Raw genomic sequence first — 71,861 nt, 5'->3', positions numbered from 1 at the left:
AACATTTTTAAACCAACCCGACCTGACCCGAACTCGTTTCGACCCGAACCCATTTTGACTCATGACCCGACCCGACTGCCAGGTCTATCGATAACACATTTTAGTAGCCCCCGCCCCATCCTGTTAATTTAAAATTTAAACAAGGGACAGGACATTTGACTTTCAAGACCAACATAAAATAAAATAAAAATGAAAAAAACATACCACTAATGACAGTACGACACAAAATCTAAATACAAGAACCGGAATGAGATAAAACATTGTTTATTAATTTAAGAAAGTTGCAAATAGACGACTAAATAATTAAAAAGATGCATGTACCAGGTCATTGGTGCAAAGCCATCTAAGACCAACTTGGTTCAATCCACACGTGAGGATCGATATAATGTTTTGTTCCCATGAAGTCCCCAAAACTTTCTTCGATATCTTGTCCATTGAACGTGTGATACCGTCTTGTTGTGAGAGAATAGAACACTATCTTCCTGTTCTCCGAATGGATGCGCGGAAAGTAAATCTTGTTTGCCATTTCAGGCATTTTGGCTTCGACACAAAGGCATGCTTTACCACAAATATAAATCGCGTGCCGTCCTAGACTCTCTGTTTTCTCCCATTTTGTTGAATCATTCAGCTTGAATACCTCAACGCACTCTCCAAACTCGCCCACAATGACTAGTAAAAGTTGTTGATCACATTTCGTTAGGAAACTTTGTTTAGGAGATACACAACTACTTCTCGGGCCTTCCCGCCAGACGTAATCTAGGTTGCCAGCAATTGTGAGACCACGTACTCCAGTGTAAACTAGGTTGCCAGTATCTATGAAACCAACTCCTCCATTGTTATACAACGCATAAAGATTTTTACCATAGCGTGTTGCAAAATGCAAGGTGTGTGAGTCGCAACAATACTTTAGATGGAATCTACGCCAAGATAGTTCCCGAGCTACAAAGTGGACATAAACATGCCATTCGGTACGTGTTGTAAATCCAACAACCATGCAATCGGATGCAGTAGGAGGCGCCGAGAAACAATAGGTGTCGAAATAAGGCGCGAATGGAAGCTCACGGGTATCACTTGTGAAGGGGTTAAAGAACATAAGGGGTCCATCGTGTCTACGTATCAGCAGCCAACCACCCATGGAACAGTGTATTTGCACATTGCCAATTAATTCTTGAGGTGTCTTTATAAAGTACTTGTCACCAAACTTCGGATCGGTAAAAGAGATAACGCCTCGATCTTTGTCCAACATCATCAGCCATGGTGAAGCTAATGAATAGTTCTGCAATCTCCCTCCCTTACTCCATCGGATCATAGGTGCTGCTAAGTGACACAGCTTGCATGTAGCACGGAAGTTGAGATATTCGATGCCAACACAAAACCCCATAATCGTCTTCAAAACATCCAATGGAATGTTGAGAAGGCGTGACCCGATATTCTCTTCACGTGTTGCAAGGCTCATGTTATTACTGTCAACCTCATCATCCCTCACCACCACCTCATTTTCTTGTTGAGACTTGATTTCTCCAGGTTCACCTTGTTGCCTGCAGCCGAACAATTTTGTTGGCAGGACAAGAGAAGGCATAGAAGATAAGGCTATGGTTTTATTCTTGAAGTCGAATGAGTATGTTACTTTGGCGGATTTGTCAAGAAAGTGTACATAACCCCCCAACTCTGAGGCAATTGTAGGGCTGTAAAACGCGGAGCAATCATGAGCAAGATCCAAAAAGAATGTGGCGTCATTGAGATCTTCCACTTGTTCCCATCTTTTATTAGTCATGTCCAGTTTAAACACACACACGCCACCAAATGATTGCTTCTCCACATGTCCCCTCTTATTAAGACCTAATTTAATGCAGAACAATTCTGTACAGCATCCTTTCAGAAAAACAACGGAGTTCGGACAATCATACATGTAACGATACTCGTAAAAAGCCGGGAGTTTCAAGCACGGCAATAGGCTTATCACAATTCCTTTATCCTTGACCACAATATCAAGGTGTATCACAACACGATTACCAGGCACGTTATTCAAGGCATATACATTACCATTGCAACAAGTTAGGCAGTATAAGATACTATCACAACCTGCTATGCTCCTCATCTGTTGAGCGTATGACATTTCGACCCATTTTAACCTCTTTCTTTTACAGTCTAGCCGACAGAAAAAAAGGGTGTATTCTGCTGCGGTTACCATGAAAATTGAACCTGGATCATCGGGAGGGGAGGACAAACAACATTGTTGGATGGTACCTGAAGCAAAAACTCCATATGTATCTGAACATAAAACTGCATATTCCGTAATCAAGCGGGGAAGGCATATGATCTTAGAAGTCTCGGGGTTCCAAAGGGACCACATGTCATTGTGTGGATGGTTGGAGAGAATCACCCAACCATAGAAACACCCCCGGATACGTCTCCCGAGTGGCGAAGGAATTCGACACCTGCGTTGAGTGGGCGGGTCACGCATGGTGTAGACGATATGGTCTCTGTTGTCGTCTTCTTCAAGGTTATGATCAACCAACCAAGGATGGTTTGAAGATAGAGTGGGTAATTGATCACATATGGAAGCACAAGTATGCTTCTGCTCCATCTGAAAATGTCCATAACAGAATTAAAACCCTCAAACTTTAAATAAAAACATATAAGCTTTAGAATGCAATCAGTAAACCAATAACGAGGTTTGAGAAATTAAGCATCCAAAAAGAAAGCACACATATTTTACTTCGTTCTAATAAGTAACTCTTCAAGGCAAAAGCAACTGATTTTAAATTTGCAACTCAACTAATTAACTAGAAAGAATTAACAGTTTAATCAGACATCCAAAAATATGAACGTAAACACACATATTACACGAGTAAGCATATATCCATGAACAGATATAATTGATTTCCACAATAAACAAAACGGAGTAAACCTCCATATCTAGAATTAGTTGAAGCTTCAACCTATATACAAGAGTTGAAATCGATTAGATTACCAGAAATCAAATCAAAAGGAAATTAACATAATCGAATACTTATTCTCAAACAAAACCCCGTCATTCGCATACACAAGTTACAAAAGCATAACTTTTTCACAAATGTAATCGAAAATTCATAAATTATGTTTAAAATTGACATATAATTGAACAATGTATAAACAATTAAACTATGCAGTAAGAAGCCTAGGATTGACTGTTACAAATCATACTTATATCGTTGATCATTTAAAAGCGTATAACAACTGTTTGTTAAAATGTCACTTCCACCTAACAAACACTAAACACATGAATTTCAAAAACCTAGTTTACACCGTAAACACAAGGAGTGGAAATTTAGTATTTTCCGCCGTGTAAACAATTACTTAGAAACCATGTTCGTCTCACTCGACAATTTACTGTGTATGGTTCTTCTAGGGTTGACAGTTACAAATCATACATATATCTTTGATTACAAAACCTAAGTTAACTGATGAAACAACAATGCAAATTAAGTAAAGTATGGTAGTAGAAACTAACTAGAAATCGGTTGAAAACTACTAACCGATTACGAAAACTCGCAGAGATAGTGGAGTGATCGTCCGGTCCAGTCAGCGACAGAGATGAAGAGTCGTGTGGTGTGGTGTGGTGTGCAGAGTATGTATTGAGGATTGATGATTAAGGCGGCAGATGGGTTGGAGGATTGGCAAGGGGTTTAGTGGGAAATTTGTCCCCGAAAAGGACTCTTGGGTTTGGAGAAGTTGGAATTTCTTTCTTTTCAAAAACCCTTTTGTTTTTTAATTTATTAAGGGGCCGTTTGACAACATCTGAATGGTTAAGTGCTGAGGTCTGAACCATTAAGAGCCTATATAATGCTTAACCGTTTAGAGGCAAATGTCTGACCAATTCAGATTAGAGGTCTTAACCATTCAGGTGCTGTTTGTTTTTGCAGACATAAATTGTCTGCAAGCTGATTTCATCTGTTTTTATATCTGCAACTGAAGATGTGGTTTGAAGATCTGCAAGCTGAAAATATAAGACTGTTTGTTTTATAACCTGATAATGTCTACACATTCAACATCCAGCATATCCATGATCCAACTCACATCAACTCAACCCCTGCTTCTTCCTCTCGATGACTGATCGGAGCCGGTTAATCGGCCGGCCACACCCTCACAACTCTCCTTCTCACGAACACCCTCCCACACTCCGACACCCTGAAGAACAAGGAGAGAGAGAGACTGATGAGAGAGAAATCGGGAAAGGAGGAGAGAAATCGGCAGAGCCGGAGCCGTCTCCGGCGGCGGCGTAAGGACCAGAAAAAGAGAAAGAACCGGCAGAGCCGGAGCCGTCTCCGACGGCGGCGGTCTGTATTTCTTCCGACGAGGTTTCCGGAGCCGTCTCCGACGGCGGCGGTCTGATGATGATGATGATTTTCTGTGGTGGATGATGAGGACATTGGAGGTGGTCCGGGAATTGAGAAGAAGAAGAGGGGGGGTGGAAGGAGAGGGAGCTGGAGATGTGTTGAAGGAGTTGTGTGAAGACAATTGAAGAAAGGGTTCATAGCTTTTATTTTAAGATAAAATAAGCCATTTTCATATATTTTTTTTTTAAAACAAACAGTCTTCAAGCCCTTATATCTGCCCGCCTGCAGACATAGGCTCCTTGCAGATGTTTTAAGCAAAAACAAACACCCTCTCAGACTCTGTATAAATCTTAACCATTCAGAGGCAAATGTCTGAACCATTCAGACATCTGCTCGTGAAACAAACAGTATGAACCATTAAGTGCTGAACCAGTAAGAGGTCTGAACCATTAAGAGCCTCATTAAGAGGTAAACAAACAGCCCCTAACTTTTAAAAAGTAAATGAGTTAAAGAGTTTAATTAGTGTTTTTTTTTGTGATTTGTCAAAAATCACTATTTCAGTCCATTAGTTTAAAAATTGCGATTTCAATCCATGTAGTTTCACTTTCATAGTTATTTAAGTCCACCTCGTAACTATTTCAGTCCATGTACTTAACATATGTATGAAAGTAAAAAACAATGGTACCAGGTACCTAAAACAGTTCAGCTTTGAGAATGGGTGCCGTTACGCTGCTAGCCCTAGGTAACGGCGCGCCGGATGTGTTCGCGTCTGTCGCCGCTGTCGGTGTCGGCAACGCGCGGACTGGATTCAGCACGATTTTGTCGGCTGGAACATTTGTTTCGGCTCTGGTTGTCGGCTTTGTGGCGATCTGTCGCGCCGTTCGCGGTGGCACTGACGCCGTTTGTTAGAGATGTGATGTTTTATTTGACTGCTGCTTTGTTTTTGTTTTTATTTTATGTGTATTTGAGTGGTGAGATATTTGTGTGGCGGGCGGTTGGATTTGTGGTGTTTTATTTGTTTTTTGTTGTGGTTGTGTTTTGGATGGATTTAGGGTTTGGTGGTGGTGGTGGTGGGAGGGTGAAAAGTGGTGGTGGAGATCGGAATGTTTCGGTCGAAATTGAGTTTGGAAGTGGAGGTAATATGGGGGAGTTTGAGAAAGTTTGGGATTCGACACGCGTTTGACAAGGTATGTTTTGAGTATTGAACTTATTTCATTATTGATGAGTGAGTTGTAGAACTGAACATGAATGATTTCAATTTGTTGTTGTTATAAGTTTTGTGTGCAAACAAATACATGTTGTAATGCTTAAATGCGTCATTCCCATGATTAAGAACACGACAAAAATGTAAAATTGGTTGATGATATTATGATAGGAAGTTTTTTTTTTATGTCAAGGGAGTTGAGGCAACAAAGTTCATAATTTGTATTTTAGTAGGACGCTGTTAATTGTGTAGAATGATTACGACTTGATAATGTAAGCCCAAATTTGGGCTACCAGATTTGCAAATAAGTTGATAACTGTTGCAAGCCTTGAATAAGCTCTTGTCGTGCCTTTTAAGATGTGTTTCAGAAGTAGTTTGCCAGTAATAGCAAATTTTTTGACAAAATGATAATTAAAGGATATTTTGTACAACTTATGTACATACCACCGACCAATTTGCTTTTTACACAGCTAGCTAATTAAAGTATATGGATAAAGCCTCATCATCAAAGCTTTTCTGATATATTTGTACACATATATACTTAGATAGTCAGATATACACATGCATATACTTAGACGAAGACCAAACACCTTGACTTCATCAATAACACAAGCGTTAATCCCCTTCTTTTTATTGAAAAAATAATTAGTTTGATTTTAGTTTTAAACAATTCTAAAGTTACATTCCGCATTAATCACCAGTTAAATTGAGTAGATAATTAGTGTATTTTGTTAACTCACTTAGGAATAGTCTAGTGATATTGTTACATTAGTAAATTAACTTAAGCATTTTTTTTTTGGTTTACAAATGTTTTTGTCTTCTAATTTATGATTTATTATACATGTCTGAATTTAACTAGAAAATATTACCAAAGTATATATAATAACATTTAGGGTAGCTTCTTGGCTACAGCAGCCAAAGAAGCCCCTGTATTTAAAGTAATTGCATAATTACCATTCAACGATTTAATGTTGGTTCAGTTCTGTTTATACATGAAGGAAAACATGAAAACATACCTTTGATTGCATCAGTACAGGCCAGCAGAGAATCCAGATGTAGATGCAGCAATAGTGTTTGACATAGTTGTCAGTTTTGTCTGGTTCCTCCTTAGGGTGCAATCTAATGATGGTGACTAAGAAAACCGAAAAGGGTATCGGTTGTAGGAGAGGAGGTCGAGCATTATGATGTTATGGCTAATGGGATGTCTGATTGTGTAACTGAGTAACCCCTTAACCTCCATGTAATTCTCCTTATATATGCACCCAAGAGGAAACCCTAATTAGTTAATAAGGGTAATTGGGCCCATCAACAATTACCAACTAATTGTTTAATAGGATTGTTATATATTTTGATCCATATAATGTAAATGATTATAATGGCTACCAGATTAAATATAAAATAAATATATTTAATCTTACATTCTCCCACTTAGCCGAGTAATCATTTACTATGAGTGTTAGATAAGCCTGATCAGGAGTTAACACTCATTTTAGCCTTAAACAAGTACTATAGCAGAGAAATACAGCCGTTGAATCATTATGCGACTCAGGACCCCCATTAATCATACTATAGCCTTAATTTAAAACCTAATCGTTATAATCAAAATACGCGTAAGCCCTTTGTTTGATTTGTAACTATATTTGTCTATATGCCATTATGCTAGCTTGACATATTCTTAGAGACATACAAAATCAAACTGATGAGGAAAATTAACTAATACTTGGTCATTCATAGTACGATATGCAATTGCGCACGACTATTAATTAATACCCGTCTATGAGCTCTCTTAATAAGACTTATGGGTAATAGCCCTTCAGTTATAGGATCCTTAAGCATATCATGAATGTATTCGATACAAAACTTAGTTTCCTCAATTCGTTCATAAACGAATAATTAATTGCGTATCGAAACTTAATGCAGCACCTCTTGAACTGTTACTGTTCAAGGAGTTATGGTAGCTGACTTTATCACACTAATTCTTCAAAACATTAATTATATGGAGTTAATAAACTTATGAGTCCACTGATAAATTTCCAACAACATTTAGTGACTATATTATGTCGTTATAACTTAGGTTGTTAATATCAGTGTATTATGACTCCTCCATGAAACAGGTTTTGTCTGCTGACATAAAGATATACCCGAAATTACATTTTATCATCTTTGAATATCTCAAAGTTAGAGTAATAAACCGGTTTTAATTCTCACTTCTTCTTTAAATTGTAGTCTCTCAATTCTTTTAAAGATATTGTAATACTCCATTAGATGCTACACATTAATCTAGACATATCTAGTGTGTTGCAATGTGAGTAATATCTAAACGAGTATAGACTTGAACTTACATAAGGCTTCCAATTAATGAAGCGTAAAGAAAATAATCTCATTTAACCTATTATCCTCTTAAAGAAGAGCAGTATTTTGTTACATATCTAAGGACCCATTTAATGTTAAACTTATGGAACGAAACTAATGTCCCATTTGGTCTATCTCAGTACGTTATGATATCTATTACATAAGAGACATCTCTGAGATCTATTATATCAAAGTTTGTGTTAACAATGCTTTGACTTATGTAACATATACTTGTCAAAAGAATATCATCTATATAGACAAGTTTATCTTAGTTGCTCCCACTTATTTTGAGGTAGGTTCATTAATCCACTTGATTCTTGATGAAAATAATTACGTTAGCTTTTCATCACATTATGATGTTTGCATTAACCCATACATGGATATTATTGGCTTACAAATAAAGTGTTCTTTAACCTTCAGTTTGAAACTTTAGGTTGTTATCTAATGAACATGTAAATGTGTCAGCCATTGTTAGGGAAAATTCTTTTAATGTTCATCTAATGTAGCTTTAAACTATTATAAGCTACTAGAACAGTGATGATCCTCAAAGAAATCTTTTGTTAGATATGTAATAAAGATTCTTTAATAATTTATCTCTTCCTGAGTATAACCTTTGACAATCAATCATGCTTCTTAGTGTCTTAACGCTTATATTAGGATTTGATTTATTTATGAACACTCTTAGGTAATTCAATCAAATCCCAAATGTTACACGAACACATAAAATCAGTTTTACTAGAAAACTGTTTTATTCCATTCAGATGATTGATTTACGCTAATGGCTTGATTTTAAGAGATAGGATCATTAAACATTTCCAAAATCCATTTCAACTTCATTAGGGAGGTTATGTAATCATCAAAGTTAGTAGGCTTTTAAACCTAGATGACCTCCTGAGTTGATTATTGGGTTCATTAGAAGTTTCAGTTTTATGGATTAGCTCTTGGTTAGGTTGCTATCATTTTAAGGATTCTAAGTTTATAAGAGTTGGTGCAGTATGGTATACAAGAGGTGTAATCAGAGTTAAATTCGGAGTGAAATTTAATGACACTCTTCCCCCCGCCTCTTGTATTCCTTGCAAAACATGATAAGGACTTTGACTGCTCCTACTGAACTTAGAAATCTTTAGGAACTCAGCATGCGTAGGGTCAATGTGTAACGACCAACAAATTCTAATAGAGAAACAAGTTAATGACGTTAGTCGTTGTAGTTTCTCTTGTTGAGGATTATGTTAGTTTAGGTAAGAAATCTAAGTGTGCCCACAATTAAGCAACAATGAAACTTTTATAAGAGTAGCATTAGATTTTAAGGAGACATGTGATGATAGAACAGTGTCATGATGGAGCGGTGTCTTGTACAAGAGGTGCAAACTTATAAGGTAATGTAAAATTTTCACTCCCCCACCTCTTGCAACTATTGCAAGTTATTATTAAGACACTTAATGCTCCCACTGATCTTTAATATCTCTAAAATGCTACAAGAAAAGTTTCAATGAGCTACGTGATGTGGGAACCTATCACATATATGTTAGACTTTATTTGATTTCTTTAACGTCCAGATGTCATAAGAAACTCAGGGACATATTTAATAGAAATCTTATAAAGTATATGTCTGAATAAATTTCTTCTAAGACAGTGGGTCATATGTGACAAAATTTAGATACAAGTTGATAGTCTGTTAAACGATAAATGAATTATGTCTGAATATTCCATTTGGAATAAGTTCCACGAATGTCAATGAATGACTTATGATGGACCCATACTTATTCCTTAAGCCAAGTAATATTTAGGGCTTTAACGTCATGATTTAAAATCACTTAAAATGAGATTAGATGAAAAAAAATCATCCTCATTAACCATGTCATGATTTCTCATGAATTTTGGTTCTAATGGATGAAATTTATAAGTCTCATTTTCCTTTTGTCAAATTCTCATTAGCATGATAACAAAAGTTGTGGAAAAAGTAAGGTATCATCTAGTTTCATCTTAGTAATGTTTCAATCCAGATATTTAGAACAAATAAGATGAGAGTTTAAGGTAAGTGTGACTTTATGTTGACTGTGCAAACCTCACAATCTTCATAACATTGCTTAATTATGATACTATGTTCTGATTAATCTTCAGAACATATAAGGTATCGAAAAGCGTTGTTGGAAGATTGTTCATTATGGTTCTTATAGTCTTAACATTTAATTTTGTCACTAACTCTCATGTTAGTTATTTGTCAAAGTTCTGGTAAGGAAACGTATGGAACTAGAGTCAACTAATCATGTGTTAGTTGGAATATTAAAATTATCAGACTTAAATATCATTAGTAAGTTACTATCTAATTAATTTATCCAACTGTTCTTTAGAATAATGGATAGTCTCGTTGCTTATGCCTAGTCTAATGACATAATTATGCAGTGAGATTCTCCCTTGAAGGACCTTAACGTTGGGATTAGCACTTGTAATTTGTCTATGGACCTTAGGACAAACCTCTCTTAAGGTTTTAGTGGTTGTAAGGTGAATAACATCTTACTTTCCAGTTTCAAACATTTATTTCTATGTACATATGTTGCTTATCAACACACTCGTTATACTTTGGTATTTTTTGAGTGTTATAGTTGATTTATAAGGCATCAAATTGTACAAGTGAAAATCTTAGTATGTAATGTACTGGAAAAATGTACTCATTTCCATGCGTAAGCCCTTAACCTTATGGGTCATGGTATTGTACATTGTTATGTATTCACATATACCACTTAGCTTTACGATTTAGAATTTTAAATGAAAGCATGCATCTTAGAAGTTCTAGTGATTATTCCACAATTATAGATTAGTCTTAGGAAAGACTTAATCTGGAATAACCTTTTAGTGATAGCACTTATTCTTGATTATCATAAGAGACATCATGTTCGATTTATCCTAATCATCATGCTCTACTTTTCTTCTGTAGTGCTTTATCAGAAGAGAGCAATAGAATTATCGTGTCTTAAGAGATAATCAAGGATTTAATTTTAAGATCTAATTCTTATAGAAACTTTAAGCAAAACATATTAGATTTAGGAATTAGAGTGGATGAGATGTAGATTTATAGAAGAAAATTATAGTGAGTAAAAAAATATGGGTACTAAGAATAAGGCAGACAAAATGATCACAAAAATTAATTGAGGATCATTAATATAAGGATCATTATGTGAAGAGGTTGTGATATGTCTATTACTAACATCAAAATAATAGACTACTTAAAGTTCTACTTAAACAAAGACAAAACAGCTTTGGCCAGAAGTGTAATCATTTAAGCATGTGTGCAAAGTGGTTGCAACAAATCAGCTTTGGCCAGAAATTGAGACAATCACTTTAGTTATGCACTTGTTAAGTATGCCATCTATGAATGAATTAAATCAGCTTTGGCCAGATATTAAGACATTCATGTTTATGATGCACACTTAACATGGCTTTCGTAATACTTGAACGATAAGTAGATGTATCAAGTCAGCTTTGGCCAGAAATGATATATCAAAAACTCATTCAAGTTAAGCCATTTTGGTTTTGTAAAACATTATTTGATCCTCATTAATTAACTAATTAATTACAAAAACCAATCATTTATAGCAAACCACCCGTTAGCGCGGATCGAACTTCGCGATGAGTTCGCTGGGGGGGTGCAGGGGGGCAGCGTGCCCCCGCACGGGGTTCGGGGCGAAGCCCCGAGCTAAATCTTAGTTCACATTAAACAACCTAAAATAATGAGGTTTCGAGTCAAGTCTCGACTGAGTTATGAGATCTCGAGTCAGTTATGAGGTCTCGAGTCGTAACCTTGTTGTCTCGAGTCGGAACCATGTTGTCTCGAGTCGGAACCATGGTCTCGACTACTATATCTTATGAGATCTCGAGTCATGATGAGGTCTCGAGTCGCAACCACGGTCTCGAGTCGCAACCTTATGGTCTCGAGTTATGACGTTATGGTATCGAGTCGAGACCTTTGAGTCCTTATGATTTCGAGTCGAGACCTGATGATTTCGAGTCGAGACCTTATGGTCTCGAGTCGAGACCTTATGGTCTCGAGTCGAGACTGATGGTCTCGAGTCGTAATCTGATGATCTCGAAGCTTCCTGTTAACAGCTGTTAATTGTGATAACATAACCGAAAATTCGAAATCTAAGGGATTATGAGATATTATTTCCTGTTTTAAGATGATCTAATTTTATCAACATATTTCGAAAATAGTAACTGTTTATCTAATAACAGTTTTCGAATAAAGTTAAAAAATAAAATTGGATCAAACATGGAAAAAACACTCATTAATCCTAAAACATTCCAAAACATAACGGAATTTTTCGAATTTTCTCAAGAACATGATGAACCCTAAAAACATAAAACATAAATTCTGGAACCCGAAACCTGAATATTAACAATTTTCTAAACAGATTTCGGCTAAAACATAAACCAGTTAATTTCGAATAAACATATGATTAAGCTTTTATCTGAAAACAATGATCTCGAGTGGACAAGACCGACTCGAAACCGGCTGTTATGATTCATAAGGTTTCAAAAATTCTGTTTTCCAAGTTTCAATCCCAGAATTATGGATACGAAAACAGAACTGACTAATCAACATATGCTCTGATACCACATGTTGGTTCAGTTCTGTTTATACATGAAGGAAAACATGAAAACATACCTTTGATTGCATCAGTACAGGCCAGCAGAGAATCCAGATGTAGATGCAGCAATAGTGTTTGACATAGTTGTCAGTTTTGTCTGGTTCCTCCTTAGGGTGCAATCTAATGATGGTGACTAAGAAAACCGAAAAGGGTATCGGTTGTAGGAGAGGAGGTCGAGCATTATGATGTTATGGCTAATGGGATGTCTGATTGTGTAACTGAGTAACCCCTTAACCTCCATGTAATTCTCCTTATATATGCACCCAAGAGGAAACCCTAATTAGTTAATAAGGGTAATTGGGCCCATCAACAATTACCAACTAATTGTTTAATAGGATTGTTATATATTTTGATCCATATAATGTAAATGATTATAATGGCTACTAGATTAAATATAAAATAAATATATTTAATTTTACATTTAAATCTTCCAGTTGGGCCATGAGGCTTTCTATTATTGGACCATGTGATGGTTGTAATATTTTTGTATATTACTAGCTTGTAAGAGTCATATATACTAACTTGACGTAGTGTTGCACTGTTGTGATTGGAAACCATCACCATAAACTTCCTGTTTTTTGAATTTGGCCATTACGATATACATGGGTGGGTTCACGTTATCAATTTTTTTACATCCGTCAGAATTTGGCATACGTGGGCAACAGGTACAAAAGATGTGACTTAAAAGATAAATAGGTAGTTGACAGTAGCTATAGCGGTGGTGGCGATGGTGAATCTTTCGACTGAAGCCGCGGCGGGGTTGGAGGCCGCGGATGATGTGGAGCCGCCGAGGCTATGGGCTTATGGCAGTCGAGAAGGAGTTGTGGTCAATTGGTTACGGGGTGTGAAATCCGACCACCACACCAGCACCATTGTTAACATCTTAGATGTTAGGTGGCGGTGAAAGAGAGAGAGCGAGAGTGGTGGTTCATGGTGGTCGTAACAAGCCGTGGTAGCAGAGGTGGCGAACAAGAGAGAGAGTAGATAGAGATGATGGCGGTTTGGCGACGGTTGTTGCAGGTGGGGGTGATGACTGATGTTGTTCCAGCCGATGCATTATGTGTTGGAGTTATTATCTGTAAAATAATTTCATGTGGTTAAATAAATTCTCTAATTTAAACAATGATATAATTATAAAATTACAAATTTATCGAAAATAAATACCACTGGATTTAAACTAATATATGACGATTACGACTCAGAAAACGTAGTATTAGTGTCAATATTATCGTAAGCGTTACCGATATTTTGTGTATAATTTTTATATCATTGTTTAAATTAGAGAATTTATTTAACCACATGAAATTATTTTACAGATAATAACTCCAACACATAATGCATCGGCTGGAACAACATAAATACCACTGGATTTAAACTAATATATGACGATTACGACTCAGAAAACGTAGTATTAGTGTCAATATTATCGTAAGCGTTACCGATATTTTGTGTATAATTTTCGACTAATGTAAAACATGTGTTAACATCCTTATGGGCACAACTTTATTTATTGGGTCATCTCTTTCGGTTGCTATATCGTGTGCCTTTAGCGTATCAATATCGTGTGCTGTACTCTATCTATACTGTGATGAACCAAAGAGATACCGACCGAACTCTCGCGCAACGCGTGGGTATTTTCCTAGTTTCTTACATTAACCAAATTTATTACATTACTAAGTAAATAAAGTACGAATCGTTTTACTTTATAACTAAGTAGACAAGTATGAATTAGTTTGATCGGACTTATTTTGACCCGCCCTAACCCAACCAATTTTTGCATCCGCTCATCAAAATTTCTTGATCTGGCGCCGTACACACTAATACATCATTAGAAAAGAAGTAATAGTAAAGGCAGTCGCAAGCCACAAAGATGGCGAGGAAGTTAATATCACTTACAAAAACGTAATCTTTTCATTATAACCCACCCTTCTCGAAGCTATGTCCAAGGTCGACTTCTCGACCGTCATGAGACCGTGTCCCTTAATGGCGGAAACTAGATGGAATCCGTAAACCCTCGCTCCTATCAGGTTCGAACCCGAGATTAAAGCCTCGATTTGTCCCTTCACCTAGACGTCCCTCGAAATGGCCTAAGCAGAACTCGAACCTACGTCTCCACTCTCCACTAAGGAGGACAAACCATTTGACCAACATCTCAAGACCCGGTTTTCATGCACTAATTTCTTTGACCCGCGCCAAATTTTTTGGATAAATCTGACTTGTTTAATCATATCTTTGCCTCTATTTTTAACGAGTTTAATCAACATCTCACCGCAACATGCTAGTCGACGTCAACTCAGTGTTCCACAAAACCACGTCCTTTACTATATATACAAAAAATTAAAAAAAATCCCCTTTTATGCACTGAAACTGAAACTCACAAAAAACTTATCCCCTGTTCTTGCTGGTTCAGATTTACACCTGCTCAAATTCAGTGGCTTAACATTAACATCTGCTTTATATTCTTCCTCTCCGTTAATAAAACCTTCATCTCCTCCACTATTATCTTCATCTTCTCCACCAATTCTGTAATTATCCGCAAACGAATATCTGTACGGAGCAGATCTAGATCTCGTCAACAGAACCGCATTTCTCAGCGGCGGTTCCGCAATCAATTCATCGTTAAAAGCTCCAATCACGTCTCCAATTCCACGTGGAATTTGTTTTCCAGTTGATTCCTGTAATTTCTCCGATTTTCTACAGCAATCGCATCTGAAAAAAGAGATTCTTCCTCTCCACAGTCTCCGGAGCCACCACGGTTTGATTCTCCGGAGAAATTTACACCGGCGGACGGTGGCGGAGGACCTCGACGACGTCGTTTTGGTTTTGTTTGAGCGTTTAACTTTAACCTGACCCATGCACGTGACTTTTGGAGACGAAGGTTCTTCGTTTGTGTTGTTGATTTTAAGTTTACGAATGAAGATAGGGTGGTTGGCACGTGAGTCACGTGACCTGGTTGCTCTGGTGCTTTTGCTTCGTGGGAACATAATTAGGGGTGGTGCGAATTCGTCTATTGTTGTTGTTGGTGTGGTTCTTATGGGACTGGATTTAGGTATTACAAGTAGGTTCTTCATCTTGTTGTTTGTTAAGAGAGAGAAAGAGAGGAGTTGGAGATGGAGATGGTGTGTTTAAGAAGCTTTCATGCATATGAATGGTGTTTTTGAAGGTTTAAGTGGATGACGTTTCATTGTCTGGATGTTATTTGTGGTTATTTTGGTTTTATTATGGGACTTTATTTTTTGTCCTCTTCTTTTTTTATAAAACAACAAAAGCATATTATCTTATTGAATCGCAAAAGTAAAAGTAAAACACGAGTTATAAGTTTATGAAGCCTGAACTTTTTATACTTAAAAAACACAAAACTATTTTTGAATATTTACATTTTGTGATCTTGCAAAAGCAATACGTTTAAAACATTGGTTCCACTAACAACATGCATAATTGGCGTTATAGGGGCATGCAAAGGAGTGATAACGCTCCAACGTTGTCCCTCTTAGGTGTTATAAGGGCATAAAAAAGAAGGGACGTCATATGAGGAGAAAAAAAATGGAAAATAATGATTGAAGGAACAATAAGATTCGTTAACTATTAGGGTGTAAGGGGTGCTCACCTAATAGGTGAGTCCCCCATCTTACACCTAACCAATCACATGGTGCCACGTCAACTCACCTAATACACTCCCCTAATTCCCCTTTTTGATGGCGGCACTCACCTATTAGGTGAGTTCGAAATTATTTTTTTTTTTTTTGTTGATGTTTAAAAATTTATATAAAAGACATTTCATTAAATTTTAAAAAAAAATACATTCAAACTAGAAAAAAAAAAACACATTCAAACTAGAAAAAAAAACACATTCAAACTAGAAAAAAAAAAAACACATTCAAACTAGAAAAAAAAATACATTCAAACTAGAAAAAAAAAAATACGTTCAAACTAGAAATCGCATGGCCACCCGTACTTGTTAGCGATTTCTCGCTTTCGGGCGAGGATGATCGGCAACATACTTGGCGGAACATCGTCGTGCGGCTTAAGGAAGGTTTTCATATCTCGATCGAAATTGTAGTTTTTCATCGTCTCGAGTTGTGCCGATATGAGCTCGCGAGCCTCCGAATCTCTTTTTTTCCTCATTTCGATCGCCTCCAATTCTACCGCTTGCTTCGCTTCTTTCATGGCGGTGTACACTTTGAATTGTGCCGCCAACTCGGCCGAGCTTCCCTCGGACGATGTAGCTTGACGCTTGTCTCGCCTTTGTAGTCTTTGTGGCGAGGGATCTTCGTTCATATCCGGGATTGAAAAGTCTACGTCAACGGGCTTTCTTTTAGGTGCCGAACCTTCACCTTCCTCGCCCATCAATGGCACTTGTGCCCATTTCTCGTGTTTTCGAACGACCTCCCACGCCTCGAGGTGTTGAAAACCGCTTGGAAATCTTTCTTTAAATTCTTTTAACGCGACTTTCATCACGTCGAGATCTTGACATCCACTTGCTCGTGTGCGATCCTACATGTTATAAAATAAAAAAAAAATTAGAAAGTGTTAAAAAAGTATGAACTTAGAAAAAAAATAAAAAATATGCAATGTTAAAAAAAATATAATTTTTACCGCTTGTTGGTATAGGCCGTTGAAAAAGTTTATTTTCGAATGCATCGGGTTCCATTTAGACCGTACTTGATGAACGGTCCGGTTACTTCCACCGACACTTTTGTTATAGTGCTCTAAAATTTTACCCCAAAAACTTTTGCGACTTTGTTGATTGCCCTTTTTTTTGTTGGTAGAACAATGTACCCACGCCTTCGCCAACGCCTCTTCTTGTTTTTTTGTCCATTTTTCGCTCACCGTTTTCCCTTTTTTTTCTCGAGCCTCGTCTTCTTCGTTGCCCGCTTCTTCGTCCACATTATATTCATCGTCCTCGTCGTCGTCGCCCAAATTTTGAGTTTCGGGCACTACCTCATCGTCCTCGTCGTCCTCGTCAATAGGTAGAGAACGTTCGACACTTCCTCTTGTAGAAGGAACTTGTGGAGAACGATAAGCATATGGGTCGAAGGCGGGGGATTGAGGAGGAGCGTCCATCGATAGCAAATTTTGAAAATAGCCGAAATTGGGTTGTTGGGTGTTGTAAAACGAGGGGTGTGGAGGTTGTTGGAAATAAAACGGGGGTTGTGAAGTGTAGCCGTAAGGGGGTTGTGGTTGAGCATTTGCACCGCTCGAACCATCTCGAGACGGTTTCGATACCCGCCCCTTATTTTTTTTCTTGGCCTCGCGGGGTCGGTTCTCCATTGCTCGGTGTATAAAAAATAAAAAGTGGATGGGGTTTGGTTGGATAGTATAAAAAATAAAGAGTGAAATGGTTGTGGTTGGAGAGTTTGGTATAAAAAATATAGAGAATAAGATGGTTGTGGATAAAAAAAGGGTGAAAATGAGTTGAGTATTTATATTAGTTTAAAAAAAATTGATTTTTTTTTTTTTTTTAAAATCCGACCGTTGTCAACGGTCAAATCTCGATGATTGTGCCAAATTCAAGCGGTGAACACACAAACAAAATCACCCCCGATTCGGGACCCCGCGTTGATGGCGGCGGTGTTCCCGATCGGGGAAATCGCTCACCGAGGGCACTCCCCGAGTACGCCCCGTTCACCCTTACAATTTTTTAAAAGGCGTTATGATGCAGATGTGGCGGAAAATGCCCCTTATGGGGGCATTAACCATTATAGATAGTCTAATAATATTTCTTTTATAATTAAGTTTGGCTCGTTTAATATTTATGTAATTATTTTATATACCGTATTGTACCGATACCGAAAGTACCGATCCTGAAAATCATAAATATGGTACTGGTACTGAAAGTGCTCTGTATTGTACCGTTACAATAGTGTATTTGAAGATAAATCAACCTGAAATATCAGTATCATACTGAACCGAAAGTATTGATTCTGAAAAATGCAAAATGTGGGTACCGAAAATTTTCATTAACAGATTCCATTTGCCCATCCTTATTTGTGATTATAATTTGTAAAAACATAATATATTTTGTTTGATCGTATTATCATAATTATCTCTATATTAGTTGAACCAAGTACTAATGGTGTGCGTTTGCTTATATTAAATGTTAGTTTATATACTTTTATAGATTGTGGTTCGCTTATATGTTGGCACGTCTAGACAAACATTGGCTCAAACTCTTTTATTAAATAAGCTTCAATTTAGTCTTGATGTCGATTTAATGTTAACAAGATTCAAGTTTTTGGTAAGTTGATTACATGATTTTGAGTCGTTAACTAACATCTTCGCTAGTTTACATCCTAACTAAGACGAATCACTTGAAGAAACCAATCCAAACACCCATATTAGCTTAGGTCGAGAATACCAAACATTTATCAGTAATTTCTTACTAATTTAACATGACCTAAATGTGATTTTTTTTGTCTTTTCAAAAAAAAATGTGATTTTTTTTGGAAAATATCAAAGCTTTCAATTTATTTTCATTACTTTACATTACTTCTTAAAGAGAGTGAATCAAAAAGTTTCCTATAGACACATGTATCTACTAATCAACTTAATTATCATGCATATTAGGCTCAGATTTTGCATATCAACTTTCTATGAAGTAGCTTGAATTACAATTTTGCTAGGATTGAATTGGACCCAATATACTTGATATCAATAGGCAAAAACGTTCATAAAACTTTCATGTATTAAATAATGATCAATGCGACTCCAAATAAAAAAATGGGCCAAAAACTTTTACAAAGTGAAGAATATATGGAAAAAGGAAGGTGGATTCTGGAAGCAAAGTGAGAGGACATTTTAACAACTTAATAATGTTGGTGTCAAATTCCATCTTTCTACTTCAAGTAGCTGTTCATTAAAAAAAAGTCAAAGGGGAATTATATAAAAGAAATTTACGAAAATAGCCAATAATAACTTTGACTTACCAAAATGGTCATCTCATGCGTCGATGGAGCAGGGCATCACTGATTACGAGAGAGTTTATGCGTCTGCAGGGCTGATTAATGCGTCCGCCAATATACAAGTGACACGTGTCTCAATGACATCCATGCGTCCCATATGTCCGTGACTCATCCCATGCGTCCGTGACTCATAAAATTTACTTTTAGCGAGATTTGAGGCATCCCATGCGTCCGTGACTCATCCCATGCGTTGCAGACTCATCCCATGTCTCCGTGACTCATCCCATGCATCCCATTGAGACAAGTGTCACTTCTATATTTAAGGACTAATGGGATGAGTCGGCAACGCATGGGATGAGTCACGGACGCATGGGATGATGGGATGAGTCACAGACACGTGTCACTTCTATATTTAAGGACGCACAAGCTCTCTCGTAATCAGTGATTCCCTGCTCCACCGACGCATAAGGTGGCCATTTTGATATGTCAAACTTATTCTTGGCTATTTTTCGTAAATTTCTCATTATATAACATTTTTCAGAAGCATATAAGAGGTGTTGCATCCAAAAAAAAAAAAACATTGGTTTCTATCATAATTTTTTGAAGGCTACATGCCCATTACATGTTGAATACATCTTATCCTATTATTATAGTATTTTTGTTATTCATGGGTCTTATAACTTTTACGGTAAAAGATTCTCATGGTTAAAAATAAATAGTTGATTTGAGTCATGTAATATTTATGTTTTGTTGTGAAATGATATTCATTATGTGTTGGTTTGGTTTTTGTCTATATTTGGTTAAATCATGAACCAAATTTCATGTTAATGGTAACACTTTATGCGAATCTCTTATAAGGAGTGGTGAGGTAAATCTTATTAAGAACGATTACTCCTTAAGAGAGTGTATGTAGCACGTAAGAAGAGCTTTCATGGGCCGTGATCATTAGATTAGATATGTTATGTTATGAACACTAGAGATATTAGATGATAATGTCTGACCTCGGATGTCGATAGTTCTCGACTAATTGAATGTGAGTAGTATAATTAGTGATCTCTTATACAGTCTCTAATTGAATACCCAAAATCAAATTTATCTTTTAGTAAATTTGCATACTTTTGCTTAATTTCTACTCTTGGGTACAACAATCATGAGTTAGAGTTAGGAGTTTTAGACGTACCAACTTCTTGATTTCAACCCTACAAGTCTAAAACAATTTGTCAACAACCCTACAATAATCAGGATGTAACCCACATTATGGGTGTTAATAGAATTATATTTGGTTTCCTCGAATTTTGATTTTTTGTTAGTGCAATCAAAATTAAAAATACTAACCGAATCCGAATTTGAAAAAACCGAAAAATAATTAATTACTAAATAAAGAAAAAAGTATAATTCAAACTCGGTTCACAATTTATGGATCGGAATCCATATTTGATTCGAAAACTGAAATTTGTGTTGGGTTTGTCGCCAAACCAAAAACCTAATTCGGAATTTGGTTTCGTTTGAATTTCAATAATTGTTGTCCAATACTAATATCAAACATCCTAATCCAAATATGTTGCTTAGCGCCCAACCTCCAGTCAAACACCTCTTGTCTAAGACTATTTGTTGCCGATTAGCACCCCGTTGGCTCAAACACCATGTTGGGCTATTATCGAGGGGCATTATTGGCGTCGTCGGGGTTATGTTAACGGACAGTAACGATGAAGATCGGTGGGAAAGAAGTGAGCTCCACCCCAATATAACCAAACACATTGTTTGTTTTTTGTTTATTTTTTTAATTTTAATTTCTGTTTTAGTTCTTTCACTATATTACTAAAAATTATGGGTGGCGATAATGTGGTAGTGTTTTAATTAATGGAAAACAAATAGTCTTAGTCCTCAAGTACCTACAAAGGCTACAATAATCATAACCTAAATACATGGTTTTAAACCAAAAGTAACCACAGATCAAGATGAATTAAATTGTGTTCTAACATTATTCGAATGTTTATCTTGGATTTTGAGTTTTTGACATTATAAAATAATTTTGTTGGCTATGAAAAATGAGTTAAACATTTAAGGGGGTACAGTGTGGAGCGGTAAAGGTGGGTCGGCACCGACCGGTGACCACCGCCTTGGATTTTTACCGTTCAACAATACCGATTTTGGGGGAGAAATCGGTTAAAGATCACCGAATCGGGGAGAGGGAGGGAAGGGGAGAGAGAGGGGGGTATGTGGTGGGATACATATCTTCTCAACCAATCACACATTTTTCTTTTTCTTTTTTTAAATAGTTTACATATTCCAAAGTGTAACCACCGCCAACGTTTTTGACCAATAGGTAAACATAATAGGTAAAATAACGTGGCACTGTTTGATTGGTCGATTTAAAAGTTTACCTAATTAAAGTGTTTAACCACTCTCTATACCCTAAGAGTAGAAATCTAGACACGCATGTATAGAATAATAAAAACAAAAAAAAAGAAATGTATTAGGATATATAAGTAAGATGAATGTAATTGAAAAAAATCCTTAATTAAATTGTAATTGATAAATACAATAAACCTTATTGTAATCTTAGCATTAGTATTTTCAAAATTTGAGATGTTGCAATTAGGGGTAGGGGTGATCATCATTTGTACAAATTTCATCACTCACAACATTCAATCAAGTTCCGTTATGCCATAACCATTATTCCATCATTCACAACCTTTTTTAGTGGAAATGGTCATCACTCACCACCACACCCAACAATTTCCCCCCAACCAATAAGACCATGCGTAGTCGTTTGTCGAATAATGCCCCCACCCTGGGGCGTTTTCTGCCATGTGGCAGTCCAGTCAGCATGGGGGCATTATTGGGCGTTTTTGCAAAAGTGGCGTAGTGGGAATAATGCCCAATAACGCCCATTCCATTAATTACACAATAAGTTTTTTTAAATTAAATAATGCAAAAGTTTCCCCATTGGTCAGTCAACCCTTCCACAAGCCTTTTTAGGCGTTTTTTTAAACACGCCAGTCCAATTTTTTTTGTCGAAAAACGCTTAATCACGCCGGGGTGTAATGGGTGGGGGGGGGGGGGGCGTTTTCGAGCGTTTTTTTTTTTTAATTTTTTAAAAAAAACGCCCCATTACGGGCGGTCTAATTTCCCTCACATCAATCAAACGATGACGCGTCAAAAATATAATGGGATTTAAGTTCCACGTGTGATGGCAAGGGGGTGGCGGTAGTATTTGGCCATGTTCCACGCATGGTATTTATTCATCACGCACAAAAGTGTTGCCCCGGATGTCCTTTATCATGTAACTTTCCAATTTGAGATGCATCGGTATGTAGTTTGCACGTTGTACCCAACCTCATTTTGTGGCGTAAATAAATGAGTTCACCCCAAGTAACCTTTTGCCTAATGTCATTGATGAATTCTTTTCAATTCATTGTGAGTTCACCCCAAGTATTTAAGTGGGTTTTAAGTGATATATGGTGTCATGGTGGAGTGTTAAGAGGGAGGCTTGGTGTTCTAAGAGACCCAAGTTTGATTTCTGCTTTTTTCCACGTAGTTTTCTTTTCTTTCTTTTTGCCTATCTTTTCTTTTAATTTACCGTTTGTAAAGTTATTCATATTTTATAGTTATTTACTTATTTGTATTTCAGCCATATAAAAAAAAACCATTTTATTCTTATTAACTATTATTATTACTATATGATAAAAATTAAACCAAATGAACAGTGTCATTTAATATTAAATTAAAAAGTGATTTGATATTAAATTAAATTAAAATTAGAATTAGTAACATAATTAAGAGATGAACAAATGGTATCAGGTGTAGGTACCGGTCTCAAATTTATCAAATCGATGTATTTTTTGTACCGGTTCTGCACAGGTATTCATCGGTTTTTACCCTCAAATACCGGTGTCGTACCAGTACTGACCGGTACCGAACCGTACCATAGTAGGTATATTCGGTACCGGTACCCACCTTTGGGGATTTCGGTAATGGTATTTTCTGTACCGGTTGGTAACGAGCTCATCAAATCTTGTAGCAACGCAACAATACAAGTAATTGCACCGTTTATCGGGTATAGGTACCGGTCTCAAATTTACCAAATCGATGTATTTTTGGTACCGGTTCTGCACATGTATTCACCGGTTTTTACCCTCAAATACCGGTGTCATACCAGTACCGACCGGTACCGAACCGTACCATAGTAGGTATATTCGGTACCGGTACCCACTTTTGGGGATTTCGGTAATGGTATTGTCGGTACCGGTTGGTAATGAGCTCATCAAATCTTGTAGCAACGCAGCAATGCAAGTAATTGCACCGTTTCGATTACTTTTCATACACACAGTAAGTAAACTGTATTTCGTTTGAATGAGGTTTTATATACACAACAACTTAGTTTGCTTTTTTTTTTTTGTCTTTTTCTGTAATGAATGAACTGTAGTATGTAAAATTAACTTGGATATTTAGAATATTGATAAGCAAATCGTATCAAATCCTGTAAACGAACCGGTATCGTATTGGTACCAAATTTACTATACCAAATCATTTTCGATACCAATTTGGTACCCACCTTTTGGCGTTTTCAGAATCATTACTTTCGGTTCGACACCGATCTAGCACCATACCTGTATTTATTGATTTTTACCCATACCGTATTGTACGGAGCATTTTCGGTGCCGGTACCTAATTTCGATGCTTTTCCGGATCGTTACTTTCGCTGACGTTACCAGTACCGAGCTCATCCATATTTTAACGTGTTAGCACCGTAATAACTGAATTGAACACAATCGAATTTCCAACGTGTAGGACGTGTGGGTCCTATTATTATATATTAGGTTATTTAAAATCGTTTTTTTATGACGGAGTGACTATCCTTACCATATCATTTTATTTATGTTTTGATATTCGGTATCTGTTTACCGTTGCTGACACGCCTTTTGTAGTCATTGGGTCCTGCCGCAACGCGCGGGCAGAAAATAACTAGTTAAGAATTAAGAATTTCGTGAAAACGCCAAAACGGTAAAGGATGATTCGGGTAAATAATAATTTTAAAGTTTCAAGGATGAAAACGAAAAGTATAATTTTATAAAAAATAATTTTAAAGTTTTAACAAGAGAACAACGATAGTCAATAGTCTAGTTCTTGAGGGATATATACTGCTAATGACAAATAGTTCAGGGTCATATAAGCAATATAATATAGTCTAGTTTATCAAACAGAGGTTTACACTTCGCCTCTAAACCCTAGTTTCGTGGCGGTTAGAAGAAATTGTTGATCGTATCAGGTTACAAACGATGGATAGAGATCCTTCGTTCTTATTCTCAGGAATCACATTCAACCGGAAGAAATTCTCCGCTGATTTTGCTCGATTCAAGGTAAATTATACCTAAATTACCAGACCTATTACTGTATAATCAATTTTTGAAGAACATATTGAAGTTGTTCGGTTGAATTCAAGTTTTTATTTGTTTATTTGGTTGAATTGATTATGGCGGTTAACTGCTTATGATTTAATTGCTGCGTGAATTGAATATTATTAGGGAGTTTGTGTCAGGTTTTAGATGTGAAAGTTTTGCTTTTGAGAAATGTAGTAGCATGCTATGTAGTTAATTTCCCGATACATCACCCTGCCGAGATATCAATGCAAAATGTTGGTACCAATAATATTGGCGGTATTGGCCGATATTGGACCGATATATCACCGATTTTCCTGATATTAGTACATTTCTTCTTAGTTCTACCATTCGTCTTTCTTCTTATTGTTGCTATTAGTGTTTTAAGTTTTAATTGTTAGTGTTTAAAGTCTTAGTGAGTTCCTACTTGCTACAATTGTTAGTGTTTTGCAAGTTGCAAAAGGTTTATTTGTTAACACTAGAAGAGTATACTGGATTGTTAGTGTTAAATTGCTATATATATAAATTTAGCATGGTATTAAAATTACCGATATCCGACATTTTACCGCATTAACTACTTAGGTAGCATGTATGTAGGGGGTGTAAAAAGCTCTTTGTAACCGGCTGAGCTGACTAAACCGAAGCAAGTCGGCCGGTTTGAAACTTTGAACCGGCTGTGTGAACTCTAAAAGCCCTGTTTAATGTTTATTATTTATTTATTTATTTTACTTGTAAATATGTGGTTATGTGTATGTATCTTAATTATTGATCATCTTTATCAAACAATACCTATATTTTAAAAGGAGATGTTCTTGATTTAGTGTTCACATTGGGGTAGGTTGCAAACGAACCGAACGAACACGAACAAGACCTTGTTCGTGCTCGTTTGTTAAGAAATATATGTGTTCATGGACACTTACCGAACGAGATTTTATGTTCGTGTTCGTTTGTTAAGGAAATGAACTTGTTCGTGTTCGTTTGTGTTTGTTAATTTTAGACAACAAACGTTGATGAACAGAAATAAGCACGAACTATTGTTTATGAACACAAATGGAAACAAACGAACACAAACACACGTTCATGAACAGAATATATAGTACACTGAGACTTACTAAATACTTATTTGTAGAATTTTGAAGTATTAAAATAAAAACTAAAAACACTAATGAACTATCGAACACAAACAAACAAGTTACCGAACGTTCACGAACATAAATGAACGAACGCGCCCTCTGTTCATGTTCATTCATTTAACTAAACGAATGAAATTTCTTGTTCGTCTTCAGTTGTTTAATAAACGAACGAACACAAATGAACTTTTCACGGAACGGTTCACGAACTGTTCGCCGAATGCTTGGTTTGTTTGCAGCCCAAGGTATTGTATTAGTATCGTGGAATTGGGATAGCAGTATGAAACTATGTACGTGTTAGATTGGTGTAAAGTTTTGTTCATGCTCAGGAATTAAAGAAAAGTGATGATTCTGAAGAGACATTGGTTGAAAACAAAAGGCCGGAGGTGGAGGCAGTAGAAAAGCCTGTTAAAAAGAAGAAGAGAAAGGCAGCTGTTTCAGGTAATTCTGGAATACTGTTTAGTTATATGAGAAGTTTAGTTAAGGGCATCTAAAGATGGTTTTTTAGCTTTTACTAAAGATTCTATTTTGATTACTTTCATTGGTTTTAGACCCTGTAGAAGGATTTAACGTTTTCAAGAAATCAAAGGCGGAACCGGTTCTTGAAGAGGATGAAGAAACTGAAAAAACAACTCAAGGGAAGAAAGAACTATATAGACAAATGGAGGTTCTCACTTCTTCTCTTTATATATAGACACATACACACTTCAAGCTATATTTTAGAATGCGAGAATATTCTATAAAAGCGGCATAGTAAGTTATTTTATCGACTCTTTTGAGTGCAGAGGGATGCAATTTTTCGTAAAAAGCATAACATACATACATCTGGAAGTAATATCCCATCACCTCTTCAAGATTTTTCTGAGTTGAAATCAAGGTACTTTTATATGTGTTTTTACCGTTTGTAGCAATTTAAGTACTTCTATGATATTTATTACAAATGTTTTTTTTTTGTTCACAGATATGAATGTAGACCGTATATATTGCGTAATTTAGCAGAACTTGGAATCAAAGAGCCAACACCGATTCAAATGCAGGCTATTCCGATACTCTTATCTGTATGATCTTTATCCTAAACTATCCTTTTCTGTTTCGGCCTCCTTAACTTTGGAATCTCGTATTACTTGAAGTTCAATGAATTAAATAAACTTTACAACTATTCTAAATCCTTTTGTCTGTTGCAATAGGGAAGGGAATGTTTTGCATGTGCTCCAACTGGTTCCGGAAAAACATTGGCTTTTGTTTGTCCTATGCTTATGAAACTAAAGGTACGTATCACGTATCACAATTACGATTGATTATAAAATGCTTGAACACTTTAATTATCTCACATCTTTTTTGGTTATCATCAGCGTGCTTCAAAGGATGGTGTTCGTGCCGTAATTATTTGCCCTACACGAGAACTAGCTTCCCAGACATATAGAGAATGCAAAAAACTGGCAAAAGGAAAGAAATTTTATATAAAGTTGATGACTAAACAGCTTGTTAACACTGCTGAGTTTTCAAAAGTTCCTTGTGATATTCTCATATCTACACCACTTCGTTTAAAATTTGCAATCACCAAGAGGAAGCTTGATCTAAGCAGGTAAATTAGTTTATATTTTATAAGAATATCACTTGAATGAGAATCATGTGTGTGTGTGGTATGGGGGAATGAGAATGAGACTGATAGACGCTGAAGGTGCTTGTTTTAAGGGAATGAGTTTTGAGAAAACTCATTAAATAAGGTCCCATGAGCAGTGGCGGATCTTGCCCGTTGAACGTGCCAGGGCCGAAAGACATGGGCACTAAAAAAAGCCCGGGCGAGACCGGGCCAAACATAGTATATATAAAAAATTTCGATCGAAATGCGGAAAATTATCACTACGGCCGAAAAACTTGCCCGGGCCGTGGCCCTGCCAGGGCTCTTCTAAGATCCGCCCATGCCCATGAGTATTCGGTTTGAATTGGGTCGGTGGCAAAAATCCTTACCATGATTCTCATTCAAGTCAATAACTCAATAACATATCTCAATATCACATCATCACATATTCACCCATAACTAGTATTCAAATAATTTCTAATACACATTCTGCTAAACAATAAAAAAACTATACGAGACTAAAATACAAAAAACCATCGTTATGAGAATTTTAAAAACACATAATATAATTACGATTGTCTTTACAAATTAAAAAACTACCTATAGTTTTTCTTACAAGTTTGATAATTAGTGTAAACAACTAGTCGGACTACCCCACGCTACGCGTACGGGAATTCAGTTAGTGTCGATTTGGATTGTTATGAACTAACACTCCATGTAGCAACCGGAAGACAAAACCCATAAGGATATACATAGATTGAAAGCAATAAAAAGAATACTGGAACTGGTACATATTATGAGTTTATGACTTGGTTAAATTTTTATTTTATTTTAAATCTTCAATTCACAAACAAATATATTTTCATTTTGTAGTCCAAATACTACAATTATAATTACTAGAATCCTTAAGATCTTTATATCAAGGAATTTTATTTAAATTAATATTAAGTAGTTTAAACTAATATTAATTTTTATTGTCAATAGCCAGTTGCTATGGTCGCTATAGCAAATTGCATAGCGTATAGGTCGAAGGTCGCTACAGGGTATGTAGCCATAAATAGCGGGATTTCAATTTTTTAAATATAAGTAGCGATTAAATATAACTATAAAATAGCTGGACTTTAGTTTTTTATTAAGTATACATGTAAAATAGCGTATATAGAAGGTATACTGATATAATATACGTATAATTTTTTAAAAATCTTTCTAGTGTATTGCTATTTATAAAATTGCCCCTTCTATTTATCGCTATTCGCCATGAACAACAATGGGGGAGCGATTGCAAAATTTTTTAAGGTGCTCTCGGGTTTTTAATGCTTATATAACACTAAACATTTTTTTTTCAAGGTGTGTGCCCGCCACGGCACCCCTCGCTATACGCTAGGTCTGCCTTTGCCAACCATTATCTTAATATTAAATCCTATATTAGGTCATGAAATTTTTGCTATAATGTAAGAAATTCATTTTCGGACAATAACTTCTATTGCTTTAAAAATAGTAATCATTTGCTTTGGGTATGAGAATTTTAAAAACCGTTGAAAATATGAATTTGTCCAACATATTGAATTTTTTTTTGTGCAGGGTTGAATATCTTGTTTTGGACGAATCTGATAAGCTTTTCGAGCTCGGTTTACTAAAACAAGTTGACGCAGTTGTAAAAGCATGTTCAAATCCTTCAATTATCCGTTCACTATTTAGTGCTACTTTACCTGATACAGTTGAAGAACTTGCGCGTACTATAATGCATGATGCTGTTCGTGTCATCATTGGCAGGAAGTAAGTAATACACGAAAATTTGTTTTCCTTTTTTTTATTTTTTGTTTGGCTGATGCTTATATCGAATTTAAATAGGAATTCTGCTTCGGAGTCAATAAAACAAAAGTTAGTATTTGTTGGTAGTGAAGAAGGAAAGCTTATTGCTCTTCGTCAAACTTTCCAAGAGGTACCGCCTAACATGTATAATCTATCTAATTTTGTTTTTCGTTTGCTTTATTAAGTGGACCTGTTATAAACTATAATGTGTCTATTATTAAGCTTGACATTTTGTAAAAGACAAGGAACAGCTAGTGTCTAGTGGACACTTATCACGTAGGGGTGCAAACGAGCCGAGCCCGAGCTCGACCAGGCTCAAGCTTGATTTAGTTATGGGAACTTGAGCTCGGCTCGTTGGTAGTTTCTGGAGCTCGGCTCAGGCTTGACTCGCTTAATATATTAAATAAAAATACATAAATAATAGACTGGTTTAGACTCACGAGCTGCCGCGCTCGATAATTGAAGCCCGGGCTCAGGCTTGTTTACTAAACAAGCTTATTTTTAGGTTTGGGCTCGGCTCGTAAACAAGTTTAAATAAGCTCGGCCCGGCTTGTTTACTAGACAACTTTAAATAAGGGGTAAATATTCTTCAATATAAATAAAAACTAATATTACACTAAAGCTCGATAACGCTCGACGAGCCTGACGAGCTTCACATGCCAGGCCCGAGCACGGGCTCGATAAATAAACGAGCTTTATTTTAGACTCAAGCTCGGCTCGGCTCGTTTGGAGATTTTTCGTGAGCTGATCTCGAGCGGCTCGTTTGCAACTTTGCACCCGTACATCTGTGATGGATAAATAACCTAAACTAAATCTGTGTAAAAGAAGAAATAAAGGGTATAAAGAATATCACAAGCTCTGGAATATAAAATTTAATGTACCTTCATCCTCGTGACGTCTCTGGAATCTAAGTGATTGTTTATTTGTTACCAACTTATCGTACAGTTCTCATCACCCTTCTAAAAAGTATAATCCAAGTCAACATTTTTTCGTCATTTTTTCTTAGAATATGTACCAGTTACGTTTATTGTTGAAATATGAACCTAATATTAGTTAAGATCTTGGTTAGTAGTTTTAATGTTCAATGCTTCTTTTGCAAAGTTATGATCATGATTAGTAGTTGCCAAAGCTGTTGATTTATGTTGGTCGTGAGTCATGTCCTTGAAGTGTAGAATACATTATAGTTGACTAACTCACTAAACAAACTGTTGACTTTATAATGAGCCTAATATATCAAAGGAATAATGGATTTTAATAATCCAAATTATTAGCCGTTGGCCAGCAACGGTCCCAACTTTAAAAATAACCAGTGGTGGTTCCACATTTTCACATATTGTAAACATATGGACTTTTACTAAAGAACCTTAATTTCTTTTTGTTCTTTCATCTTTTTTGGTTTAGTAAAGGTCCATTGGTTTACAATATATGAAAAGGTAGGACCACCACTTGTTATTTTTTAAGTTGGGATCGTTGGCGGTCAACGACCAATAGTTAGGATTATTAAAATCCATTATTACTATATCAAATTACATAAGCTGTTATCAACTACAGAATCATGTGTGCGTCTGTACTAAAGCTAAATCTAAACATGTAACAAAGTCATAGTTGTCAATAGCTGTAGCTATGGTCGCTACAGCGAATAGTGTAGCATATAGGTTAAAGGTCGCCACAGGGTATGTAGCTATAAATAGCGGGATTTCAGTTTTTTTTTAATATAAAAAGCGATTAAATATAGCTATAAAATAGCTGGATTTTAGGTCTTTGTTAAATATACATGTAAAATAGCGTATGTACGAGGGTATTTTGATATATAATATACATATAAAAGTTTAATTTCCTGTTCACTTGTTCAGAAAACGTAGTTAGGTCCACTTATGATTTGTTTCTACATTCTAGTTTTCTTACATACGTATTATCATTCTTTATGAGCAGAGTTTGAATCCACCCGTGCTGGTTTTTGTCCAAAACAAAGAAAGGGCAAAGAATCTTTACGAGGAGTTGAAGTTTAGTGACATTAGAGTTGATGTAATACATTCTGATCTACCTCAATTACAGGTAAATCTTGATTTTCTTCTGCATTGCTTGATATTTACTTTCAGATTTCAACGCATGATGGTTTTTTATTAATAATTTCAGCGAGAGAATGCTATTGATAACTTTAGAGCTGGTAAAACATGGGTTTTAATTGCGACTGACGTGATTGCTCGTGGAATGGATTTCAAAGGGGTGAATTGCGTTATCAACTACGATTTTCCCGATTCATCTTCAGCGTACATTCACAGGATCGGTATGTAATTTAACCTTTATTTATTCTGTACTTAACCCTAGGGGGTTCTAAATGGGTCGTGTTCGCGGGTTAGCGGCTTCAACCCGACCCGAACTTGAAAATTTTAGACAAACCCGAACACGACCCTTTCAACCTGATTTTTTTTTAAATTTTTTTCCTGCAAATTAGTATATTAAATCTAAAATTTACTAAAAAAACACACAAATGTATATAGTATAATTACATTAAATTTATAAAATTTTATGACAATAACTCCTTTTAAGCTTTAATTATGGCATAAAATACACACAATATTTAATGTATGGAATAAAACATATTATAAAAAAATATAATATAATATAAACGGGTTAAACGGGTCAACCCGCCAAACCGGTCGGGTTGACCCGAACCTGACCCGATTAGCTAAACAGGTTCACAGGGTTCAACCTGAAACTGACCCAAACCTGTTTAGACTAAACCCAAATCCGCGAATCTCGTGTTAGGTTTGTGTTGGGTTCTCGGGTCGTGTCAGAAATTCACACCCCTACTTAACCCGTCCATTCGGTTAATCGTTTTTTGTTACTGTATTTAGGTCGGTCTGGGAGAGCAGGTAGGAGTGGGGAGGCGGTTACGTTTTACACAGAAGCCGATGTTCGGTACTTGAAAAACATAGCAAATGTAATGAAAGCTTCTGGTTGTGAAGTCCCTGAATGGATGTTATCATTGCCAAAACTTAAGTGGAGGAAACATAGGCCAAAAAGAGAGTTTAAGTAAGGCACAGGATGAATAAGTATACAGCTTATTTTATGAAAACTCAGTTTTGGTTGTGGTACCCGTTTGGATTATTTTTAGTATTTTTGAGCTCAACTACACAACTCTTGTAACCTAAGTTTATTTTGTTTGGTATCAAATACGGTATGTTATCTGGTCGAAAACCTTACATTTGTAATCTGTCCAAAAAACATCAAGAGAACAAGTGTAACCAAAACTTTTTAGTTGCGGTTTATTCGATCCAACTACTGTATTAGTGACAATTCACATGGGGTTTTAACTATTGGAAAACAATCATGTTGGATAACTCTATATATTAGTAAATTTGGCCGATAACTGATTTTTTTGTCATTCCATCTCTGACTTGGTTGAATCTTTATAACTATCGATATCAGTAAACTACGTAAAATACTCTTGACTGCTCACCTTTGTCGCTAATGAGCCGAGCTGTTTGTTAAGAAAAGGTTCACGTCAACAATTTGTTGAGCTATGGGTAAAGAATAGGTTCACATAAACATTTTGGTGAGTGGTCATGTTGACTCTGGAAAGTCAACAACCACCGGTTACTTGATCTACAAGCTCGGTGGCATTGATAAACGAGTCATCGAGCGGTTTGAAAAGGAAGCTGCTGAGATGAACAAGCGGTTTTTCATGTACGCGTGGGTTTTGGACAAATTGAAAGCCGATCGTGAACGTTGTATCACAATTGACATTGCACTGTGTAAGTTTGAGACTAACAAGTATTGTTGCGCTGTCATTGACACACCTGGGCATAGGGATCTTAAACATGGTTACGTTGCATCAAACTCTACAGACGACCCTGCAAAGGGTGCATCCAGCTTCACTTCACAGGTCATTATCATGAACCGCCCGGGTCAAATTGGCAACAGGTATGCACCAGTGCTCAATTGTCACACCTCTCACATTGTGGTTAAGTTTTCCGAGATTTTGACCAAGATTGACCGGAGGTCTGGCAAGGAGCTTGAGAAGGAACCCAAATCGTTATCCATTTGGCTCGTATTTGTGATCTATATGCTATTGATTTGGATCAAAGGTTTGGGCTTAAGTGTAAATGAGATTGGATTAGCATTAGATGGAACATGTTTATCTTTTCAAACGGGTCGTGTTTAGATTGACTTGGCATGTTTACATGATGAGTTGTTTACTAGCGTATTTTTTTTTATAAATTTGTTAAATAAAGTAAAATTAGCATTTTATGGTTTAAATTTTAGACATTTTTTATATGCATTTGCATTTTTTATTGTAATATTTTTATAGCTATTCAAGTATTATAATGCAAAAAACAAAAGAAAATTACAGCTTAAAGGGTCGAGTTTATGTCAACTTGCGAAACTAATGGCATGTTTGGGTTGTCCGACACGATTTTTTGATTTGTAATGCATTTGAGTTTCTGTCCCATTCCGCCCGCAAAAGCGACCTATTTAGCACAACTAAGTTTAGACGAGCTTATAAAAATAACAAGTTTCACCGCGCTTATAAAAGAACCAATTTCGTCAAAATTCTCTCTATAAGAAAATAGTTACACATTGGTTCCAACTTGTGGAGATGTTGATCTAATTACCACCAAGTAAAGTTGTCGAAATCGATTTTATTCAAAGTGATTAAACATATACTAACTTTTACTAAAATAGTTATGATTATAGAGCATAAAACGTGGCTATTACTTAAATACCACACCAACTCTAGGTGATGATTTATAAATCTCAACAACTATTTGGTAGCAAATGCTTTCTTCTATGTCAAGGGATGACTTTGTCAAGCAACGCCTCATCTTCCATTTTAAAATAACAAAAAAAAACCACAAATAAACAATTAAAAAATATTCAACCATTTATTTTATATTGCATCATTTTATAGTTTTTGATTTTATCATCATAAAAAATATATTATTTTAATCCTTTAAACATTTAAAATAAGAGTCATTGGCCATTTTTTTATGAAATGATTTTGACATCCAAACCAATATCTATTGAGTTCACTTGTAGCAACCTTAAACAACCTGCTACATCTAATTATTTCAACTACAAATTACTTTGATACCCTTGTCAACTCTATACACATATAAATCCACCCTTTTCATTTTCATTTGTATTGTCATCATCATCACCCAACCCAAATTTTAAGTCATGGGATCATCCGAAAGACCAAAGAAGAAAGTTCATCTATGGAAGAAGGCGACGGTCCACTTCTTGTTATGTTTCATCGTTGGGTTCTTCACTGGCTTCGCCCCGACAAACAAATCTTCTTTTGCTACCCATAATGTTGTTGCAACCAACGCTTCACCGGAGATTTCCCCACAACCGGAGAAAGTTTTTGTGAAGCGTGTGGAGCATGAAAATGGGAATTTTGATAGGAGCGTGTTGGATGAATCTTTAGCGATGAAAGTACAAGAAAGACCCAATCTTGGCCCGAAAGAAGAAAACGGCGAAAAGGGTGACATGGGCAAAGAGGTAAATTTAACTCCTCGAAGGCTTGTGATCATTGTTACTCCGACGAGCGATAAAGATGAGCTTCGAGGGGTACTTTTGAGGAAAATGGCGAATACTTTGTCATTAGTTCCTCCGCCATTGTTGTGGGTCGTTGTGGAATCACAATCTGAATCTACAGAAGTATCTGATATTTTGCGAAAAACTAATGTTATGTATAGGCATTTGGTGTTTAAGGAGAATTTTACCGATATTGAAGTTGAAATGGACTATCAAAGAAATTATGCGCTTAAGCACATCGAGTATCATAGGTTAAGTGGGATTGTTCATTTCGCTTCACTTTACAACGTTTATGATCTAAGCTTCTTCGACGAGATAAGGGCCATCGAGTATGTTTTCCCCTCTTTAACATGTAGATATAAAGTGTTTAATAAACATATACAAATCTCCATAAGTTTTAATTCATTGTTTGCATATGTAACACATAAAGCTAATAGTTGTCAAAACACCCTACCTACCGAATTGTTTCATTTAAAAAATCGATTATTTATTAAAAGAAAATACCTTTTTATTAATATTCAATGTATTTATCTTATGATTTTTCAGAAAAAAGGTACTAACCATGTACCCTGACTTGTTTGGGTACGTCTTAATCAGTCAACCCTGATAAAATTTGTTCAACACTTTAATGTACTATACACTTTTTAAGTTATAACTTATTTTCTGGAGATTTATTTATAGATTTTTTAGTCTTTGAATACGTTTTCTAGCTCATCTAAAATTGAACTATTGTACTTATAGATGATTGAATTTTGAATGTAGTGTGTTTGGGACATGGCCAATGGCATTTTTATCAACAAATAGACAAAGAGTGAGAATTGAGGGGCCAGTTTGTGACTCTTCAGAAGTTATAGGGTGGCATTTGAAAAGTTTGAACAACTCGGCAGATGATACAACCCGATCACCTGTTCATATCTCCACCGTTGGATTCAACAGTTCCATTCTATGGGACCCGGAAAGATGGGGTCGCCTTACGTCTGCTCAGCACACCTCTCAGGTACATTACCGATTTAGATAGTAAAAGAACCTGAACCTGATGAGAAAATCCTAAACCTAAAACATTCAAGACGGTTGAATGTAATATGTTATAACCTTAAAAGTCATAATAAATGGTAAGTTGTAAGTTATTAAAAAGGATATAATTGTTAACATTGCACATAAGACACAAACGGTTATATCTGATACGAGTGCCTATATCCACAAACCCAATGAATACACGGTAAAGAGTACTCAACAGGTATGGGACGTGATTTTATAGTCAATATAGGGTTGAGATTACCAAAACTCGTCACATGTATGATCATGGATGATCGATTGTCAACCCTTTACCGATTGTTCCAATACCATACAATTACATTTAACCCCCTATTAATTAGAAAAGGAAAAAAGCCCCTCTAAACTTCACATTGTATTAAAATTTGCCTTATGTTAATGAAAATCATATATTTTGCAGAATTCTATAAAATTTGTTAAAGAAGAAGTCCTTGAGGAGGAGACCAAATTGAAGGGGATCCCACAAGATGGTTGCTCCAAGATTATGCTATGGAATCTTCATATACCAAGAGTAATTAAAGCTTAATTAGGAAACCAAACACAAATGCATTATAATTCACTCCTCATTTTGCTATTAAAATGTAGTTTTTGGTTGATTTAATAAATATAATTCAGTTTTGTTTTTCGGTTAATGTAGTTTTTGGCTGATTTAATAAATATATTCATTTTTGTTTTTCGGTTAATAAATATGGAACTTTTTTTTTACCATAAATCTATAAAATATTAATAAAACTAGTACGTTGAACATGAATATGATTATCGTTACGTTACACATATCGTATATCAATATAAACTATATTGTATATCAATTTAAACTATAAAGATAAGTACCTATGATTACATTTATGGATGTGTGTTAAATATATACGCATACGACTAAATGTGTTATGATTAGGGTAATGAGTTCGATAAAAAATGGTTTGACATGTTAATGACACGATTAATAAACGTGTTTAAATGTGTTCATTCCGATTAACATGTTTATAACATGCATAACATATTTTGTCTTAAAATAGGTTATTAAGTTGACACGACACATTTATGACTTGTTTATAAAAAGAAATGTAGTTAAATGAATAACTAAATATATAAAACAGACATGGATTGTAAATTTGGTATTTTTTTTGGTTACCATGTGTGCTTTATTATTTATTTTAACCGTGTTCAGCAAGTCATGTAAATATTCATCTTATATTAGTCGTGTCATTTGTATTATTAAACTACTTATATTTAATCAAGCTAAACATATTGTATCATGTCATTTTTTTGTTATTGATGTGGTTGCATTTAATCATATAATCCTTACTAAATATGTTAGTGTTACTTTTTTTTAACACAAATGACACATTTTGTTAAATACATCTTAGATTCAATAGTGATGTTAAACGTGTGAAACATGACCTTTTGAACACAACACGACACATTTTGCCCGCTTTAAGTAGAAGGGTAAATCATTAGTAACATATAACAAACTCATAAACTAATGCACTATAGCAATAAATTTTATAATTTGGTTGGTGTGTTGTGTTGGTGTTGGTGTTGTATGAGGTTAGAAGACAGAGAAACAACATTTAACAGTTAACACTGTAAAAGAAAAATCTTTGGGTCACCAACATATTTCTAGGCAAAAGTAAGCAATCCAACTATCAACTAAGAACGAAACGATGAGAAGAACATCATCTAAAGCGCCACATATGTAGCGCACAAAGTGTGTGATAGCATTAAAGTGAGGTTATCAAGAATCATACGTGCAAAGACAAACATGTTGAACAACATACATTATGCGAAGACGTATAAACCTAAGATACACTCCAACAAAGTTGTGATATAAAGTGGCTTTAAAGACAAGTGTGTTGCTAATGAATTTTGGTTTGGCATCAACGCGGGAGTTGCAAATAGTTAAGCGTGTCCAAATATAACCTTGTACTTTAATTGGTCCAATAGTTCTATATTTATTTAATTTAATAACTAAGACTTTCTTATATCAATAGTTCAATACTTATCTTATTTATTTCATGTATTAAATATGTTACATACTAAATATGGTAGATATGTTAAATAGTTCAATAATCAAACTTGAAATAACAACCCAAAAAAAGTCTCCTTCTTGGGCTCTTTTCTTTACACTTCAATTTCGATTTTTTCTATTATTATGACTTTCATTTTATTTAATCAATAATATTTTCCTTTTTAAACGGTAACGAATCCTTCAAATGGGCTATTCGCGAAATTCAACACGCTGGGATACGTTCACCTCCGAACCAGGGAAAACCCTCACCTAGGACCGAAGCCTGTGAACATTCGCCTGAAGACACGACGGTGCGGTTAGGTAAAACTCATTCAGTTCAAGGATCAAACTAGCGATCACCACCTAGTCTCCCATCAATCCATCACTACCAGGAGCCTCAAAAACTAATAGGGAAGACATGAATCAAACCTGAGTCAATTAGAACACTAGATCTATCCTTTACCCCACTCAACCACCACATTAACATTGAATCCCTATTTTCATTTGCAATTGATTCTCTCTTGTTAAACGGTGATAGAAAAAACTTTTTTACATTTTAGTATATCATAATAATTAGTTCAAGTCATCAAACTCTTCATTTTTTTTTTTGCAATCGATCATTATCCATACCCTTTCACATTGGTCCTACCCAAAACTATGATCAACATCCTATAAATTAATATTAATATAAATAAATAAATAAATATAAAAACAAGCTTCTAATCTAAAGGTGGAGGGTATAAGGGTGTTTGAGTTGTGCGGTGAGTGGGGGTCACCGATCGGTGACCACCCCCACTTGATTGAGTTAGGTGTTTGAGTTGGAGAGAGATTGCCATTTTCGGTGAGTGTTCACCGATTTGTTTGAGAGGAGAGGAGAGAGGAGAGAGAGAGGAGGGACCAATCATGTTTTTTTTTTTTTTTTTTTTAATTGAGGGGTGTTTGACTATACCTAGTGATTTAGTGTAAAATGGGAAGTTGACATGCCATAATACTATTGGGTAGGATTTCACTCAAACACCCTAAGTTGTTTGACTATACCCTCCACCCTAAGGGGAGGAGGGTGGTTCACTAGTGATAGAATTCTATCACTCACAAGCACCAATCAAGTTCCGCCATGTCATCGACCATTTTTCCATCACTCACAACCTTTTTTAGTGGGGGTGGTCATCACTCATCACCACACCCAACAATTTCCCCCAACCAACAATTCCACTCACAAAACCAAACCATCACGCGTTGAAAATATAACGAAAATGGATTTTCGTTAATATATAACGCGTTATTTAAATGAGGCGGGGTGGGAGAAATAAACTTCCACGCGTTATACTATTTGCCATCACGCGTTAAAGGTAACCGCCCCGGGTCCTCTAAGGAGCCGCCTATACGGGGAAAACGGCTAAGCTGCCAAAACCTAACTCTAGAGGGTTCCATCCAATGTTTTTTAAAATTGGTTTATATCATCCGGTAATACAGGTTAAATCGGATGCCGGATAAAAGGCAATACGGAATCCTAGATCAATCAGGTGTACACACGAGACAAAATTCCAATGACTGAGTCGGGCAGAGCCGACATGCATTACGGAATCCTAAATTGATCGTGTAGGGTAACAACAGGGTTATAGTACTTACAACGAGGCAGAGCTTCGCTATATAGTGGGTATTATGCCCGGGTATAGTAATAACTGTTTAGAAGTTGAGAGAGAATTCGGGAAATGAACGATTGATCAAATGAGCTGAAGCCCTCTATTTATAGGCTGGTCGACCACTCTGTTGCGCCCCGCGAAAGAGAAGGCTAAGGCCTTCGCGGCCCGCGAGAGACCACGTGTCGCGTATAGGCTTGGCCAGTCACCGGCCTAGCCTTGGTGAGTCACGTGCCACGTGGCACTATGCAGTGTCGACCAAGCAAAGGCCGTTGCGCCCCGCGACAGACCAAGGTGGTCTTGGTGACGCCCCGCGAGCGACTGCTGAAATTTGTTTTTCTTGATTTTTCTAAGTGTAGGGCTATTTCGGGTCCGTTTCTCGCGTACGGGGTATATTTTAGGACATTTAGGGGTGTCCAACAATATTTTAGGAGGGTTGTTATATTTGTTCCCTTTTGTGCGTTTCTAATAGTATAAACGAACAGTTCGCGAAGATAAATATAATATAAACATAAATTTAAGAGGGTTCTTACCATATGATCTATGGTGCCATATGGTTGTGACCAAGGTGTTTTTTATCATCAAGTGGAGATTGCTTTCTTGTAATAATGTCGCCATGGTAGCTACCAATCCGGTCAATGTTTGATCATCATTCAAATTATTTTTGACATATATTAGCGGATTATCCTAAACAAGGGAGAAATAGATATCAACACTTGGACCAACAAATACTTCTAACAAAAAAAATATAAAAACAAAAATCCTTACCACACAATGGCTTTCGTGGGTGGATACTTTCGGCGAAAAAATATAAACACGACTAAACTGAAAGACCAACAGTTGGGCTATCAAGAACTCAACTTGTGCTGCGGGAGGAGACTAGTGCCCTGCTTAACCACTCTTTTCCTCGAGGGCACCTTTTAGATTCGCCTTAACCAGTTCTCCTAAGCAGGGGCGGACCCACATTGGTGCCACCGGGGTCCCCGGACCCCAATCTTTTTAAAAAAAATAGTAGATTCGGTATATTAAATTGTATATGGACCCCATAAATATAATTATGTGGACACCATAGAAATAAAAAGAAAGCTGGTGTAGTGGTAAATCTCCCTCTTTTCTACCAAGAGGTCATGGGTTCAATCCTTGATAAGCCCATTTTTCTTATTTTTTTTTTAAATCTAGTTCAAACCTCACTTTAACTCGACCCGAACGAGGACCGACCCGAAATGGACCCCATTGAAATAAAATCCTGGGTCCGCCACTGCTCCTAAGCAGGCCTCCCTAACCAGCCCGGTGTTAGATGCCAATCTGTTCCATATGCATGCACTAGAAGCCCAAAATAAACACTACATTTTGATGCGAAGAAAAGGTTAGGACATGGAGGCTAGAGAGCACGGTGGAACACATCATTATTGGTATTGAATGGGGTGCAAGTGAGGCACTTCTCAGAGAGATCAATGATTTTTTAACCAAAAGGGATGGTTCAATCAAGACCGGGGTTATAGGTTTTACGAATGCTAAACCTATGAAAGAGGCTCGTCTTCGTGTGACAAGTGAGAGCAATGGCAAAAAAAAAAAAAAAATCAAATTCAAAATCGGGACGAGTTGCAGGTTCATATCTATAACAGTTGATGCTGATATCAAAGTATTAAACATCTTATGTGTTGATGAGAAATCATGGGGAGTTATCGAGAGGCGACCCGAGTATCTGAATGTAGGGGATGTTGCCGTGTTGGAAATTTACCCATGTATTTTATGCAAGTTATTATTTTTCTTTAACCGGTTTATATTCCTATCCCGAACTTTTATAATACTTATTTGAGGAGTAAACTTCCGTTTTGCTCCCTGTGGTTTGGTCACTTTAACGGTTTTGCCTCAAACCTTTAAAAATAGCCATTTTACTCCCTGATGTTTTGGTTTTGTTGCCAGTTTGCTCCCTGCGGGGAGCAAAATGGAAAAACAAACAATTTGAATGGAGTTAGAGGCGGGGAGCAAACTAGCAAAAAACTGAAACATCAGGGAGTAAAATGGCTATTTTTAAAGGTTTGGAGCAAAACCGTTAAAGTGACCAAACCACAGGAAGCAAAACGGAAGTTTACTGTACTTATTTTTCTCTGGGGTGAACACTACTAATGTACAAGTGGTCAAAACCATGTCTTACATATTTCTGGCTGCATCTACACCCCCGGTGCATTTTACTGTCGTATCGCGTAGGGAAATGCAAAAAAATGGCGTTGTGAAGCGCATGCTTTGTCATATAAATATTGAAGAACCTATGAACTTTGTCAAATTTTACAATATAAAATATAATAAAACTTTGGGTGTTAAATGAAAGATAGAGACCAATTTGATAGGGTTCAAAAACATATACCAGTACAAGTTAGACTTGTTCATAGAGTTTCATACACAAATTAAAACGTGTGTTCATGTTCGATATAAATGAACCAAAAAATGTGTTCATTTCGCTCGTTTATTTAAATAGACGAACATAATGAACGCTAGAAAAAAAGCGCAATTTGCCACATAGTTGAGGGACAAAATTGTAAATTCACACTCTTTTAACGTTCTAATTTTGAGCCAAACCGCCTTGTATTGTAAATTCAAAAATTCATTCCACTCCTTTTTCAGATTCTCTACCTCATCCTCTCTCTAACACACACACACACACACACACACACACACAAATTCATCAAAATTAGGGTTTTGATTTCTCAATCTGTGAGATGGAAGACAGCACCTGCAAAGATCTTCAAGTGAAAAGATCAGATGCTGCCGACTCCAACGACGACGTTTTATCTCAGTGCGATGACCTCTTAATCGCCGATCCTTCATCTTCTTCTTCTTCCACGCTTACCGCCGACCGATCTTCAGGTTATTTTATATATTTTTTCGTTGTTAACATAAGATTGATCTCCGATTTGTTATCTTGTGATAGTTTGGATTGATTTTGAACTGATATGTGATGTTGGTAATTTGTGCACGGAAGGTGTTTGTTGAAATGCGTGTTTGAATTTTAGGTGTGTTTTTGGTGGATCCAAGTAAAAATAACAATTGGTGATTAAGTAACATGAAAAGATTATATGAAGCGATTGTTTGGATTGATTCTTGAAAGTTGAAACTGACATGTGATGCGCACGGAAGGTGTTTGATGAAATGTGCGTGAGATGTTTAGGTTTATTATTATTAGATTAATTTAACTTGTACTATATACAGGACCTGTGAATGAGTTAGATTTTGAGCAAACAACAGCAGTTGTGGAGACTAAAGCTGATAAATCTACGACTGAAGAAATGCCCAAACTGATTAAAACACCAGAACCCGAAAAGTCAAGAAAAAATGGCAAGTTCAACTTACGCAAAAGTTTAGCTTGGGACAGCGCCTTTTTCACCAGTGATGGTATGCCTTTTTCATTATAGAACAAATTATCTGAATATAGTGGCAGTTAACGTCTGCTAGGGGTGTGCGCGGTTTGGTTTGGTTATTAGCATTAACTGTAATCGTAACCCAAGTCATTGGTTAATTGGTTCGGTTTATTCGGTTATTTTGTCGATTTCGGTTCGGTTCTGTTAATTTTGGTTAATAACCAAATTAAACAAGGGCTAGAATTTTTGCTTAATACATGTAATGGAGGTATAAATACATGAAATAGATATAAAAATACATGAAATGGATGTATAAATAAATAAAATGGAGGTATAAATACATGAAATGAAAGTATTAAACATGAAATACATGAAATGGAGGTATAAAAGCTAGAAATATATGAAAATATAAATGGTTCGGTTAACCTATGGTACAACAAATAACCGATAACCGACTTCCGGTTAATTCGGTTTTGGTTAATTTCGGTTCGGTTTTGTCGGTTTTCGGTTCAGTTAACGGTTCGGTTATTGTACATCCCTAACTTTTCAATGTTTTTGACAAATAACAATAATAATCATTTTCTTTGGTGTACACAGGGGTTCTTGATGCAGATGAGCTGTCAACTATGATTGAAGGAGGTGAAAAAGCTGTAAAATATCAATTACCAGGAATCGAAGAGGAAGTATACAAATCAATGGATTCAATTTCTTCATTCGAAAGTGATAATCTGTCACTTGATTGCCTCGAAGCTGAATTATTCGATGATATTAGAGCTTCAATCCAGAAATCTAATAGATCATCTAACTTTAATAATTCAAGTCTCAAGGTGTCATCAGGGAAGAAAGATCTCCAACCGAAAGTTTTTAGTGGTGAGTATACATTTTATATAATAGATCAAATCCACCTTGTTTTCTATCTTCTTATATCTATCTCTTAGTAATTAGTATATCTTATAATCTATGCAGTTAATATTGGTGATATATCGATGATATATTGGTTACGACTTACGAGTCCCCATGTAAAATATCGCTAACAATATTATCGGCGATATTGACTGATATTTGACCGATTTCCCGATCAATACCTTTCTTCTTAGTTCTCCCATCTGTCTTTCTTCTTATTACTGCTATTAGTGCTTTAAGTCTTAATTGTTAATTGTCAGTGTTACATGTTAGTGCTTTAAGTCTTAATCATTCGCTACTAGCTATGGTTGTTAGTGTTTTGCAAGTTGCAAAAAGGTAATTTGTTAATGTTAGGAGAGTATACTGAATTGTTAGTGATAGATTGCTACATATATAAATTCTGCATGATATTAAAATTACCGATATCCCACCGCCATAACCTATAACTACATAGACTATAATTTAAGTTCCAATCACATATTGGCCGATTTTTTTTACCGCATAATATCTGATTATTGGATTAGTACAACTTCAAACATCAAATAAATCCAAAACATAAAGTTATATGTTTTTCTTATTGTTATCACATAACCACTCTCTTTTAAACATCATTGTTAATCTTATTCGGTGTTAGAATCACTTTCTTTGTTGTATACAGGTGTTCTTGATGCTACGATTGAAGGAGGTGAAAAGAGTGTAAAACGTCAATTACCGGGAATCGAAGAGGAAGTACACAAATCAATGGATTCAATTTCCACATTTGAAAGTGATAATCTGTCACTTGATTGCCTTGAAGCTGAATTATTCGTAGATATAAGAGCTTCAATCCAGAAATCTAATAAATCATCTAGCGTTAATAATTCAAGTATCAAGATGTCATCAGGAAAGAAAGAGCCTCAACCAAAAATTAGCAGTGGTGAGTATACACTTTATACAATAGATGAAAGCCAACTGCTTTAATATCTTTTTATTTATATTTAGAGTTAATTGCCCGGATGGTCCTTGTGGTTTCATGTTTTTTCATTTTTAGTCCCCAACTTTTGAAAATAGCAGGTATGCTCCCTATGGTTTGTGATTTTGTTACTCGGATAGTCCCTGAGTAGATGTCAGTTAGTTTGGAAATTACATTTATGCTCCCTATGGTTTATCATTTCGTGACTCGGATAGTCCCCAGAGTAAATGTTGGGGGACTATCCGAGTAACAAAATGACAAACCATAGGGAGCATACATGCTATTTTCAAAAGGTGGGGACTAAACGCGAAAAAACGTGAAACCACAGGGACCATCCGGGCAATTAACTCTTTATATTTACTAGTAATTAGTTTATATCACATTTTTGTGTTGTAATATGTTTTCCCTACAGCATTAAAAAAGGTGGATCTTGATTCCGGAAAACGGGTATGTTACTTTAGTATCTTATTTATATTTAGAGTAAAGTACACAGATGTGCGGTTAACCAAATTTTCGGATTTAGTCCCTTGCTTCCCAAAAGTACAAGGATGGTCCCTGTGGTTTGTACTTTATAATGCATTTAGTCATCAACTTTTGCCAAAAGTACACTGATGGTCCCTGTGGTTTTGCACTTTGTAACGCATTTATTCCCCAACTTTTAGTGACTAAATGTTTTTCAAAGTGCAATCCACAAGGACCATCCGTGTACTTTTGGAAAAAGTTGGGGACTAAATGCGTTACAAAGTACAAACCACAGGGACTATTCATGTATATTTGGAAAGCTAGAGACTATATCCAAAATTTTGGTTAACCACAGGGACCATCCGTGTACTTTACTCTTATATTTACTAGCAATTAGTTTTATTCTAATAAAGATCTGTTTTTGTGTTTAATATTTAAAATGAAGCATGCCGCAAGAACAAAAGATAACAACACTTCATCAATTCCACAACCTAAGATAATCAACAAACTGAACTTCAATTCGGCATTCACCAAACGAGCTTCTTTGAGTGCTAATCATGCAAAAAAGGATCAAGATCTTGCAAAGAAAGCTCATGGTAACAACAAAATTACAGTTTTGTCCCTGTGCTTGTACCAAATTTACAAGATTAGTAGTTCAAATTAGCTTCTTTGTATGTTACAGCTGCACAGAAAGGAACCCAAACAGCAAAACCGACCACTATACACGGATCAAAGGTAACCGGAGTGATTGGTCCTCGAAGGGCTGTGCCAAAGCCTTCGATCGGTTCCAAATCGTCTTCTGCGGGTTCTTCAGCCACACTCAAAATGGACCCAACAAGACCATCTTCATCATCCAGTAGCTGTTCTTCAGGAAATGACGTAAAAGTGAATTTTTCAAGAAAAAAAGTTGATTCCATAACTGCTAAACTTACAGCTGGATCAGTAATCCCTAAAACGCCTTCAAGTATATCGCCTGCAAGTTCCATAAGTGACTGGTCTCCGGAATCATCAAGGGGCAGCAGTAAAGATACTAGTGTTTCTTTTGATGGTGATACCGCTGCTTTGAGTAATCTTCCAACGCCTCGGATCTCAAGTCAAATTGGAAGTCAAACTGGCTCACTTTCTCGACCTCCAACGGGACTTAGAATGCCTTCACCTAAGATCGGGTTCTTTGATGGGGTTAGTTTTATCACTTTTGAATTTAGGGCTGCAAACCAACCGAACGAACACGAACGAACAAGACCTCGTTCATGTTCGTTTGTTAAGAAATATATGTGTTCACGACGAAGTGTTCACAAACACTTATCGAACGAGATTTTATGTCCGTGTTCGTTTGTTAAGGCTTGTTCGTGTTCGTTTGTGTTTGTTAAGTTTAGGCAACAAACAAAAACGAACGTTGACGATCACAAATGAGCTCAAACTAATGTTCATGAACACAAATGGAAACAAACGGACACAAACAAGCGTTCATGAACTAAATATGTAATCATAATATATAATAAATCTATATCTATACTATATAATAAAAGAAACCAATATGGGACACATGTCATTCATTGGAGGCACCTATTTTTAGGGTTTTCCGCCATTCTTTTATATTTATTATTTAGTATATAAATTAGATTTTTTACTATTATTAGTATTTTTATTATTTACCAAATATATTGATTACTTAAAATTTTTATATAAGACTTTATCCAAAATTATATTTATTTAATACACTATTAGTCCAAAATTATATTTATTTAATATACTATTAATCTAAAATTACTTTTATTCAACTCGTGTAATACATATACTTTTTAAAGATTTAACTTTTTTATTATTTGGTATATAAATTACAATACACGAGGTTCTTAAAAATATAATATTTTTTTATTATTTAATATATAAAATTACATTTATTCAACCCGTGTAATAAATGAGGTTTTAAAGATATATTGTTTTATTATTTAGTATATAATATTATATTTTTTCAACCCGTGTAATACACGGGTTATAACCTAGTTAATAATATATAATACACTGACACTTAGCAAATATTGATTTGTCGGAATTTTTAAGTATTTAAATAAAATCTAAAAACACTAATGAACCATAAAAGACAAACCAACACGTTACCGAACGTTCACGAACATAAAGGAATGAACGCGACCTCTGTTCATGTTTGTTCATTTAACTAAACGAACGCAATTTCTTGTTCGTGTTTGTTTGTTTAATATACGAACGAACACAAACGAACTTCCCGCTGAACGGTTCATGAACTGCTGTTCGATGGAATTTTTGTTCGTTTGCAGAGCCCTACTTTTGATACTAATAATGATATAACAATTTCATCTAAAATTGATATCTGTTAATGCAGGGAAAAACAGGTGTTAAGACCCCAACTGGAAGCATAAGATCTCAATCTAACGGTCCAACAAGCTCAAACAATGTGAAATTTGGAAAGATTCCACCACCTAAAGCAGCTGTAAACATGAAACCAAATCCGCAAAAAATCGTTCCTAAACCAACTCAAACTTCCAAACCGAAAAGCAAAAGTGATATTGTAACTTCTGTTGTTTCGGATCATAAGAGTGAAGCAAGTCTGAATATGAGTGACAAGGATTCGAACAAACGGCCCAAATCGAGTGACAATAACTCTGAGGTAATTTATAATGAAAGCGTTGCTGTTGTGAAGGATGATAATAAAGCAACACCAGATGGCTTAAGGACTCCGTTTGCTGTCAAGAACTCTGTTTCTGATACCAATGGGGCTGTCACTGAGAAAACGGTCAACTTTCCTATTTTGGAAAGTCAACGTAATGAGAACAGTGAGGTTGTTTGAAGTTCATGAGGAATCATATAAGTTTTTGTGTAACTTTTTTATATATTACTTGAAGTTTGATGCAACAGATGTTATGATGTTTGCTTCTGATAAAAATATTTTTACTTGTATCAAAGTGTTTGATTTTTATGTTGACTTAAATGTTAGGGGGTAGCGGCGCAGCTTGTTGCTCGCTTACCTGCGATATTGATGTAACTCGGCCAGTATTTTAATGTTAGTTGAATACGTTTTTGTCTACGTAATACTTTAAGACTTGCCTATAAGTATGTTGGAGATTGACAGAGTTATCAATAGTCATTGATGGATGGTGGTTGTTTAATGGATAAATATTGGGCCTATTTAATGGATGACCCAAATTGGCCCGTTTAGTTGTTAACCAAGCTGAAAAAACAGCCCATGGACGTAGGTCCCCATCTGGGACTGGATCATGTAAAATTCTTGTATCGTGTTTTATAATATTTATGTTTGCGTGATATTTGTTTGTGCGTGTGTGTTGATTCCACTACGCCGCTTGATACCAAAACATACATTTTTATTTTGTATCGTAAGAAAAAAAAATACAATGTTATGTCGTTATGTGTAATTGGTCTCTGTCATGTTTGTGTATAAATTGATGCAAGTAGATTAAGAAAATTTAAGAAAACGTAATTTCACGATATAGTCTCTCTAATTTAGCCTAGCTTGTATAAATTGGTCTCTTTGTCATGTTTCTCCATGTCATGTTTGTGTATAAAACGTCGATTAAGTAACCCAAGCTAAAATCGATACCACTTGTATAGCACAAGTCATTAAGCAACCCAAGCTAAAGGCTTGGGTCCCCAAAAAATAGGGCCCTCACTTTTTATTTTTTATATATATTAAATAATTTTTTTTAATAACAGAATTAAGAACTACCTAGGGGTTTTCAGGTGGCAGACCGCTATGATAATGATTGCGGTTTTTTGAGAAGTGAATGGACATATCAATTAGCCGCACACAGATATATAAACTACTAAGACAGGCATGATTTTGTAAGATTATATCTATAAATGCAACCATATGCCAAGAATATAAACGCCTCAAAACATGTCTAGAAGCCAAAATAACCCTTGGCTTGATCATCTGCTAACTCAGCCACAACAAATGCCTCCCATTTGTGAATGCTGTATGCAAATTCAACCTTACAAGTCTATTAATTAATTAATTAATAATTAAAAAGATATGTGACACGTACCAAAAACATAATAACGAAGCTACCTACGACCAACTTGGTTCAATCCACACATGTGGGTCAAGATGATGTTCTGTTCCCATGAAATCCCCAAAACTTTCTTCGACGTTGGATGTGTGATACCTTCTTGTTTCGAGAGAATAGAACACTATCTTCCTGTTTTCAGAATGCAAGCGCGGAAAGTAAATCTTGTTAGCCATTTCTGGCGTTTTGGCTTCAATGCAAAGGCATGCCTTACCAGTAATATAAATCGCGTGCCTTCCTAAACTCTCTATTTTCTCCCATTCCTTTGAATCATTCAGCGTGAACACCTCAACAGACTCTCCAAACTCGCTCGCAACTACTAGTAAAAGGCGTTGATCACATCTCATTAGGAAATTTTGTTTGGTAGATCTGCAACTGCTTATTGGGCCTTCTTGCCAAGTGTAATCTCGGTTTTCTGTATCTATGAAACCAACTCCTCCGTTGTAATACAAAGCATAAAGATTTCGCTCATATTGTGTTGCAAAATGAAACCAGTGTAAGGCATCATCGTAAAAGTTTAGATTGAATCTACGCCATGAGGCATCATCGTAAAAGTTTAGACTGAATCTACGCCAAGATGGTTCTCGAGCTACAAAGTGGATGTAAACATGCCGTTCGAGACGTGTTGTAAATCCAACAACCATACAATCAGGGGAAGTAGGCGGTGCCGAGAAACAAAAGCTGTCTAAATAAGGCACTAGTGGAAGCTCACGCATATCACGTGTAAAGGGGTTATAAAACATCAGGGGTTCGTCTTGTTTACGTATCAGCAGCCAACCATACATGGAACAATGTATCTCCACATTACCAATGAATTCATGAGGTGTCTTTATAAAGTACGTGTCACCAAACATCGGATCGGTAAAAGAGATAACGCCTCGTTCTTTGTCCAACATCATCAGCCATGGTGAAGCTAATGAATAGTTCTGCAATCTCCCTCCCTTACTCCATCGGATCATAGGTGCTGCTAAGTGACACTGCTTGCACGTAGCATGAAAGTTTAGGTATTCTACGCCGACACAAAACTCCATAATCGTCTTCAAAACATCAAACGGAATGTTGAGAAGGCGTGACTCCATATTCTCTTCAATGCTCGTGCTATTACCACCAACCTCGTCATCCCTCACCACCACCTCGTATTCTTTGTGCTCTTCTTGTTGAGACTTGATTTCTTCGCAACAGTGGCGTCTTTGAGAATTCACGTACCCTGTTCGAGCTCGAAAAATGGGCCCATATGCTTTAATGATAAACAACATAATTACGAAAATGACAAAAATTTAGTATTGGATTGGGCCCAATAAATCTATTGTTAAGTTGGGTAAATTATAAAAAATACAAATCTTTTGATAACGGGCCTCTATATTGGATTTGTTACGTATGTACAATTTTTTTTAAAAGATAACATATATATATATATATATATATATCGATTATTTTTAAAAAATCTCGTACCCCTCGAAAAAACGGGCCTTGTGCGGAAGTCCTCCCCGCACACCTAAAGAGCCGCCCATGCTTCGCAATCACCTTGTAACCTACATAAACAAACAATCTTTATGAATACATATTCCATTTTTGTAGTGCTAGGATATGCATCAATCCAAGGCAATACCTATGATCCGACAATGATGCATGGCTTGTTGGCATGGACGACAAGGCTATGGTTTTATTCTTGAAATCGTATGAGTGTATCACTTTTCCGGATCTATCAAGAAAGTGTACATAACCCCCTAACCCCGAGGCAATTGCAGGGCTGTAACACACAGAGTTACCATGAGCAAGATCCAAAAAGAATGCAGCATCTTGAAGATCTTTCATTTCGTCCCATCTTAGATTAATCGTGTCTAGTTTCAACACACACAAGCCACCAACTGTTTTTTTTGTCACATGGCCTACCGCGCGAAGACATAAGTTAACAAAGAACAATTCATTACAACATCCGTGAAGAAAAGGAATGGAAGTTATGATCATCGGGAGGGGACGACAAACAACATTCTTGGATCATCTTCAAACCTCCCTCTACTTTTTTTTGGAACCAAGCGGGGGAGGCGTATGATCCTTGAATTCATAGGGTTCCAAAGAGACCACTTGTCAATTGTCATTGTGTGGATGGTTGGAGAGAACCACCCAGCCATGGAAACACCCCCGGATACGCCTCCCGACGAGAGACGGAGGAATTCGACACCTGCGTTGTGAAGGCGGGTCACGCGTGGTGTAGATAATATGGTCTCTGTTGTCTTCTTCAAGGTTTTGATCATGATCAACCAACCAAGGATGGTTTGAAGATAGGGTGGGTAATTGATCACATACAGAAGCACAAATATGCTTCTGCTCCATCTGAAAAAGTCCATAACAGTTTTTTTATTTTCCAAACTTAATTAATGCAGATAAGCTTCAGCATGCAATCAGTATGTAAACCAATAACAAAGTTGGAGAAAATTAGCATCCAAACAAAAAAAAAAAAAAAAAAAAAATACATGCATGTTTTACTTTTGAGTTAATTACTTTTTTTTGAGTCATTGTGTTTTAGTGGTTTTAACCACTTGAATTCAAAATCAAAAAGTTTAACGTCCTTTTGTACTCAAGTGGTTAAAACCACTAAAACACAGCGACTCAAAAAGTAAATTTATGAAAGTTTATTAATGTAAACCGTGTTGATAAACAGATTTTACAAATTAACCATTGTTCTTTAAACCTAAAAAAACATTAACAATCCTTCTTCAATCAAATCTGGCCAAACACAAAAACGACACCGTTTTAATCAAAACTTGAGGAGAATCATTTATTAGTACAAACTGTCTCAATAATCAGTTTTTTTATAAACCATGCATGTTCTTTAGACTAAAATTAACTGCTGTTTAGAGCAGAAATACACATTTGTTTCTGGGATATATAGTCCGATTTTTATTGATAATTTGGAGGAATCGATCACTCGTTACAACAAAGCAAAAACTTAAAAAAAAAAAAAAAAAAAAAAAAAACTGATTAGAATTCTTACCTCAAGGCAGTCACTTTCGAACCCTACACCAAAGCTCGCAGGAGACAAACGATTTTGAAATATCTTTCTTTCTCTCTCTCTCTCTCTCTTTATTTATTTATTTTTTTAGGCAGACTAGGTTCCTTCCCAATGTGTTGAAGATATCTTTTAACTTTTTTTTTGAACGTCCAACATAAGAATCGCCGGGTACTCCGTACGCGGCACCCATTGGCCGAAAGGTAGCCCGCGGCAGCCCAACCTGCACGCACGGAGCCCCTAGCCCACCATGCCACCAGTTCCGGGGAAAACCCGACCCTGCACCCGCCCGAGGGCACGACAATGCAGAGCCGGTAAAACCCGGGTGGATCAGGAATCGAACTTGAGACCTTTCGGTCAAAAGTCTTCCCTCATTTCCATAACCACTAAGCTATAAGCCCAGGGTTAAGATATCTTTTAACTAATGTGGATTGGTTTATAAATTTATATTAGATTTTGTTATTTATAAAAAGAAAACATAAGTCAAAGGAAATACTAAATATCCGTATATAAGTTATTTTTAAAATAAGTTTTTTTTTTTTTCATAGTACATCGATCTATTGAATAACTAATGCGGTTGGTTTTATAATTTATATTAGATTATGTTATGCATAAAAAAAACATAAAGGAAATATCAAATGTCCCGTATATAAGTTATTTTTAATAGTAGTTTTTTTTCCATTGTAGATCGATCTATTGAAAAGAGGTTTTTATTTTAAGATTAAAAAAAATTATAGGATCACATACCATGATTAAATCAATAAATATTTAATAAATTGAAGTTGTCCAATGAAAATAGGAGTGAGAAGTAATAACCTTTAAAACACTATTTTGGTAAATAATTTTGTAGCAACATTATTATGGTAAATAATGGGTATGGGACGCCAATGCCCATGCCACCTTAGCTTTTTAACTATCAATAGCGCCGCTCCCCCATACTATGTTGGCTATTGTGTGTGTATGGGAATGGGCTCTATCACATACCATGCTAGCTATTGAGAAAAGACAATAGAGAGCCTCCTGGTTGACGTGGTGCATACGTGACACAATGGAGTCCCTACCACCTCCAAACCATACGCTGCAGCCTAAGAGTAATAGCCATTAAAGAATCTGTAAATCATATGCTTTTTCATATTTCAGTATTAGAAAACTAAAATTTAATCAATGAAATCATACGGTTTTGCAAATTTCAGTATTAGAAGGCTGGGGATAAATTAGTATTTAAGTTTCTATGAAATCGAGTATCTGAATATAGGGGATGTTGCTGATGAAGTGGTTGAAACCATGTCTTACATATTTCCCGACACATCTACACCTCTGACATGAATTACCGTCGCATCGCGCGAGAAAATGCGAAAAAATCGCTAACCATCGCGAAGCGCAAGCTTGTTATATTAATATTAAAGAGCCTATGAACTTTGTTAAATTATACAAATGGATACAAACGGACACAAACAAGCGTTCATGAACATAATATATAATACACTGACACTTAACAAATATTTAATTTGTCAGAATTTTGAAGTATTAAAAAAAAATATAAAACTAAATGCACTAACGAGAACTATCAAACACAAAAGATCACGTTACCGAACGTTCACGAACATAAATGAACGAACGCGGTCTCTGTTCATGTTTGTTCATTTAACTAAACGAACGAAATTTCTTGTTCGTGTTTGTTTGTTTAATATACGAACGAACACAAACGAACTTCTCGCTGAATGGTGCACGGACTGTTCGCTGAACGTTTCGTTTGTTTGCAGCTCTACTTTTGATACTAATAATGATATAACAATTTCATCTAGAAAATGATCTCTTAATGCATGGCAAAACAGGTGTTAAGACCCCAACTGGAAGCATAAGATCTCAATCTTACGGTCCAACAAGCTCAAACGGTGTGAAATTTGGAAAGATTCCACCACCTAAAGCAGCTGTAAACACGAAACCAAATCCCCAAAAAATCGTTCCTAAACCAACTCAAGAACAACCAACTTCCAAACCGAAAAAACAAAAGTGATACTGTAACTTCTGTTGTTTCGGATCATCAGAGTGACAATGAGTCTGAGTTAACATATAATGAGCGCGTTGCCGTTATGAAGGATGATAATAAAGGAATACCAGATGACTCAAGGACTCCGTTTGCTGTCAAGAACTCTGTTTCTGATACCAGTGAAAAAACTGTCAACTTTCCTATTTTGGAAAGTCAACATAATGAGAATAGTGAGGTTGTTTGAAGTTCTTCATGAAGAATCATATAAGCCGGCTGATTTTTTTTTTTTTTTTGTGTGTAACTTTTTAATATATTACTTGAAGTTTGATGCAACAGAAGATGTGTTTCTGATAGAAAGTTTTTACTTGCATCAAAGTGTTTGATTTTTATCTTGTTTAAATGTTAGTTGAATATGTTTTTGTCTACATAATACTTTAAGACTTGCCTATAAGTATGTTGGAGATTGACAAAGTTATCAATAGTCATTGATGGATTATTATTGGGCTTGGTTAATGGATGATTAGAAGACTTGGAGGGAAGGCCCAAATTGGCAGGTTTAGTTGTGCTCTTTATATACCTATTAATGTATTGTAATCTTCGTGCGTCTTTGAAATAACCTAGTTGTAGCTCATGGACGTAGGTCCCCAACTAGACCGGACTACGTAAAGATCTTGTGTCATGTTTTATTGTTTTTTGTCCGCGTGATATTCGTTTGTGCGCGTGCGTTGGTTCCACAGCGCCACTTGATACCTAGCATATATTCTTATTTTATATTATAAGATAAAAATACTATGTTTTTAAAAAAATTTGTATAATACTTAAATTAATAGTTGCATCCTAAAACATGGTTTAAGATGTGATATTTTAGAGTAAATTTACTCTATGGTCAAATGTCAGATTTGGTTATTATATTCAGTTTTCGGTACTAAAACATAATAACGAAGACATAATAACGAAGCTACCTACGACCAACTTGGTTCAATCCACACATGAGGGCCAAGATTATGTTTTGTTCCCAAGAAATCCCCAAAACTTTCTTCGATATGTTGTCCATTGAACGTGTGATACCGCCTTGTTGCGAGAGAATAGAACAATATCTTCCGCGCGGAAAGTAAATCTTGTTCACCATTTCTGGCGTTTTGGCTTCGACGCAAAGGCATGCCTTACCACAAATATAAATCGCGTGCCTTCCTAGGGACTCTATTTTCTCCCAGACGGTTGAACCATTCAGTTTGAATACCTCAACACATTCTCCAAACGGTTTAATTAAAAAGTGAATAATGCCCTGTCACGTAGATAATGAGCTTTAACTAACTCACCCTTTAACTACCACGTTACGGTTTGACTTAGAATTCAAAAAACATATAAAACAAAAAAAATGCTATTGGTTGGTTTGAGGTGGACCCCATCTCACAATTCACTCACGGACGTTAAGGGGGTAACGCCTCCCCTCTTGGAACGGCCCTTTTCACGTTATGTTGTGTCTCTTCCCCACCTTTAGTCATTTGGTCTGATTATACACGTGAATATACAACTTCATTTACCACTAACCCGATTAATAATCAGACTGTGTTCGACTGTTCGGGTTGGGTTTTGGATAGATAGGTCGACCTGCACACGTGTTTAAAGTTATAATCCAAAATCATAATTTAAAATAGGTTGTATTCGGATGGGTTGTGAATAGATAGGCTGCCCGTGCAACTGTCACGCTTAAAATGAAAATAAATGCATACCAGATTTGAAATGGCAAGGATAATGCATAACTTCTTTCACGTTTGGGAACTGTAATGTTCGTTTTGTACATGTTAGACAGGTCAAATCTTAGTTTGACCTTGAATTTTCAAAAACAGAAAACAAGCCGGCTAGCACTGGCTGGGCTGTGTTGGTCGGGGTAACAGGTCATTATGGAGAGGGTCGTTTTGGTCCGGGACAAAACAGGTTTCGACAAAAAATGACTAAAATCAAATAATAAAACTCAAAAGACGAACATGGGTGCAAAAGGTACATAAACATTTGACTGTATTGAATAATTACATAGACGAATGTGACAAGTCAGTAGTGGTAATAAAACCTAATAACGAAGCTACCTACGACCAACTTGGTTCAATCCACACATGCGGGTCGAGATGATGTTTAGTTCCCATGAAATCCCAAAAACTTTCTTCGATATTGGATGTGTAATACCTTCTTCTTTCAAGAGAATAGAACACTATCTTCCTGTTTTCAGAATGCAAGCGCGGAAAGTAAATCTTGTTTGCCATTTCTGGCGTTTTGGCTTCGATGCAAAGGCATGCCTTACCAGTAATATAAATCGCGTGCCTTCCTAAACTCTCTATTTTCTCCCATTCCTTTGAATCATTCAGCCTGAACACTTCAACAGATTCTCCAAACTCGCTCGCAACTATTAGTAAAAGGCGTTGATCACATCTCATTAGGAAATTTTGTTTGGTAGATCTGCAACAGCTTATTGGGCCTGCCAAGTGTAATCTCGGTTTTTTGTATCTATGAAACCAACTCCTCCGTTGTAATACAAAGCATAAAGATTTTGGCCATAGTGTGTTGCAAAATGAAACGAGTGTGAGGCATCATCGTAAAAGTTTAGACTGAATCTACGCCAAGATGGTTCTCGAGCTACAAAGTGGATGTAAACATGCCGTTCGAGACGTGTTGTAAATCCAACAACCATACAATCAGGGGAAGTAGGCGGTGCCGAGAAACAAAAGCTGTCTAAATAAGGCACTAGTGGAAGCTCACGCATATCACGTGTGAAGGGGTTAAAGAACGTCAGGGGTTCGTCTTGTTTACGTATCAGCAGCCAACCATACATGGAACAATGTATCTCCACATTATCAAAGAATTCTTGAGGTGTCTTTATAAAGTACTTGTCACCAAACTTTGGATCGGTAAAAGAGATAACGCCTCGATCTTTGTCCAACATCATCAGCCATGGTGAAGCTAATGAATAGTTCTGCAATCTCCCTCCCTTACTCCACCGGATCATAGGTGCTGCTTAGTGACACTGCTTGCACGTAGCACGAAAGTTTAGGTATTCTACGCCGACACAAAACTCCATAATCGTCTTCAAAACATCAAACGGAATGTTGAGAAGGCGTGACTCCATATTCTCTTCAATGCTCGTGCTATTACCACCAACCTCGTCATCCCTCACCACCACCTCGTATTCTTTGTGCTCTTCTTGTTGAGACTTGATTTCTTCGCAACAGTGGCGTCTTTGAGAATTCACGTACCCTGTTCGAGCTCGAAAAATGGGCCCATATGCTTTAATGATAAACAACATAATTACGAAAATGACAAAAATTTAGTATCGGATTGGGCCCAATAAATCTATTGTTAAGTTGGGTAAATTATAAAAAATACAAATCTTTTGATAATGGGCCTCTATATTGGATTTGTTACGTATGTACAATTTTTTTTAAAAGATAACATATATATATCGATTATTTTTAAAAAATCTCGTACCCCTCGAAAAAACGGGCCTTGTGCGGAAGTCCTCCCCGCACACCTAAAGAGCCGCCCATGCTTCGCAATCACCTTGTAACCTACATAAACAGACAATCTTTATGAATACATATTCCATTTTTGTAGTGCTAGGATATGCATCAATCGAAGGCAATACCTATGATCCGACAATGATGCACGGCTTGTTGGCATGGACGATAAGGCTATGGTTTTATTCTTGAAGTCGTATGAGTGTATCACTTTTCCGGATCTATCAAGAAAGTGTACATAACCCCCTAACCCCGAGGCAATTGCAGGGCTGTAAAACGCAGAGTTACCATGAGCAAGATCCAAAAAGAATGCATCATCTTGAAGATCTTTCATTTCGTCCCATCTTAGATTAGTCATGTCTAGTTTCCACACGCACACGCCACCAACTGTTTCTTTTGCCACATGGTCTACCGCACGAAGACATAGTTTAACAAAGAACAATTCATTACAACATCCGTGAAGAAAAGGAATGGAAGTTGAACAACCATTCATGTAAGAAGTTGGGGCCGTTAGATACGGCAATAGACTTATCACAATTTCTGCACCCTTAACCACAATATCAATGTGTATGATAAAATTCTTTCTAAGCCCAGTACTAAAGGCATATACTTTACCGTTGCAACAAGTTAGGCTGCACAATAAACGATCACAGCCCGTTATGCTCTCCAACTGTTCAGCGTATGAAATTTCCATCCATTTTAAACGCTTACTTTTACAGTCTAGCCGACAAAAGATAATGGTGCCGTTTAAAGTTGTTAACATGAAAATCAAACCATGATCATCGGGAGGGGATGACAAACAACATTCTTGGATCATCTTCAAACCTCCCTCTACTTTTTTTGGAACCAAGCGGGGGAGGCGTATGATCCTTGAATTCACAGGGTTCCAAAGAGACCACTTGTCATTGTGTGGATGGTTGGAGAGAACCACCCAGCCATGGAAACACCCCCGGATACGCCTCCCGACGAGAGACGGAGGAATTCGACACCTGCGTTGTGAAGGTGGGTTACGCGTGGTGTAGATAATATGGTCTCTGTTGTCTTCTTCTTCGAGGTTTTGATCATGGTCAACCAACCAAGGATGGTTAGCAGATAGCAGAGGCGGACTTAGTGTATTATTAGGGGTAGCACGGGCTACCCCTCAACCCCGTCTCCGTAGTGTAAAAATACCCCTTAACTCCATTTCCGTAGTGTAAAAATATCTCTCAACTCCGTTTCCATTATATAAAGGATACCCCTGAGCCTAAAAAAAAAGTTAGGATACCCCTAACTTTTTCGGCCAATTCCGTCACTGGCAGATAGGGTGGGTAATTGATCACATATAGAAGCACAAATATGCTTCTGCTCCATCTGAAAAAATCCATAACAAGATTTTATTTTCCAAACTTAATTAATGCAGATAAACTTCAGCATGCAATCAATAAGCACGTAAACCAATAACAAAGTTGGAGAAAATAAGCTTAAGAACACAATCAGTGAACCAATAACAAAGTAAATTTTTTTTTTTGAACTTTACTTTGTTATTGGTTCACTGATCAATCACATTTATAAAAACTAAAAACCCATAACATGATGATAATTCCTTTAAAGTAAATAAAACAAATTAACAAAAGTAGGGTAGCAAAATGATCGAAAGCCTAAACAATTAAACATATAGATATATAACGGTAAATAAAATCACAAAAATCAGTAAATAACATTAGATTTTCAGATATATAACAAAGTTTGAAGTATATGACATCAGATTTTCAAAATTTAAAAAATCAGTAAATGAAATCACAAATTCACAATTATCACACACTTATGTTTTAAACATCTAAATTAGTAAAAAAAAAAAAAAATTCCATACTTGGTGCAAACCCTAGGTCGATTTCAACTCTTCTTTACAACCTTAAAATCAAACACTTATGTTGTTGTTGTTTAAGATTGCGTGTGCGTCGCTGTGTGTTTTTTTTTTTTTTTTTTTTTTTTTTTTTTTTTTTTTTTTTTTTTACGATTTACCACCCTCCCTTATTTTAATGGATTTGATTTGCCTAGGGGTTGGGCTTAAACAAGTCGGCAGATGCAGAATGGTGGACAATCCACACTCCAAAATCTGAAATCTGAAACTGTGAAACCGATTAGGCCATTTGGGCCAACTAAAAACTTGGCCAAGGCCCATTTTGTGTTATTTATTGGGTTTAAGGACAGTTGTTCAAGTATTTAGGAATTAGGATCGTTTGTATAAAATAATGGGGAGACAGATAGTGACGTAGCACAACGTGTCCAGGTTGGTTGGCGTAGGTGGAGAGCGGCAACTGGGGTATTGTGCGACAAGAGGTTCCCAACTAAATTGAAGGAGAAATTTTATAGCTATGGTGGCAGTTAGACGTGCTATGCTATATGAAATAGATTGTTGGGCAGTCATGAAGATGCAGATGTGTAGGTTGGAGGTGACGGAAATAAGGATGCTAAGGTGGATGTGTGAGCATACTAGTTTGGATAGGATAAGTAATGAGGTTTTTAGAGTAAGGTTATGAGTGGCTAGTATTTCAGACAAGATTAGGGAGGGGAGGTTAAGATGGTTTAGGCATGTTAAGAGGAGACAAGTAACAGTCACAGTTGAACAGTAGTGGCAGGCAGAAACTGACTTGGGAAGATCAAATTAGAAAGGATTTGCTAGACTTACACATCTCTGATGACATGATCGAGAATAGGAGTTCTTGAAGACGTAGAATTAAGGTTAAAGACTTTTAGGGAGTGTTAGCATTATTAGTGTCTTGTCCTAAAAGCTTAGGTGGGTGTGTGTGTTTTTGGATGTCATCACTAAAAATTATTTATTACAATATGTTTTTTACTTGAGTAAGTTACAAAAACTGGGTATGGTTGTTGTTTCCTTGGGTAAATTACAAAAAAATATCCTTTATGTTTGTATCAGATTGAAAAGTGTGTCCAGTGTCTTTAAAGTTGATGGAATTCATATAAAATGTTTACAAAACCTTACATAATATGTCATTTAGCCCGAACTCAATAAAATTTTAATGTTAAATTAGGGTATATTGGTAATTTTACTAATTTATTTAAAATATCTCTGATAAATTAAAAAAAAAAAAGAATTTTAAAAATTAAAACTAAAAAAAAGAATAAATAAGATCCACTCTCTCATAACTCTCAGGTCCCATTTAGTTCGCAGAATTCGTAAGAAAAGGAATTAGAATTGGAATTAAGGATTGAGTTATAATACAAAGGGATTAAAAATAAGAAGTGTAAAAAGAAATTATAAGAGTAATTTTGTGAAATAGAATAAAAAGTTTATACACATGCAAGTCACATGCTATTTCCCCCTATTTTTTAATTAACGTCCATAACTTCTTTATACGTCATTTGTTTTAAAAAAAACTATACCATAAAATTGAGTGTCTTTTTATCTTTAATATGAGTACCCTATTGTTATACTTTAAAAAAGATTTGAAAACCCAGTTGCGTATTACACAATGGACATAATGTAAAACACAATGTGAAAACTCTGTTGCGTATTACACAATGGACATAATGTAAAACACAATGAGAAAATCCAGTTGTGTATTACACAATGAACATAACATAAAACACAATGAGTATCAACCTAAAAACATAATGAAAAGTAGACCAAAAACACAATCGATGACAGAGAAAAGACAAAACGGACAACAGACTTAATATAATGCACATAACGTAAAACACAATGAACAACAGATTAAAACACAATGGCTAGCAGAATAAACACAATGACCAGAACCTATAACACAATGTACAGAAAACCCAAATATAACACAATCTTCATTGTGTCATACATTTTGTTGTAGGATTTGATAAAAATGCAATGTACAGAATCCGAATTAGCATTGTGTAATAAGTTTTGATAATAACATAATGTATAGAAACCTTAGTTAAAAACGTAAGAACCAAAACTCAGTTAAAAGACACAATAAGCACAACCTTTTAACACAATACAAAGAAAACTAGTAAAAGTGAATTTTTTTTTTGTTTTATTTTTATATAGTAATATCATACTCATATTAAAGATAAAAAAACACTCGTTATTATGGTGAATTTTTTTTTGAAAACAAATGTCGTATGAAAAAGTTATAACCATTTTAAATTGATGGGGAATTGGCATGTGCATTGCATGTGTAGAGAGAAAATCAATAAATGTAAGATTCCTTTTAGAACCCTTTGGATCCAGATGCGAAAAACAAACCTTTGGACGAAAGTTGCAAAACTGGCCAAATCTCAGGGACGAAAATGACATTTTACTCTTAAATTAATTTCAAATTGATTTGCATTTATTTTCATGTTGTATGTTACAGTTGCACAGAAAGGAACACAAACAGCAAAACCGACCCCTATACACAAATCAAAGGTAACCGGAGTGGTTGGTCCTTGAAGGGCTGTGCCAAAGCCTTCGATCGGTTCCAAATTAGCGGGTTCCTCTACCGCACTTAAAATGGATCCCACAAGACCATATTCATCATCTAGTAGCTCTTCTTCAGGCACCGATGTAAAAGTGAACTTTTCAAGAAAAAAAGTTGATTCCAAAACTGCTAAACTTACAGCTGGATCAGTAGCTCTTCTTCGGACCACCATTGTACTCATGACCGGAAAACACACCACCGTCACCTACTCCAACATCCACAACCAATATCACCGTCATCAACTTCAACCACAACCATCATCTTCTTTGTCACTATTAACCTCAAACATCACCATCGTCATCGTTAAAAATAAAATAAGTTTTTCAAACACACAATTAAAATTTAAATTACTACATGATAAAAAATATAATTAATACATAAATAATAAATTAAAAATTTCAACACACAATTAAATTAATGCATGCCTAATGTAAAAGAGTAATCCGAGCGGGTCGGTACTTCTACGATGATGGATACGAATATGGCCACACCCCGTCTTCTCCGCTTCATCCTAGACCTGCAAATAAGAAGAAAAGAGAAACGTGGGCAATGTAGAGACGACCGGTAGGGGAAGAAATCCCCTATTTCCAGCTACATAAGTGTGTTGCCCTATATCTCATGCCCTAATAAGGAGGTGGAGGCCTCCTTATATAGGAGATATGGGAAAAACCCTAACCTCAATGGGCCAGACCCAGTTAGGGGTTGTCTCTACGAGCCCACAGCCTAGTGTAGCATAAACTACAACGCGCTGGGCTTCGCGGGTTAGTACACAATAATAATATATAATTACTATAAAAGTGATAAATAGCAAGAAAGTCCGACCGCTCGGGTCGGGTCAAGTACCATACCTCGTCATGTCCCCCAGTCTAGTGTTGCTCCCGCGTGCAAGCGTGGGAGGAGCACTTAGACTTATTAGGAGCTTGGGAGTGAAGATCACTAATTTTACGCTTACTTGTCGTCCGGGTGCGAGAAAGTCGTCGGCCATGTTTGTTGTGGTTGTCGTTAGCTGTGAGTGGAGATAATGGAACAGTGAATATCACACGATCGTGAAAACTGGTTGGACAAACCTGGCGCACGCTGATTGATTGCAGGCAGCTGCCATTTGTACTGGCGCATTGCCATGAGCTCGTCAAGGTTGCGCGTAGGCGGTTAGGTCCCGTACCTGAGCCTTGGGACAGGCTAGGTTTTGGTAGTTAAGTACCTCGTCTTTGGATGATTTTTCCAGGTGTGGCCCTGCTTTAGCGGCTCGCCCATAGTCATGGGGGCCACTGCAAAATATTCACCCTTCGATGTGACTTTTGTTGGTTAGCATATGGTATGCTAACGGCATTCGACCCATTGAAAGAGTCGATGTTGATGTGACGATGATCCCTACCACCCGTCCGTGTCACCGGGATCCCCGTTGTCGTAATGTACAGCCATTGGTGGTCATAGATGCATACGCGGATGCTATGGCACCTTAGGCGAATGTGAAACCGCTAGCGGTTGTACCAGTCATTGTTATTGATGATCCGGTTATAGCAATTATCGTTGCAATCGGAAAGAATGACATGCAATGCACCCCTGCAGAAGTGCTTGCTATGCTCAGTGACCTCGGAAGGGTGCTTAGAGCGTTATTTATGTTCCCCACAATGTTTTTATAATTGTGGGACAAGTACTTGGTTTTTCATCAGTGGTTGTGCATCTATTACCAAGATACCCGCTGGAATAGTAGTGGTTGAATACATCTATTACCAAGATGCCCACTCTTAGCGCTGTATAATTTGATCATCTGACTTTGTTATTATTAAATATTTCGTGTCAGAGTTGTTTTTTACCGTAATATGCAGTTCAAATGCGGTGGTAATATTTTGTTTACAAATGTTTATATGAACACTTGTAGATATCAGAAAGTGCTTTATAACCCGCGCGACGTTAATGAACACTTGAACGACAAAGTGCTTTCTACGCGCTTGGCGTGAGTGAACACTCATTGAGATAATAAAATGCTTTATACGTGTTAGGCGTGAATGAGCACTTTATGTAAGCTACTACGTGCTTTTCCTGGACGCGCACTGGCATGTGGAATGCTTATAGTAGGTGGCATGTCTGTTTAAACTACCTCGCCGACTATGGCATGAGGGTTTTCTGTTATCCCTGTCGCGTATTGGCGTGGGGAATACACACCCGAATAAGTATTTTTCCTGTCGCATAGCGTGTGGAATATTATTTGAATGATCACGCATATTGGTTTTGTCGTGCGTTTGTCTTGACTACCAAATTGCATATGTCGTATCCAGTGGTATAGTCATAGGCCAAATGACGTGGGATAACGTGCAATGGATATCACCTTAATGGGCGGCCTGAGAAAAGATGATCACTTTTAAGGCGTAGTGGTGCTATACCCTGCTAGTCCCCCAGTTCAGTGCTGCTAAAGTATGTTAGTGGCTTTGAACTTGATAGGTAATAAAAAGAAATCGACAAGTAAACATGAAGTATAACATGCTAAGAAAGACTCCAACATGTTTATTAATCGATTTAAATGTATTGTAGATAAATGTGCGTAAAATAGAGGTGAGACCTTTATTGACACTTTTTGTTTAGTGGGCAATGACTTATGGAGTATTCCGTCAAGCTATCGACTTATGTGAGAGTACCATATTTAAGGATAAGATTAAGAACCTGTTACCCGTGAGTCTTGCGCGTAGATGTCTGACACAACGGTTGCGCCGAGTCCCAGATTGTCTATCGAATATGATAGTTCAGCAATTGAGGTGGCGTGGTGAGAAATTACCTAGCTAAGCCTGCATGCTTGAATAAGGATTATTCAATGTATAGTTTAGCATGTGTAAATATTATAACCATGTCTGCCCATAGTCATGTTGTTTTGGGCAGATTACCCAGTTCGATGATGCTAAGCATGTTAGGACATATGTATTGAAAGTAATTATATAGGCGCATGCAACATGTCAGATGGCCAATCGAGCGTAGCATCGCCATCTCAGGTTATGTACGGACCATTATATAGGTGTATATATATATATATATATATATATATATAGTCAAGTGGACCAAGGGCATGTAATGAGATGCCAAGCGCGTTTGAACAAGTAAAAGTGTATCGCGCACCTAAATAAAGCAATAAAGTAGGATTGTACCTGGAATTGTGTTCCGAAATATGTAGCTTCACATAATGCATTCTGGCTTAGCTCTATCCTTACCAAAGTTGTACTTGGGTTTGACAAGAAGTTGTCCAATTGAAATTATGTTGTTGAAGAAGGGTTATTAGGTGTGCAAATCGAATGTCCGAACCAGGACCTTTGGCTTTGGTGACTACGTTCTGTAGCGTCTGTAGTGTTACACCGTTCCCGTCCTTTATTTCATTGTTGCTAGATAATGTTAGCAGGAGAATCATGTGCTCGAGGTGTCCTGTTGGAGACGGCGAGAACATTATCAAGAAGACTGCCTAGCTTGAGGATGTCAAATCCTACCGATATGTCGCTCGGTTTTACAAAGTGTCAGCTTTTAAGACTTAATTGTAACTGGGGCGTGATTTATTAGCCCGACGTGCTAGTCTCCCTGTCTATTGCTGCTTAAATAGACATTAGTAGAATTGAAATAACAAGGGAGAAAATTGCATTATTTGTATGTATACATAAAGTTTGCCAAAACGCGTCCTACTGAGACAAGGACTATTTTATGTACAAGTTGAAATGATCGAGCTTGGTTGCTCTTTAACGCATCTTGCCCATGGCGGTATTATACTGCGACGATAATATTTATGTAGTTTCGATCATTTTGAAAAAAAAAAAAATGATTTACGCGTGCCTTTTTTTATGGTGGAAATGATCTATGCCACCAAATTTCGAGTACCGGCTCTGCGGATGTAAAAGATCTCATGTCAATTAAATAAATGCATGTCCACTATGTGGAAGGTGATGTGGATGTTGGGGGGTTACACGACACCCCATGAACACATACTCATATATGCTTAAAAGTAGTACAACAACGGTTGTACGGTCTCGTGCTATAAAGTATCGGCACATTTAAAATGTGGTGTAGTATAGAGAGGAAAACATTGAGCCATCATAAGTGATCTGGTTCCGTTAAAGGCTCTAGTAACACAAATTAAAGCGACACGCTGGTGTGTGTGCGACATACTCATGTGGAGGAGTGGCGGGGTAGGCGATACAGCTGTGGCGTGACTGAATGCGCCACAACCCCATTTATAATAATAGGCAAGAAGGTTGGAAGATATATCTCTCTGCATGACAGCTGAGAATTTCCAGTAGGTACTCTCGTGCTTTGTTGTATAGTAAAGTAAATTTATAAGCGTGACCAAAGTCGTGACCTAGGACGGTGCTCACCCGAGATGGCGCGAGTAAGGAAGGTATCCGCCAGAGAAGGTATGAGTGAACGAAAAAATCCGCCGAAGTGGCGGGTAGAATGAAAGCTCCCGCCATAGGCGTGGGTGAATGAAAATCGACCGCCTGAATTGCGGGATGAACAAAAACATTTGCTAAGGTGACACGGGTGAACCGAGAGTAACCGCCCGAGGTGACGGAATGGATAAAAGCGTTCGCCGGGGGTAACGTGGTGACCCGAAGCATCCGCCATAGGTGGCGTAGTGATTAAGTAATCGACCAAAAGCGGCATAGGTGGATAAAAACGTCCGTTTGAAATGTTCTGGGGTGAATTAAAGCTTCCGCCGGTGGTGGTGGGTTGAATAAAAACTTCAGCCGGTAGTGGCTGTTGAATAAAAGCTTTCACCGGTGGCGGCGTGTTGGATAAAGGCTTCCGCCGTTAGCGGCGCGGGTAAGAACGACCACACAACCCAAACGGTACGTCGAGTGTGCTGGTTAAACAACGAATCACGCTGGAGCGTGCCATATAGCAAGGCGTTTCGAGTGCCATGTAGATAAGCGACTAGTGTATACTCGTATATATAAATATACTACGTGTAATCTGTGTGTAATGTGATCACTTAAATAAAAATATACATACATGTTACATTATGCATGCTTGCAAGTAACTCAACGTAATCATTGGATTTATTTGTTTGTTTATTATTATTTTTTACAAAAATGGGCCATGAAAATGTGGCAATGACATCATGGTGAAGAACATGTTACTATTGTCAAACCCATTAGTTTTGGTTGTCATATACAATTGAACACGAGTTTTACTTAACTGATATACAAAGTGAGATTAAAACCTCACCTCATGGCTATTAACTTATGTTAATAGTCCGAAAGTTTATAACATATTAGCCAACCTATTTGTTGAGGCAAAATACTGGGGTTGTTTAAAATACTGCATTTATAAAGAATAAATAAATAAATAAAATATGGTGGACGAAGCATCTCTGCGTAGAGGAGTCTGACTGGCGCAAGTCGAGTTTACTCGTGCGCGGATAGAGTTTGCCATGTTACGTGTAGTAGCAGACTAGTTTGAAGTGCGCGTGTGGCGGAGTGTGTCCGACAATCGGGAGTACACTCGCGTGGCGGCGAGTTGTGTCCGGCGGGCAAGGTTCATACGATACCCAAGGTTAGTAGAATTTGAAAGAGGATTGTGTTTCAAAATGAAGCGGATGACTTTGATGGTGCTGGTCCAACAGGGCTATTTATTATGAAGAAAGGTAATTCAATAAGTACGAGTTCCTTTGACATTATATAAATACAACTTGGTGTAACAAGTATGTAGAGTGCGCTTGGCTTGAACAAGGGCACACCCTTGGTGAAGAAGTTGTTCCATTGTCGACAAAATTTAATGATTCAGGCATTGGCATAGAGTCGTTAAACTTGTGGGTTGTTTATGAAACAGAGTCGTGAAACTTGTGGGTTGTTGTACATTTATGAAACAGATTCTAGTTTATGAAACCATTTAAATGAAGTCGACGAGCAGCCGAAGAGACAATGGCCGGATATATAGTAGGAGTTGTGAAGCTATCAGTAGCAAATATGCTGCCATTAGGGGTTCAAATATTAACATTGGTGCACTCGTGCGGCGGCGGGTTGTGTCCGCCAGGCGAGGTGCATTTGTGGGACGGCAGACGTCTCACACGCACGCAGAATTCGCTCGCGCAACGGCGTGTCCGCACATGCCGAACTTGCTCGCGCAGCGGGCACGTGTCCAGCGTATGCGGAAACTTGCTCGCACTCGCGCGGTGGAGGTTGTACTTTGTTGAAGACATAATAGAGATGAAAGGAAATGTTGTACCTTGTTCAAAGCTTATTTGCTGCCATTAGGTGGTTGTCCGCCAAAAGTGGCGCATGATGATGCGCGCGGTGGCGCATAACGGATGGCTATCCGTCAATGAAGAAGCTTGCGCCTAGTTCATGTCTATCTCATGTCTATCTCCGCATATAAGTTGTCCACGGGTAAGCCGCGCCCCCGCGACTTCAAACCAGCAAAAATTGAAAAAAAACGGTGGATCTTGGTTTCTTGTTTTTGATCCAGCGGCATTAATCACATACACTTTGCATTTAGCTTACGGGTACACCATGCATCATAACTTGTACCGTGTATAATTGTAAATTGATATCATGCACGATTTAGTTGTCAAAGGCAAGTAATAAAAAGGTGGGTTGTGCAACACCTACCTGTACATCATGCATTATCCTGTACACTCACTTTTACCATATGAGAGAGATAATGTAAAATATGATTTAACATTAACATGATAGGATGGACATAGATCTCAAGTTGTAGGATAAACAAGAAAACAAACATCATCCCATGGGATCTGAGGTTTATCGCAAAACAAAAACTTTGGATTCAGATCCAAATTTTACCCTTTTTTTTTTTGCTACAAATTAAAGTTTCACATCTGAAACAAATTTCGAGTGCGGATTTCTCAAGAACACAGATCTAGAACTTTGGCGCCAATGTAAAAGAGTAATCCGAGCGGGTCGGTACTTCTACGATGATGGATACGAATATGGCCACACCCCGTCTTCTCCGCTTCATCCTAGACCTGCAAATAAGAAGAAAAGAGAAACGTGGGCAATGTAGAGACGACCGGTAGGGGAAGAAATCCCCTATTTCCAGCTACATAAGTGTGTTGCCCTATATCTCATGCCCTAATAAGGAGGTGGAGGCCTCCTTATATAGGAGATATGGGAAAAACCCTAACCTCAATGGGCCAGGCCCAGTTAGGGGTTGTCTCTACGAGCCCACAGCCTAGTGTAGCATAAACTACAACGCGCTGGGCTTCGCGGGTTAGTACACAATAATAATATATAATTACTATAAAAGTGATAAATAGCAAGAAAGTCCGACCGCTCGGGTCGGGTCAAGTACCATACCTCGTCACCTAAAATTAAAACTAATACACAAATAATTAAAAGGTACAATCATATACCGAGTTCAACTCTTCCACATTCGAAAAATTAGGATGATGTGGACGCTAGACTGTAAAAACCGGAGGGTTTGGAGGCGGTGGGTTTGAAGGTAGGGTGTACAAATCAGTTTTTTTCGAAAACCGGTTCCGGTTATTAACCGAACCGGGTTTTTCATCAAAAACAAAAACCGATTTTTTATAACCGGTTTCGATTACTAACCGTTTTTTTTACTCAAAACAATAACCGGTCCAACCGGTTAGGTTGGGTTTTAACCGGTTTATTTAAAAAAAAAACCTGTTTTTTACCGGTTTAAACCGGTTTTTTATAACTGGTTTCGGTTTTAAAACCAGTTTTGAAGATAAATATCCCTAACCGGTCTACAACCGGCGGTTCGATTCTAAAACTGGTTCTAAAAAAACTGGTTTCTTCCCGGTTTCGGTTCTAAAACCGGTTTTTTTGTATACCTCTATTTGAAGGTTGAGGGTTTGCACGACAATAGATGATTGTCGACGGTATGAAAGTTCCACAACTTCAATTGGAAACAGATAACCACCCCCATGAAGATCAAACGTGGTGAAACTGATTAAAATTGGAGATAGTGAAATGGTTGTAAAGAAACTTATGGTGAAATGGTTTAAATTGATTTTATGTAATTGAGTTTTTTTCTATAATTAAATCAAACTGTCAAACGATCGTTATGACACAATTCAAGATTCAAAACCATCAACTAGACATACCCGTGAACTATACTACCCAATCACCTCTACTTGAGTGACCGGTCCCGGTGTTACCAGTCAGGTAGGGGCAACCCAACACCATTTCGACTTGTGGCTCATCCCCCTAAAAGCAAAGGTTAAAAGGAAAAGTGAAAAAGCTTGGTGGCAAAAGCCTAAAATGCAAAAACTACCCATTTCCTCATTTTGTTTCAAAATAATATATAGTAGAATTTTGGTGTATCTTTTATATTTTTTAAAGTGTAAGTTATTTATGACTTTATCCAGTTCTTGAATCCGTTCTAATCAATCCAACCAGTGAACCAGTAAAGCAACTGATTCGTCGTCTGATCCATTATGAAAACATTTCTCATTTCTATCTTAGTCGGTAAATTAAATTTAGATAATTATGCTAAGTGGCAAAGGAGAATTTGGAGGTGGTGTAGAAAAATGACGGGTGGGACAAATGAGAATTGGGAGGGGTCTACAAAATTGGCATGGGGCATCTAGATATTATATATAAAGGATTAGAATCAAATACAAAGGCTTCTGACGACGGGGGTAGCCCAAAGACAAATAAAATCACTAATATGCAAAGAGCTTAAAAGGTTGAAAGGTTCATCGGATGAAAAGCTGTATAATGAGTGAATCGAGGAACAGTAACTAGTCATGTCCACCAACTCATCTCACCAACTCACGCTCACCAACTCACAAAGTCAGAGCAGGTCTGTACAGGCACACCCTATTAACCAGGGGTCCAAAGCCTTGAACCCCAAAAGGGGAAACCCTCCATAAGCAAACAGGTTCCACTAGTATAATCCATACCATTTCGAGAGATGTCTTCCACTATAAGAAGACAGCTCGAAGACACTTCCTGGACATTCCGAAAAGCAGAGATTCCTTAATCTCTTGTCATTCAAGAGTTCTTTGTCACCTCCAAAGTACTCTTCATCAGATTCATCTCATTTGCTTTCTTTTCTGGATTCGAGCTAGTCTCGAAGAAAGAACTTCAAAGCAAATATCTCAATCATACTAGTGAACCTCCTTCCACGTTTTGCAAACGTGGAGGGACCCCGCGACCTGCGTTAGGCAAAACTGAACCCTTCAGCCCTTTTGCCTGACCAGCTAAGCTACCATCCTTGGTCCCGTGTTTGTTGCATCAACAAGTTGGCGCCCACCGTGGGGCTACGCCGCTGTTTCTCCTCGAAAGAGACCTGGTACGTGTAGCTCCTTTCGTTCAAAATCACCATGTCAGAAAGTGGATCTCCGGGGGAGGTGAACCAGATTCCTAACACCTCTACCCCGGGAAGTGGTCAAGCCCACACAGCAATAACAACGCCTTTTTCAACTCCGAGGAGTACACCCGAGTTCCTCACCTTTAACACACCAACCCCATCCAGATCTGGAGCTCCGTCTCCCAACGTTGGTGTGTCTGACACTCCTACACGCGTTGAACTTACCCCCGAAGGGGTCGCTAATAACTTCCTTGAGTTAAGATCACTCCTTAACCAACATGTGAACAGAGAAAGGGAAAAAGGTGTAAGGATCCGTCTCGATTACGACGAACCTGAACC

At 36.9% G+C, this 71,861-nt stretch overlaps 7 protein-coding genes and 1 pseudogene across 7 annotated transcripts; 4 read left to right on the top strand and 4 right to left on the bottom strand.

The window, feature by feature from the left end:
- Positions 1–160: 160 nt before the first annotated feature.
- LOC110881407 lies at positions 161–3,701 on the bottom strand. The gene is made up of 2 exons (XM_022129679.2): positions 3,519–3,701; positions 161–2,587 (listed from the first exon to the last, which is right to left on the bottom strand). The coding sequence occupies exon 2, from the start codon at positions 2,585–2,587 to the stop codon at positions 344–346; it is 2,244 nt and encodes a 747-aa protein (XP_021985371.1). The 5' UTR covers positions 3,519–3,701; the 3' UTR covers positions 161–343.
- Positions 3,702–24,630: 20,929 nt separating this feature from the next.
- On the top strand, positions 24,631–32,628 carry LOC110881417 (DEAD-box ATP-dependent RNA helicase 57). The gene is made up of 12 exons (XM_022129686.2): positions 24,631–24,786; positions 26,264–26,375; positions 26,486–26,601; positions 26,720–26,811; positions 26,896–26,992; positions 27,122–27,202; positions 27,287–27,519; positions 29,098–29,292; positions 29,368–29,458; positions 31,261–31,383; positions 31,465–31,615; positions 32,187–32,628. The coding sequence occupies exons 1-12, from the start codon at positions 24,706–24,708 to the stop codon at positions 32,366–32,368; spliced, it is 1,554 nt and encodes a 517-aa protein (XP_021985378.1). The 5' UTR covers positions 24,631–24,705; the 3' UTR covers positions 32,369–32,628.
- A 226-nt stretch (positions 32,629–32,854) lies between these two features.
- Positions 32,855–33,496, top strand: LOC110933002 (annotated as a pseudogene).
- Positions 33,497–34,467: 971 nt separating this feature from the next.
- Positions 34,468–36,557, top strand: LOC110881423 (beta-1,4-xylosyltransferase IRX9). The gene is made up of 3 exons (XM_022129689.2): positions 34,468–35,201; positions 35,635–35,869; positions 36,326–36,557. Exons 1-3 carry the CDS (start codon positions 34,513–34,515, stop codon positions 36,449–36,451), a joined length of 1,050 nt encoding a protein of 349 aa, XP_021985381.1. The 5' UTR covers positions 34,468–34,512; the 3' UTR covers positions 36,452–36,557.
- A 5,623-nt stretch (positions 36,558–42,180) lies between these two features.
- Positions 42,181–48,205, top strand: LOC110881433 (cell wall protein AWA1). Its single transcript, XM_022129695.2, has 8 exons — positions 42,181–42,441; positions 42,784–42,966; positions 43,530–43,802; positions 44,470–44,751; positions 45,200–45,234; positions 45,695–45,845; positions 45,932–46,428; positions 47,612–48,205. Exons 1-8 carry the CDS (start codon positions 42,294–42,296, stop codon positions 48,074–48,076), a joined length of 2,034 nt encoding a protein of 677 aa, XP_021985387.1. The 5' UTR covers positions 42,181–42,293; the 3' UTR covers positions 48,077–48,205.
- Positions 48,206–49,223: 1,018 nt separating this feature from the next.
- LOC110933007 (F-box protein At4g00893) lies at positions 49,224–50,566 on the bottom strand. The gene has a single exon (XM_022176251.1). It carries the CDS (start codon positions 50,564–50,566, stop codon positions 49,313–49,315), a length of 1,254 nt encoding a protein of 417 aa, XP_022031943.1. The 3' UTR covers positions 49,224–49,312.
- Positions 50,567–50,761: 195 nt separating this feature from the next.
- On the bottom strand, positions 50,762–51,573 carry LOC110940523. The gene is made up of 2 exons (XM_022182064.2): positions 50,920–51,573; positions 50,762–50,842 (listed from the first exon to the last, which is right to left on the bottom strand). The coding sequence occupies exons 1-2, from the start codon at positions 51,276–51,278 to the stop codon at positions 50,806–50,808; spliced, it is 396 nt and encodes a 131-aa protein (XP_022037756.1). The 5' UTR covers positions 51,279–51,573; the 3' UTR covers positions 50,762–50,805.
- Positions 51,574–57,313: 5,740 nt separating this feature from the next.
- LOC110940530 lies at positions 57,314–58,879 on the bottom strand. Its single transcript, XM_022182071.2, has 3 exons — positions 57,948–58,879; positions 57,859–57,870; positions 57,314–57,531 (listed from the first exon to the last, which is right to left on the bottom strand). The coding sequence occupies exons 1-3, from the start codon at positions 58,634–58,636 to the stop codon at positions 57,321–57,323; spliced, it is 912 nt and encodes a 303-aa protein (XP_022037763.2). The 5' UTR covers positions 58,637–58,879; the 3' UTR covers positions 57,314–57,320.
- Between the last annotated feature and the right edge of the window lie 12,982 nt (positions 58,880–71,861).

Source organism: Helianthus annuus, chromosome 1, assembly GCF_002127325.2.
Source record: "Helianthus annuus cultivar XRQ/B chromosome 1, HanXRQr2.0-SUNRISE, whole genome shotgun sequence".
NCBI lineage: Eukaryota > Viridiplantae > Streptophyta > Magnoliopsida > Asterales > Asteraceae > Helianthus > Helianthus annuus.
The sequence above is the reverse complement of the archived record's forward strand: the minus strand, read 5'-3'. Positions and strand labels throughout refer to the sequence as shown.

Bases quoted from the DNA above. Each gene is read 5' to 3' on its own strand.
- LOC110881407 (XM_022129679.2), bottom strand. From the start codon at position 2,587: ATGGAGCAGAAGCATACTTGTGCTTCCATATGTGATCAATTACCCACT.
- LOC110881417 (XM_022129686.2), top strand. From the start codon at position 24,706: ATGGATAGAGATCCTTCGTTCTTATTCTCAGGAATCACATTCAACCGG. The intron at 26,812-26,895 runs GTACTTTTATAT...TTTTGTTCACAG, and splicing joins TTTTCTGAGTTGAAATCAAG to ATATGAATGTAGACCGTATA. The intron at 26,993-27,121 runs GTATGATCTTTA...CTGTTGCAATAG, and splicing joins CTATTCCGATACTCTTATCT to GGAAGGGAATGTTTTGCATG.
- LOC110881423 (XM_022129689.2), top strand. From the start codon at position 34,513: ATGGGATCATCCGAAAGACCAAAGAAGAAAGTTCATCTATGGAAGAAG. The intron at 35,202-35,634 runs GTATGTTTTCCC...TTTTGAATGTAG, and splicing joins GACGAGATAAGGGCCATCGA to TGTGTTTGGGACATGGCCAA. The intron at 35,870-36,325 runs GTACATTACCGA...TATATTTTGCAG, and splicing joins CTGCTCAGCACACCTCTCAG to AATTCTATAAAATTTGTTAA.
- LOC110881433 (XM_022129695.2), top strand. From the start codon at position 42,294: ATGGAAGACAGCACCTGCAAAGATCTTCAAGTGAAAAGATCAGATGCT. The intron at 43,803-44,469 runs GTGAGTATACAT...ATTCGGTGTTAG, and splicing joins CCAACCGAAAGTTTTTAGTG to AATCACTTTCTTTGTTGTAT. The intron at 44,752-45,199 runs GTGAGTATACAC...TTTTCCCTACAG, and splicing joins TCAACCAAAAATTAGCAGTG to CATTAAAAAAGGTGGATCTT.
- LOC110933007 (XM_022176251.1), bottom strand. From the start codon at position 50,566: ATGTTGTTTATCATTAAAGCATATGGGCCCATTTTTCGAGCTCGAACA.
- LOC110940523 (XM_022182064.2), bottom strand. From the start codon at position 51,278: ATGATCATAACTTCCATTCCTTTTCTTCACGGATGTTGTAATGAATTG. The intron at 50,843-50,919 runs GTATTGCCTTGG...TTGTTTATGTAG, and splicing joins GCATCATTGTCGGATCATAG to GTTACAAGGTGATTGCGAAG.
- LOC110940530 (XM_022182071.2), bottom strand. From the start codon at position 58,636: ATGATCCAAGAATGTTGTTTGTCATCCCCTCCCGATGATCATGGTTTG.